Source organism: Phascolarctos cinereus, unplaced genomic scaffold (genome assembly GCF_003287225.1).
Source record: "Phascolarctos cinereus isolate Bilbo 61053 unplaced genomic scaffold, phaCin_HiC Scaffold_3;HRSCAF=262, whole genome shotgun sequence".
In the NCBI taxonomy this organism is placed as follows: domain Eukaryota; kingdom Metazoa; phylum Chordata; class Mammalia; order Diprotodontia; family Phascolarctidae; genus Phascolarctos; species Phascolarctos cinereus.
In genome coordinates, this window is record NW_027555736.1 from 131113978 (window position 1) to 131186066 (window position 72089).

General features: G+C 38.6%; 1 pseudogene; it reads right to left on the reverse strand.

Moving 5' to 3' along the window:
- Nucleotides 1–31933: 31933 nt before the first annotated feature.
- LOC110192255 (lysoplasmalogenase TMEM86B pseudogene) lies at nucleotides 31934–33094 on the reverse strand (annotated as a pseudogene).
- Nucleotides 33095–72089: the final 38995 nt, after the last annotated feature.

Here is a 72089-nt window from a genome sequence, read left to right on the forward strand (position 1 = left end):
GTAAGAAAGAAGGAAGCTCTGAGCAGTGACCAAGCAACATGAAAGTGGAATTTTGTGGTAGGAAGGAATAGTTAAGAGAAGGGAAAGAAGTGTAGCAAAGTGAGGTAGGAAGGTACGAAGGACAAAATTCACGTACCCAGTAGTCTTGCCTACATGTTAGTCTGTGTTGGATAGCTGAAGATTCTAAAAGCAAGTTAAACCAATCTTGCTCTTGCCTTTACAGGACTTAGAGAGGAGGAATCACTAAGCAGAAATAGTTGGCATCTACTGTATCTGAGTCAGTCCTAATTCACTTCAAACAAGAGATTCCACTCAAAGCACCAGCAGAGATACATAAACATCATTTCACACCCAGGCCTTCTCACAAAGCTCCTACACCCAGTTTTGGTTGGGAGGTATTTATGAAGGCTTTTTTTCTATAATCCTGAAGCATCTGGTTCCGTGAGTCAGGTTCAGACAGGGTTTGGCTACCAGCTACCTTGGGTTGCATTTTCAGACATAACAACTCGAGGTTTTTCCTTTGCCCCACCCCCACCCCCATCTTTGGAAAGAAGCATCAGTGGATGAAGGTCTTGAGATATGGTATATAATAATTATTCTTCTATACAATTAGCTTGATTATACCTGAAGAAGCATAACCCACTTCAGATATTTTTCAAGCTCTTTCAAACCTAAGTCATTTATGAAATTGGAACATGTTTTATTTAGGAACAAAGAGGAGAAATAATTTTATTAACTTCTTTGTCAGTTATGAACACTGAGTATACTTTCCCAGCCTTCCTCCCACCAAAACACTAGACCTTTAGTACTATAACTTTTCCCCTTGTACTTTTCTCCAATGCTTCCTTTTGAAACTAACGTAATCTTTAATTGTGTTGCACACTCACAAGCATGGGTATCATCACATGGACTGCCAACTCACTTGATCAACTGGGAACTACAGTGTTGACTGAAATACAACATAGCATTTATTCCCTACAAAGCAACTATCAAGATCATAGGATCATATAGTCATACAAACATACATACATACATTCATACACATACACATATATACAATCTATATATCTTCTATCTTTACACGCACATACACATCTGGAAAGGATTTTAGAGTTCATCTCTTTCCTAACCCCTCATTTGACAAAGGCAGAAACTGAATCATCGCATTATAGTTCTAGAGGTGGATGGGACTTCAGAAATCTAATTAATCATTTTCTAGATGAGGAAACTGAGGTCTAAAATCAGAGTCATCCTCAGAAAAGCTTCCAGGTGACACATGGTTTCAACCACAGCTAGTGAGCAAAATCTCCTATGATCTGCCTGAATAGGGGGAAAACCCATCTCAAAGAAATCAAGGATCCTGGAAGTTTTGAAATATATGATTGATTATATTATTATTATTATCTAAATAGTGTCTGTTTAATGACCATCAAAAGCAATATTCATTTCAAGCCCAAAACATTTTATTGTAATAAATAGATATTGGAGAATTCTTGCCCTGGGCAAGGTTGTTTCACTCATCAGCTATTTAAATGTGCTTTCAGTTTTTATAAAACGATTTGTGAGGTAGGGGGGTAAATGTTATTATTAGCCTCATTTAACAGATGAGGAAAACTAAACCTAAGATTGCTTAAGTGACTTGTGTAGGATCACATAGCTAATAAGTGTCTAAGGAAGGATTTGAACTCAGTCCTGATTCCAAGCCCAGCTCTTTCTATATTGGCATACCAGAGTTTGATTGGTGAGTTAAATGCAAACTTAATTATTGTGTCTTATCTAGTTGGCCTGCCCCAGATCACCAACCTATGGTGGAAGACCCTGCTTCATATCCAGTCTTTCACCTCATGCATCTTGCCATACGGGCTGCCTCTGAGTGCTACCTTTCACCCCACTTCTCTGTCTTGCTCTGGGTTCAGCAAACTTATCAATACTATTGTGCTACATTGTTGCTGGAAAAGGAGAAAGGGCATGGGACTGTCTTATGTATCATCTTACCATCCCTGAGACTCCTCAATCACCTTTCCCCGGGCACCATTCCCATGTACTTATTGTCTCCCCCAATCATCTCCTTGAGGGCAGTGACTTTCTTTTTTGCAATTCTATCCTCAGTGCTCAGCACAGCTAAGTGTTTATTAAATGCTTTTTAATTCATCCATTCACTCAGTAAATTAGTTTGTTTTTAATTCTTCCACTACCCCCTCTCTTTAACTGATGTAGATCCTAGAACTAATCTGTTGGGTTTTTTTGAAAGTTGGATATGGTTTTTAGCCAACCAAGTGCCATGAATGCTTTAATTATGGAATAGAGGCTTTTCAAAGTTTGGAAGAAGTGCTTCCATTCCCTAGGGAGCTCCCTTTCTATGAACTGCAGATCCGTTTTGGAAGTTCAAGAGTCTTAGAGATATTTAAGACTATATCACTGTGGGGAAACTTACTTGAACTACTCCTAAGCACTGAAATTTCAAGATGGGTTTAGCACTTTTCCTAGGATTACAGATAGAGATGTGGAAGGCATTGTGGAGGTCACCTAGTTCCACACCCTTGGTTTTACAGATAAGGCAGCTGAGGCCCAGGGTAGTTAAGATGGCTTGTCCAAGGTTACACAAGTAATAAGAGGCAGAGCTTGGATTTGAACTCATATCCTCTAGAATCTAGATCTGTCTTTTTTTCCCCACTGTACCATTACCATTTGGATGTTTAATTATGCTGTAGAAGAGATTTCTGGGTGAAGCCAAAGCATTCAGGTTCAAATCATAGTTCTCCCGATTTCTACCTTTGTGACCTTAGATAAGTTATTTAACTTCCTTGGACCTCAGTTTCTTCATCTTGTAAACGCCTTGAAAAGGATGGCTACAATAGGTGCTTCTACTTTTTTTAGCTTATCCACTTAATCCCTTGCAATCAGGCTTCTGATTTTATTATTCCACCAAAACTGCTCTCTCCAAAGCCACCAATGACTTTTCAATTGCCGACTCCAATGGACTTTTCTCAGCCTTCATTCACCAACTTCTCTGTAGCCTTTGACCCTGTTTATCACTCTGTCAAATATCCTTGACACTCTCTACTCTAACTTTTTGGGGCACCACTCTTACCTGGTTCTCCTCCTTCTCAGTCTCCTTCCTGGATCCTCATCCAGATCATGCCCTCTAACGATAAGTATCCCACAGGGTTCTATCCTTGGCCCCCTTCTCTTCTCCTTCTGTGTTACTTCACTTGAGGAGTTCAACAGCTTCCATGGATTTAATTGCCATCTATTTGCTGATTCTCAGATCTACCCATCCTGCCCTAACCTCTCTGCTGACCTCCAATCTCTTATCTCTAACTGCCTTTCACATCTTAAACTGGATGTCCAGTAGACATCTTAAACTTAACATGTCCCAAACTGGACTCATTATTTTCCCCCTCAAATTCTTCCCCCCTCCTACTTTTCCTATTACTGAAGAAGGCAAGACTATCCTCCCATCCCCCAGGCTCACATCCTAAGGGTCATCCTTAACTGCTCACTATCTCTCATCCCCTACATACAATCTGTTGCCAAAAGCTGTTGATTTCACCTTTGCAAATCTCTTAAATATTCTTCCTTCTCTCTTCTGAAACTGCCACCACTCTGGTGCAGGCCCTCATCATCTCACACCTGGACTGTTGCAATAGCCTACTTCTGGGTCTGCCTGCTTCAAGTCTCTTCCAACTCAAATCCATCCTCCATTTGGTCCACTGGTTTTCCTACAGCACAGGTCAGACCATATCACTTCCCTAAACAATAAAACTCCAGTGGCTTCCTATTGCCTCCAGGATCAAATACAAAATCTTCTGCCTTCTACCTTTACAATCTTCTTACACCTTACACCTTTCCCAATCTCGTACCCACTATAGCTTTGATCCAGTAATACTGGCTTCCTTGCTATTCATTGACTCAGACATTCCATCTCTCAGCTCCAGGCATTTTCTCTGGCTCTTCTCCATTCCTGGAATATTTACCTTCCTCATCTCCACCTACTAGTTTTCCTGGCTTACTTTAAATCCTAATTAAAATTCCATCATCTTCAGGAAGCCTTTCCCAATCCCTCTTAATTCTTATGCCTTCCTCTTTCAATTTTTTTTCCTGTTCCCTGTATATAGTTTGTTTTTATACCTTTATTTGCTTGTGTTTTCCCCCATTAGATTGTGAGGTTCTTGAGGACAGGGACTGTCTTTTGCCTCTTTTTTTGTATTCTCTATGCTTGGCCCAGTGCCTGCCATATAATAGATACTTGATTCATATTTATTGACGGACTAAAAGGAAGGGATTGGACCAGATGTTCTGTAAAATCTCTTCCAGCTCTATGCCTTTTGATGCCTAGATTTCAAGAGTAGGTAAAGATATAGGAGACAGGGTAGAAGGGAGAGGCAGGGGTGTTGGATCAGAATGATATACCTTGAATGTATCCTTCCAAATGTATTCTGGAGGAGGGAAAAGATGATACAGTCCCCAAGGGAAAAGATGTCTCATTTATCTATTTATTTAGTTTTTATTGATAGATTTTGTTTTTAGGTCACCTTCATTTTCCTTTTAAATCTTCCCCCAACTAGAGACTCATCATTAACAAATAATAAAAAAAAAAAGAAGTGGAAAAAGCAGTTCTGCAAAATCAACCAACACATTTAATAAACATATGATGGTATATGCTGTGTCCCACACTTCCATCATCCCCACCTCTGTGAAGAAATAGGGGAGGTTTATCTGTAATCTGTCCTTTGGGGAGAAAGCTAGTAGATGGACCATTCAGTTTTCATTTTTCTGGTGGTTGTTGTTCCTTCCATGCCCTCATATAGTTGCCAAGATCCTATATTGGGCCATTGTATTTAGCAAGCTGGTGCTTTTGTTTTTCTCTCCGGTCTAAGCAGATCTCCACAGGATAATTAAGTAAACAGCATTTAAGGAAGCCACTCCCAATATCAGGTTACCCCAGTGTCTTCTAGGAATAGACACAATAAATGGTTCTTGCATAGCCTGCCAAGTTCCTTCCAGAACTGATTTCCTTTGGTGTGTCTTCAGAATCCTGGACTTTGCTCCATCTTCCTGTCTCCTATACTTAATGGCTTTCCACTTTTGTTTTCTCTCAGCCATTGAAAGAAGCCCACTTAGCAGATGCATTTCAGATGTCCCACCCAGTGGAAATCACTTTATGCCTCCTGAAGAATAAGAAGTTTGGCTCCAGGTTCACTAAGGGAAATTAAGGCCCCACTTAATTGGGCCAACAAACTAAGTTTGGGTCCTTTTCTCAAGCTTGATTTGATGAGCCTTTATATAGAAAGTGTGCCTTTGGGGGAGGTGGAAGAGTTACTGGGAGGGATGAGGGGAATGAAGACAGCAGTGATTTACTTACTTAACAAACATTCAATTAAAGGGGAAAAAAAAACTATGTACTGAAGGGCATCCCAGCTAGTTCTGTCTTGATGTTCCAGTGAATAGAGTATCATGTGGCCGACAGATGAGAAAACTCTTCCAGCTTTGGGCCACAGATGGGTAAAAGAGTTGGGAACAAATAAGAACCTCATGAATCCTTAACTACTTGCAGAATAGCTCCTAAACCAAATGTCCTCTGCCAAGATTTCTGTGCAATGATGTTTTGGTTTCATTCTTTCACACTCCCACTACCCCCCCTATGCTTCTGCTTTTGGCTAGAGCCTAAGAGTTCTGGAACATGGGGTGTTCTCATGATACATCTAGCCCAACAAGAAACAAGAACAAAGCAGTGTACTTCTAATTACAGTACAGGATTTCTGTACTCTACCCTGTTTTCTAATAGTACAAAGCTCTCTGTTAACACAAGCTCATCAAGCTCCGTAATGACCTGTGGAGGATGGGTAATGTTCATTGTATGAATGGTCTTTGCACAAAATGGCACGTGACCCATTGGCATTAGGGATTAAGCATTGGTTTTCTTGTAAGGTGATAAAGTTCAGCTAGACTGTCCCACATAGTCCCTTTCTGAATAATTGAATGCATTTACAAGATAGGTGGTTGGGTTAAATGACATTCTATGGCTATGGGATGGTAGGTCACAGTTGGTCTAAATGGGAAGACAGAAAAACCCTAACTTGCTTAACAGTTTACTAAATCACCAAGGAAAATTAAGCTCATTAGAACCTGGGGTTCAGGGAAGTGAAGTAATTAGTGAAGAAAATCTAAACCTAGAGTCAAGAATACCTGACCTGAGTATAATTAAAATTCCTACTTCAGATACTTATTAGCTGAATGGCCCTGGTTAAGTCATTTAACTTCTCTATGCTTTGTTTTTGTATGAAAAAATGGGGCCAGGGTGGGAGAGGAACTGTAGGACTGTATGACCTCTTAGGTCCCTTCCAACTCTAAATCTATAATCTTATGATCCCAGGATACTAACTTGGCCATGGTTACACAGGTACATAGAACACTTAGGTTTGGTTTGGCCCCTCCTCCATTGTGAATACCTTGTGGGGAGGAATAGGGCAAATACAAAAGAGTTATTGACTTTAACAATCATATTTAGAGCTAAAAGGAGCCTCTTTGTTGTTATTGTGATTCTTGTTGTTGAATCACATCTGACTCTTTAAGATCCTGCTTCGGTGTTTTGCGTGTGTGTGTGTGTGTGTGTGTGTGTGTGTGTGTGTGTGTGTGTGTGTGTGTGTGTGTCTGTGTTTTGTTTTGTTGTTTTTTGGCAAAGATACTGGAGTGGTTTGCCATTTCCTTCTCATTTTACAAATGAGGAACTGAGGCAAACAGGGTTAAGTGACTTGCCTAGAGTCACACAGCTATCTGAGGCCCGATTTGAACTCAGGTCCTTCTAACCCTAGAGTCCATACTCTATCCACTGTGCCATCAGCTCCTCACCTTCATTTTATAGATAAGGAAATTGAGGGGTGTCTGAGTATTCAGGGAGGACTAGCACCTCTGGTGTCATGGCTTGCTAAGCCTTTTTCAGGTCTGCTTATCTACCTTTGGTGTCCAGGGGTCACCCACTCTCTCCTGTGGCTCCAAGAAGCTGTAGCATATGCACTAGCCACACCCTGGTAAACTGTCTCTGCAGACAGGCTAAACCACATTGAGGGTAAACAACAGACCTCAAACCCACCTGTGATTTAGGGGGATGCCTATCCCAAGAATGTGAAGACTTCCCTGGCAGAATGGGCAGATGAGAACAATTTGTTCCAACAGCCATGAAGGTGTCTGAAGCAGGCCCCAAGCACTTAGAACTTGGTCAGACATTGAAGATGCCAATGTCATCCACTGCACTCTGAGTCACTGCCAGTTGTCCTGACCTTTGTCCTACCACTGGGCTTTGATGACTCTGGAAGAGAGAGTGAAGCTAACAACTTTGTGTACTTCTGCCTCTCTTAAATCCAATTCTAGCACAAATCAAGACATCACCCCATGATGTCATTGGTCCTCTTCGAAAATGAAAGATGAACAACAAGGAAACTGAGGCTAGACAGGTCAAGTGACTTGCCTAGCAAATAATAGTGCCTGCACACTTGAATGCAGATCTTCTGTCTCCAAAGGTAAAACTCTTTTCCACTATATTTCCCTTGCTTTACTACTATACTGTCTTTAGTGGAGTCATTATGAAGAACATTTTGTGGGCAACATGATACAGAAAACTGCAAAATCAAGAAGGAAAAACTGTGAAGATTTCCAGCCCAGTTCTCCTGATGATTTGGGAGGGAGAAAAAGTTACACAGAACAATGAATATAGAATTTGGTAGCATAAATTAAAAAAAAAACAAAACAACACTTTCCATTTCTTAAGGTAGAGAATATACTTGCTCCATTTGCCAAGCCTGTATAGATGAATTTATATTTGTCTCTAGCCTCTCCATGGTACTCTCTCAATGGGGCTCATCACTGGTGCCCTGATGCATCCCTCCCCCTTTACTGTGTTGTCTTACACATGCAGCTTGTACACATTTCACTGAATCCTGCAAAGACAGGAAGAACGAGGCAGGGGTGCAGCCCTGCTTTTCCGGGTAACCAGCAAGGCCTCCATTCAGGCCAGCTACTTGGAGGAAACAGGGGGAGAAAAGGCACTGAAATGTGTTCCCCTATTTAGCATCTACAATGACCTTTCCTTCTCCCAAGCCAGGTATCAGAAGAGTCAGGCTCATTGTAAGAAATAACAAGGATCCAGCTTCTAAGAATTGAATCAGTTCTCTTAGCCATGAGAGTTTCTACTCTGGAACTCATTGGAGTGCCCAGAAGGTTTCTGTCAGACCTGCTTGGCCCTACTTCCTTCTTTCTCAAGAGTAAAAGGTGCCTCCCTGCCCAAAGGATTATTCTAGCATTTCTCCTCTAGGACTCTTTCAGGTCTTTGCAGAACATGTTTTTCTTTGAGTTGGGGAGCAAGGAAGAGGTTTCATGGGGGAGGAGGAAGAAGAAGACAGAGGATTTCAGTACCTGGCAAAGAATAAGTGCTTAATAAATTCAGGTTGGTTGATTGGTTAATAAAGGAAAAACACTCTCAGTTCTGTCTCATCGCCTATTAAGCAAAAACAGCCTAGGTTAAAGCCAGCAATTGCACTCACTCGCCTTTTCCTCTCTATCTAGAAATTATTGCCTTAAGATTTCCTTAATATGGTTGTTTTTGCTGGAGCAGCCAGGGGACAAAATCTAGAGAAACTGGAATATAAAGATAACTGAATATTGTGGACTCATTATCATTAGGAGTATAGAATCAAATGAAATTATGCATGTTAAGTGCTAAATAAATGTAAAATGCTACATAAATGTGTGATAGGGAAAAGGCATAAGGCGTATAGATATTGTAGTTGGAATGATGGGGAGGGAAGCCTATTATCACCAGTCATTGATTCAGTGAATATTTTGAGTGCCTACTCTAGGCAAGGAACTATACTAGGCTCTCTCTATGTCCAAACAGAAGCTATTCCCTTCACTCCACCCCCCAACTCCCCCCAAATGCTTTTCCATATAAAATGCTTCTCTCATTTCCTAAGAGGGCACAAAGGTCATGTAGTGTGCAAAGGTCATATATTGCTGACATAAACAACACTGAGGTTATTTCCCCAGGCCCGTTCTTAGGTTTTAGGAAGTTTTTTGACTTAGACCACTCTCTCCAATCCCAGATACTTTCTCCATTATTGGGTTCTAAGTTCCAGGTTCTCCATCTACTTAGATGAAAGTGCTTTCTCATTCTAATTTGCTGGGTCTGCATCAATGTCCTCCCCACTCAAATGTGCTTTTTCTTGCAGATTCTACCTTCACAGTCTCTTTTCCAAATAACTCCTTTTGACTCCTATGGCTACCATGGTTCAAGGCCTTTTTCACCTCTTGCTTCAACTATTTTATTTTAATAGCTGCATATTTGGTCTTCCTATATCCAGTCTATCCTGTGCCCAATCCATCTTCCCCATAGCTACTGAAATAAGCTTCTCAAAGCATAGTCTTGACCATGTCATTCCCCTACTCAAAACTTTTCAGTGGTTTTCCATTTTCTCTAAGATAATGGAAACTCCTCAGTCTGGAATTGAAAGGCCTTCACAACCTCACTCCAGCCTGCCTTTGCATTGCACATTCCTCCCCAGCATACTTTATCTTCCAGTCAAACTGGCCCACTCACTGCTCCCCAAACTTCTTACACCATCTCCCAACTATGCCATCTTTGCACAGGCTGTCATCTGTTTGGCATTTGCAACTCCTCCTCTCTGTCACTTGGAAGCCTTAGCTTCCTTCAGGGCTCAGCTCAGGTAGCACCTTTTCCTAGTGGTCTCTCCCACAAGAGATTCTATTGTATTTATTTATCTGTATATATAATTTCTGTGCTCTTCTCCCTCCTCCCAATGGAAACTCCTTGAGAGTAGGGATCAGTTTTATTTATGTCTTTGTTATCTCCAGGTCACAGCACAGTCCATTCTGTATTTGCTGTTTGTTGTTGTTCAGTTGTTTCTGACTCTTTGTGATCCAATTTAGGGTTTTCTCGGCAAAGGTACTAGAGTGGTTTGCCATTTCCTTCTCCAGCTCATTTAACAGATGAAGAAACTGAGGCAAACAGGGTCAAGTGACTTTCCCAGGGTCACATAGCTAGTGTCCAAAGCCAGATTTGAACTCAGGAAGATGTCTTCCTGACTCCAGGCCTGGCACTCTATCCACTGCCCTTCTGTATAGCTTGCAGTTAATAAATGTTATTGAACTAGATTTAACTGGGTGAGGCAAATCGTTTACCCTCCGGGACTTGCTACATTCACCCTCACTTCTGGAGACAAATGTAATGTGAGTTAAACTCAGAAGAGACCATTAGAAAAAGGAAGGAGGTTTTGGTGGATCTGTGATAAAGATGAGAACACTGTTAGCAAAAATATGAACATTAAGAAGCTGGTTGTATTATTTAAGGGCACATTAATGAGTTGTATGTCTTGGTGAGAAGATTCCATCATGTTGGGTTTGGCATCCAAAATACCTCAAGCCTAGCTCTGCTCAGTGACATCTAGAGTCTAAGGATTTCTATTTCTATCAAGGATTCTGGCCTCTAATGCATCAAGACATAGACCTGTACCTAAAATTAAAATGCCAACCAGACACTGAATGAATGAATGAATGAATGAATGAATGAATGAATGAATGAGAAAAGTATTTATTAAGTTCTTACTATGTGCATGAAAATACAAATAGAATGAGATAGGCCCTTTTCTAAAGGTGATGAAGTGGTTTTCCATTTCCTTCTCCAGCTCGTAAGAACTGAGGCAAACAGAGTTAAGTGACTTGTCTAGGATCACACAGCTTATAAGGGTCTGTGGCTGGCTTTAAACTCAGGTCTTCCTGACTGTCAGCCTGGTGCTCTTTGTACTGTCACCTAGCTGCCTGAGAGGGAAGCAGTTTCAGAGGGGAAGTCAACATAGATAAGAAAGTTCAGGTACAGGATATTTGGCAAGGACTAATCTTTCATTTACATCATTAGGTCAGATGATAGTGCTGGAAGTATGTACTATTTTGGAGCAGAGCATATGATAAAGCCTGGAGGACCTGACCAGTCATGAGTAGTCTGGATGGTTTCTGGGTAACATGGAGGGGGTGGAGAGGAAGCATGAGAGGAAAGGCAATCTTCATGAAGGTGAATCTTCCTGAAACCTCGCCATTTCAGAGGGCCTCGCAAACAAACCCACTTTGTCATTGCTTTGTGGAGAACTTGAGATAAATTATTCACTAGATCAAGTGTTTTTAACCTTGCTTGTGGCATGGATTCCTTTGGCTGTCTGGTGAAAGTATGGACCCCTTCTCAGAATAATGTAGTCTGCATTCATAATGGAAGGAAATGTTAAATTTCAGTTAGAGGTCAGTAAAAATAAAGATGGAATCCTCCCCCCCCCAATTCAGATTTATAGACCCCTTGAAATCTATCCATGGACCTCAGATTAAGAACCTCTGGAGTGGATAGAAGAGGAAAGAAGATTCTAATTCTGATCTAGGGGAAAACAATCCTTTTAACAATATAGTTGGAAAAGAAAAAGAAAAAAAAAAGAAAAAAACCAATATAGTTGGAAAAGTTAACAAGGTTTCATAAACAATTCAGTAGTTCCATGTCCAAAAATTTTGAAAACTATATTAAGGGGATAACAAAATTATTTAATGTACTATAACATAGCTGGACAAGCTTGTAAAAACCAATCCTGGAAGAAGATACTCCCTACCTGACCCTAGTCTAAATGATCAAATGAAAAGTTGTCAGTACTATTTGGAGTTGGCTTTCCTAGAGTCAGGTTGGGAAAGGATTGCCCTGTGTCCTATCTGCCTCTGAAAGGGTAATTCTAAGTAATCCCTAGGCAGCCAGGTGGCACAGTGGATAGAGTACAGAGCCTGAAATCAAGTTTAAATCCAAGTGGGTTCAAATCTGGCCTCAGACACTTACTAGCTGGGCAAGTCATTTACCCCTGTTTGCCTCAGCTCCTCATCTATAAAATGAGCTGGAGAAGGAAATGGCAAACCACTCCAATATCTTTGCCAAGAAAACCCCAAATGGGATCACAAAGAGTTGGACATGATTGAAAGTGACTTAACAACAATGACAACAAAAAGTCCTATCTCCTCACAGACACAAAGGAAAGAGAGTTAGATGGGTGGGGCATCTCTTTGTGGGTACACTCATTTCTGGCTCTGCAACCTCTGAGTCATCAGTTCTTCTGACTATATAGTAGCCAATTGGAAAATTTTTCATCACCCAGTATCAGCTCCTTTGTCACTCATGGCCAGAAACTAGCTCTGGGAAAACACATGGTCATTTGGACTGGAGCCAGGCAGGGAATATCTGCACGTGCTTCAAGGACTGGCCCCAAAGCCCTGTCCACCCCTATAATACAGTCCTCTACATTATAATCAACTGAAATGTTTTTTTGGAAAGCATGAATAATTAGATTTTCTCTTTCCTCCTTTCCTAGTATGATGTTTAGTAAAACTTAAGTTCTCCTCTCATCTAGTTTTTCAGAGTACTACTCCCCTTCAATCTGTCTTTTTCAATTTCATGTCCCTAAAACTGTTCTAAGGTCCATAAAAACTTCCACTACAAAAAATTCAACCCTCTCATCTATCTTCATTCATGTTACTTAGTAATAAACCCAGATTGTGCTAAATTGATTTAAGAGCATTGATCTTAAGTGGAAAATAAGTATACTAACAGGATTGGTCTTACAACAGTTAGACCAAGTCAACCGAGCTTGAGTGACACGTAAATAACTTAGTGGATTTAAGCAACTGTTTTTGTTAAGCAACTGTAGACCCTGTCCACACAGGAATCAATGTCACTTTTTATATCTTTGAAGCCTGAGCCTAGATGGTAGAATAAAGGAAAGGACTAGCCTGAGCTCTCCCCCAACCTCATCCAAATACTTTTAAATAATGACTCTAAACAAATCCTAAAGTGGCAGAATCCATAAAAAGATGGAGTGAAACAATTTTCCAGCCCAAGACAACCTTACAAGGTTGGCAGGAAAGGTCTGTTGTACTAGGGTGAGAGAGGAGTGCAGTCCAGCACAGGCCAGCATAGATCAGGCCCAAGGAAACCAGAAGCAAGCCTCAGGGCAACTGAATCAGTGGTGGCAGTGGCAGTTTCCAGAACTCTCAGCCCACAGATGGTAAAGGGGGTCAGACAACTGGTTAGAAGAATATTACAGGGTCTCTTTGCTGGCACTGGGGGCAGGACTCTATTATATTGTCCAAACTTGGATCAGGGTCACAGTCCTGGGTCTTAGTCCCAGGACAAGGAGGAGTACTAAAACATCAGAGCTTGAGGCTGCAAGGCAGTAGTTACAGGGTGGAAAAGAGTGTTGTCACTCACAGACCAGAGCACAGCCCAAGAGAGTAATAAACACCTCTCCCTAGATGAGACCACCTTAGAAGAACAGAAAACTTACAGGTCTCCAGAATTACCTCTGAAAACAGCTGCACAAAAAATCTGAAGCTCAGAACAGTGCCCCCTCCAGTCCAGAAGCAGAGTCCCACTTTAGCACAGAGTGAAAAGTCAAAAACTAGGCTGGAAAAATGAGCAAATAGCAGAAAAAGATCCTGACTAGAAAGTTATTATGGTGAAAGGCAAGATCAAAACACAAACTCAGAAGAAGACAACAAAGTCAAAACTGCTATACCCAAAGCCTCAAATTAAAATATGAATTGGTCTCAGGCCATGGAAAAGCTCAAAAGGGAACAAGAGAGGCAGAGGAAAAATTGGGAAGAAAAATGAGAGTGATGCAAGAAAATCATGAAAAAAAAGTCAATAGGTTGGTAAAGGAAGTATTAAAAATACTGAAGAAAATAACATTTAAAAAATAGAATAGGCCAAATGGCAAAAGAGGCTAAAAAATTTAATGAAGAGAAGAATGCCTTGAAAAGCAGAATTGGCCATATGGAAAAAGAAGTAAAACATTCACTGAAGAAAACTCCTTAAAAAGCAGAACTGGACAAATGGAAAAAGAGGCACAAAAGCTCACTGAAGAAAACAGTTCCTTAAAAATTAGAATTGAACAAGTGGACACTAATGAGCTTATGAGACATCACAAAACAATAACACAAAATCAAAACAATGAAAAAAATAGAAGAAAATGTGAAATATTTCATTGGAAAAACAACTGACCTGGAAAATAGATACAGGAGAGTTAATTTTATTTTATTTTATTTTATTTGCTTTTTGGTGAGGCAATCAGGGTCAAGTGACTTGCCCAGGGTCAAATAGCTAGTAAGTGTCAAGTGTCTGAAGCTGAATTTGAACTCAGGTCCTCCTGACTCCAAGGCCAGAGCTCTATCCACTGAGCCACCTAGCTGCCCCTAGGAAAGATAATTTAAGAATTATTGGGCTGTCGGAAAGCCATGACCAATCAAAGAGCCCAGACATCATCTTTCAAGAAATTATTAAGGAAAAAAAATTGAAAAAATCCAATGAACACTCTCCAAAAGAGATCTCAAAATGAAAACTCTCAGCCAAACTCCAGAGCTCCCAGGTCAAAGGGAAAATACTTCAAGCATCCAAAAAGAAACAATTCAAGTATCATGAAGCCACAGTCAGGATAACACAAGATTTAGCAGTTTCTACATTAAAGGAATGGAGGGCTTTGAATATGGTATTCTGGAAAGCAAAAGAGCTAGGATTACAACCAAGAATCACCTACCCAGAAAAACTGAGTATAATGCTTCAGGGGAAAAAATAGAATTCAGTGAAATAGAGGACTTTCAAGCATTCCTGATGAAAAGGACAGAGATGAATAGAAAATGTGACTTTCAAATACAAGACTCAAGAGAAGCATGAAAAGATAAACAGGAAAGAAAAATCATAAGAAATTCAATAAGGTTGAACTGTTTATATTCCTACATGGGAAAATGAAATTTATAACTCCTAAAATTTTTTTTTCATTATTAGGGCAGTTAGAAGGAATATACATAGAAAGTAGAGGTATGAATTGAATATGATGGTATGATTATCTAAAAATATAAAATTACAGGATGAGGAAGAAGAATGTACTAGGTGAAAGGGAAAGGGACAGGTAGAATGGGATAAATTATATGACATAAAAAAGGCCTGAAAAAGATTTTACAGTGGAGGGGGAAAATGAGGGAAGCAGAAAGGGGAGAACATGAACCTTGCTGTCATCAGAACTGGCTCAAAGAGGGAACAATAACTCAGTTGGCTGTAGAAATCTATCTTACCATATAGGAAAGTAGAAAGGGAAGGGATGAGAGAAGGGGAAGGCATGATAGAAGGGAGGCCAGTTTGAGGGAGGTAAAAGTCAGAAGCAAAATACTTTTGAGATTGGACAGGGTGAAAAGAGAGAGAGAGTGGGATAAACAGGTGGAAAATAGGATGGAGGGAAGTACATAGTTGGCAATCATTGCTGTGAAAAAAAATATTTTTACAGTGAGTTTCTCTGATAAAGACTTCATTTTTCAAACATAGAAAACTGAGTCAAGTTTATAGTAATAGGAGCCATTCCTCAGCTGATAAATGGTCAAAGGGTATGAACAGGCATTTTTCAAAGTAATCAAAGTTATCTATAGCCGTATGGAAAAAAATGCTCTAAATCACTATTGATGAGAGAAATACAAATTAAAACAGCTCTGAGCTACTACTTTGCACCTACCAGATTGGCTAATATGACAGAAAAAGAAAATTAGAAATGTTGGAGGGGATATAGGAAAATTAAATTAAATTAAAACACTAATGTATTATTGGCATACTGATATTGTACACTGATTCAACCATTCTGGAGAGCAATTGGGAACTATGGCCAAAGGGCTATGAAACCATGCATACCCTTTGACTAAGTAGTATCACTACTAAGTCTGTATACTAAAGAGACAAAAAATAAAAAGGAAAAAGACCTATGTGTACACAAATATTTACGGTAACTTTTTTAATGGTGGCAAAGATTTGGAAATCGAGGGGATGTCCATCAACTGGTGAAAGGCTGAACAAGTTGCTGTATATGATTGTGATGGAATACTATCGTGCTTTAAGAAATGATGAGCAGCATGCTCTCAGAAAAACATGGAAAGACTTACATGAACTGATGCAAAGTGAAATTAGCAGAAACAGGAGAACATTGTACACCATTGACAGCAATATTGTGTCATGATCTACTGTGAATAACTTAGTTATTCTCAGCAGTACAATGATTGAAGACAATTTTGCAGGACTTATGATAAAAGGTGATGCCTATCTCCAGAGGAAGAACTGGTAGGGCCTGCATGCAGGTCAAAGATACTTTTGTTTTTACTTTATTTTTCCTGGATTTTTTGTCTGTAGTTTCTTTCACAGAATGACTTACGTGGAAGTTTTGCATTGACTACACATGTATAACCTATATCAAATTGCTTGCCTTCTCAATGGGGGGAGGAAGGGAGAAAATTTGGGACTCAAATGTAAAAATTGTTTTTATATGTAATTGAGAAAAATAAAATATTAAATTAGATTTTAAAAATCAAGTGTTTTCTTTTATAAGAGAAAACATAATCTAGGTAAATTAGTTATTTGACTCAACTACAGTCAGCCTAAGAGACAACCCTCCCCCCCCCGGGAAACTCTAACCCAGTTCTTATGCACTACTGCAGACTGTCTTTTTTGGGGGGTTGTGAGTGCAGTAGAGACAGCACAGAAGAACTAGGTTAGAGTTCTACCTCTCTTGATGGCTGGCTGTTAGACTTTGGGTAAGTCACTTCTACTGGACCTCAGTTTTCTCATCTATAAAATGAAGGGATTGGAATAGATATTCTCTAAAGTCCCTTCTATTTCCACTGAAGACCTTGCCATTCCTTGAACAAGATAATCCATCTCCCAAATCCAGGCCTTTTCACTGGCTGTCCCCTATGACTAGCATTCTCCCTCGTTTCTCCTTCACTATTTCTCTGGATTCCTTCAAGTCTTAACTAAACTTAACTAAGCCTTCTACAAGAAGCTTTTCCTAGTCCACTCTAATCTTAGAGCCTTCTTTCTGAGTTTACCTCTAATTTATCCTGCGTATACATATGTAAAAAGTTGTTTGCATGTTGTCTCCCCCCATTAAACTATGTGCTCCTTGGGAGCAGGGACTGTTTGCCTTTCTCTGTATCCATAGTGCTTAGTACAGTGCCTGGCACATAGTAGGCACTTAATAAATGCTAGGTGACCCATTGAGTATTGAGGAAGGGGAAAATTTGGCCTGAGCCTTAAAAGATTTTCAATATTTGAATGGTTTTGAGTGGTTAAAGTGAGGATACAAGGTAGAGGGAAGAGTTGGGGAGTACATTTTTGTATGTACTTATGTAGAAATACAGCAATATAGTATATGTATAGTATAGTAAGTAGGGACTGGGATAGGGTGCTGACCACCCATCCCCATTCATCTACCCCCAGCTTGGGCAGCCAGCCTATATTAATACAAATGATCACATTAAAACAGCTCCTAATTTAACTCTAGGTAATCCTCACACTCAGGTAGCCCACCTACCTGGACAGTGCTAAAACAAGTGAGGACCATGGGTTCAGGAACGTAAAATTGGTAACCCAACTCCAATGTCACAAGTAGAGAGATACCAGGGATTAACCCAGTGGGGCCTCCCCACCCCGATCTGACACAAAAGGCATCCAGCAAGAAAGATTCAACCAAAAAGCAAATTCGGGGTGCCAGGCAGGAGAAGGGCTTGAGGTCTAGAGCAGAAACTACTTATTCAAGAAAATCTACTATCACCTCCCAACCTAAACCAGAGAAGTTTTCTTGAGTGACCACAGAACCCTATACCTAATCTATTTGTATTTCCACAGTTGTCATGGAGTTTATAAAGATTATGGGCATAATTAGATCAACTTTCCCAAAGTGTATTATTTGAAAATAATCTGCTTTTTCCTTAGCTGTATTTCTAATCTTCTTTATTTCATTGTGCCTAATGCCACTGAAATCTCCTTAAAAGAAACAAGGTTCCTACAATTGCTATGCCCATTGAGAAAGAGCAGGTGCGACTGTGCTTCCAACAAATAAAGTTTGGAATAAGTTACTATGAATATAGGTCACAAAAGGCTTTAGTAAAAGTTCTGCATTACTGGCAACATGGCCTACTTGCCCAAAGAAGAGGCAAACCCCTATTTATAAAAGCATTTTATGACCTAGGTAAGTTTAGTTTGAGCACAGTGTCAGGTTAATACAAGAGGAGACTGGCTGAGCATCTGTGAGGCACTTGGTAATTTAAAATGACTTTCTGCTTTGGGAAGGTACTTGAGCTAAATGACCGCTGAGTGATTCTAGTCAGTCCCTCCTTAAACACAGAGATTAGGTTGTGTCCTTTCAATAGGAAATTTCAGGCAAACATAGCCACTCTGCCTAGTAGAAATTAGAATTTATAATTAGAAATTAATTCTCATATTTATTTCTGCCAGTTTGGAAGCTATCTTTCTCCTCTTCCCTTCTGCCCAAGCACATTCAGCATATTTATTTCCCCTTTTCTGGAAATTAAAACTGGTTTAGAGTTCAGAGGATCCGGGTGTCTGTGTGTAGTGTAAAGAGTACTAAGGCTAAGAATCAGGAACCCTGGGTTCTAGCCTCTAACAAATGTGCCTTGTTTACTATGAAAGAATGCCACTAATCTTAGGTAAATCAATTAATCTTTTGTGTATGAGTTTCCTCTTCTGTTAAAGTAGGCAGGTAAAACTTACCCCACCCCCTTTACAGGGCTTTTATGAGGATAAAATGACATATGTGCAGAAAGAAACTGAAAATGATTCAGTGCCATACTAATGTGACTTAATAATAATATAGTGTGAGGAACTTACCCAGATGCAGGACAGCTAAGAAAAACATAGGTTATGTTTGGTTGTCTCTGCTTCCTTCTGATTTTCTAGTGAAGGGTGCCATATTTCCTACATTCATAATTTGTTTACTACTCAATGGTCTGTCAGACAACATGTCGTCAGTACACAGACTGAAAACTAGGAATGATGTGGCTTGCCCTCTTCCAGGAAGTCAAACACAGACCTGTTTCAGTTTCAACTTTAAAAAAAAAATAAGCACTCTACCTACAGGGCTTTGATCCTAGCCAGAACCTGAATAGGTAATTGTGTCCTGGGCTGTGCTTGGAGGGAGGGAGTCCTTTTGGGTGTCATTATTATTCTAGTCAGACCGAGTGCCCGGAAGGCCAAGAACATAGCAAATGAACTTTGTACATCCTGTACAGATCTGGAAACAGTAAAACAAAACAAAAACCAACAACAGCCTGGAAGCAGCCACTGTAGCCCTGTTAATAAGCAAAAGCACAAATCCTTGAAAAAGAGTCTGGAGATTCAGTTTGCTTCCAATAGGGAAAAATATCAGGATGGGCCATTAGCCCAATTACCAGTATTTAGATTGGTTTCACTGGCATTTTTAAAATAAGAACTAGTACTTAATAGTGCTTTAAGGTTTGCAAACTGCTTTATGTGTTATTTCATTTGATCCCCACAACCACATTTTACAGATGAGCAAACTGACAGAGGTTGATTGACTTAGGGTCACATAGCCAGGAAGTGTTTAAGACAGGATTTGAATTCATGTCTTTATGACTCCAAGTCCAATGTTCTATCTACTGCTGCAACCTAGCAGCTTATAATAGGGTAGAATAGGATAGGACAGGATAGGATAGGATAGGATAGGATAGGATAGGATAGGATAGGGTAGGGTAGGGTAGGGTAGAGTAGGTGAGGATAAGATAGGACAAAATGGGATGGGATAGGATTAGGATAGGGATAAGGTAGGGCAGGATAGGTTAGGGTAGAATAGGATAGGATCGGGCAGGGTAGGATAGGAGAAGAGAGGAGAGAGTAGGGTAGGGTAGGGTAGGATGAGATAGGATAGGATAAGATAAGGATAGGGTAGGATAGGATAGGTTATGGGAGGTTGGGATGGGATAGGATAGGTAGAATAAGGAATACCTAGGTTGTAAGCCTGGGGGACTGGGAGGATGGTGGTACTTTCTGGAATCTGCCTTGGCAAGATAAAAAAATGAAACAAGTGAATGATGAGACAGTGGCAGGAGTCATCTATGAAAAGGCAGATGAAGAGGAGGAGAGAAGGAGCTCACAGTGAATGGCCTCATTTTTTTTTCCTGTAAAATAAAGGCAAGGCTCTCACCTGAGAGAGTAGGGGTAGGGGAAGCCATGGGAGGTTTGAGGAGGGATTAAAAGTTTAAAAGAGCCGATATTATGAGTGAGAAAGGGAACTCCTGATGTGAAAACTCTCCCCACCAATGCAGATGGCCAACTTGTGCATAAGTTATTGTCTAAGTTGCTTAAGGCACTGACAGGTTAAATTATTTATCCACAGCCACTTTCACAGGTGAACAAATTTCCAGAAAAAAGGAGGGAGGCGGGGAGAGAGACAGACAGATAGACACAGAAAAAGACAGACAGAGGCAGGGGAAGGAAAGAGAGAGAGAGAGAGACAGAGATAGAGACAGAGAGAGACAGAGAGAGACAGAGAGAGAGAGAGAGAGCAGCTTTACTGAACCAGGAACACTGTATTCTTCTGTGAGGGTTCCAAATTTGCTCTGTCTCTCCATTTTCTCTGTACTTCCTCACAGGCTGGCCAACTCTCCCTTGTCCTGCTGCCTACTCCTGTTCCCAGAACCCCTTGTCAGACAAAATGTTTGCTTAACAGGCCCCGGTCCAGACTAGATCATTCTTTCCATCCCATTGAGCTAGCTGGCCCAAACAACTTTGCCGTCAGCCCCACCACTGCCTTCAGGTCCAAACTTCCAACTTGAAATTTCCTACTCTCCCCTTTCTTTTTTTCCCCCATTGAGTACTAATGATATAGTGAAGAGAGAATTGGATTTGTAGTTGAGACCTATGTTCAAACTGTACTTCTGGGATGACTTTAAGCAATTCATCTTTTTAATTTGAGCCTTAGTTTCCCCATCTTTAAGTGGGCATCTATTGTTTATACTATTCCACCTCATAAGGTTGTTGTTTGGAAAACATTATAAACTATAATGCATTATATTAAACCACAATATAAAAACCATTATAAGTGGTTTCTCTTGAATCCAAGAACAATTTTGTTGTTTCCCTATGACACCAACTTTTACTCAATCAACAGACCAGTGTTTATGTTTCTACCACATGCTCAGCACCATTCTCAATGCTATAGGGGATACAGAACTATTTAATATGGATGTGTCCTGCCCTCAAGAAGGTTACAGTTTAACCATACAAATAAGATTTGTATGAACAACAAGAAAAAATAGAACCACTGGAGAAACTATATTGTTGTTGTTCAGTTGTTTCAGACTCTTTGTGACCCCATTTGGGGTTTTCTTGGCAAAAATACTAGAGTAGTAAGCCATTTCCTTCTCTAGCTCATTTTACAGATGAGGAAACTGAGGCAAACAGGGTTAAGTGACTTGCCCAGGGTCACATAGCTAGTAAATATCTGAGAATAGATTTTTTTTTAACTCAGGAAGAAGAGTCTTCTTGACTCTAGGCCTGGTGCTCTATCCACTGTGCCACCCTGGCTGCCCAAAAATTAAATAGCAAAGTGCTAAATTAGTTTAGACTCTAAATATTGATAGGCATGCAGAGAATGGAGTGATTAGTTTGAGTTAACAGAAGTTGGGAAAGATTTTATGAAGGAAGTAGAACTTGACATGGGTCCTAAAGATGAATAGGGTTTAGATAGGTTACTATTTTTTTAGCTGACTTCTGTCTCAGATACAGGGCATGAGGGTATAAAGTTCTTTGTTTAAGGCATTATGCTTTTTTTTCTCTATTATTCACTTTTATTTATTTATTTTTTTATATATAAATTTATTTATTTTTAGTTTTCAATATTCACTTCCACAAGTTTTTGAGTTCCAAATTTCTCACCCCTCCCCCCACCCCAAGATGGCATGCATTCTGAATACCCCTTCCCCTGGTCTGCCTTCTCTTCTATCTCTCCCCCCTCCCTTCTCTTATCCCCTTCCCCTTCTATTTTCCATTGAAAAGGCAAGCAACTCAATATAGGTTGTACATGTGCAGTTATGCAAAACACTTCCTTAGTAGACATGTTGTGAAAACTCTATTTCCCTTAATCCTACCTGCCCTCCCATTTATTCTATTCTTTCTTTTGACCCTGTCCCTCCTCAGAAGTATTTGCTTCTGATTACCCTCTTTCCCAATCTGCCCTCCTCTCTTGTCCCCTTCTCCCCCTATTTTCCTGTAGGGTAAGACAGATTTTCATACCCAATTGAATGTGTATGTTATTCTCTCCTTAAGCCAAATCCTATGAGAATAAGATTCCCTCATTCCCTCTCACCTTCCCCTGTTTCCCCTCCACTGTGAGAGACTTTTCTGTTTTTTTTTTTGTGAGATAATTTACCCCATTCTACCTCTCCCTTTCTTCTCTGAGTATCATCCTCTCTCATCCCTTAATTTTATTCTCCAGATATGACCCCTTAATCTTCAACTCACCCTGTGCCCTCTATCTATCTATCTATCTACATACATACAATTTTTTCCTTCAACTACCCTAATACTGACAAAGTTCTCATGAGTTACAAATATCATCTTTCCATGCAGGAATGTAAACAGTTCAATCTTAATAAGTCTCTTATGATTTCTCTTTCCTGTTTACCTCTTCATGTTCCACTGGAGTCCTGTATTTGAAAGTCAAATTTTCTATTCAGCTCTGGTCTTTTCATCAGAATGCTTGAAAGTCCTCTATTTCACTGAATGACCATTTTTTCCCCTGAAGGATTATACTCAGTTTTGCTGGTAGGTGATTCTTGGTTGTAATCCTATCTCCTTTGCCCTCTGGAATATTATATTCCATGCCCTGGTCCTTTAATGTAGAAGCTGCTAAATCTTGTGTTATCCTGATTGTGTTTCCACAGTACTTGAATTGTTTCCTTCTGGCAGCTTGTAATATTTTCTCCTTGACCTGGGAACTCTGGAATTTGGCTACAATATTCCTAGGAGTTTTCCTTTGGGGATCTCTTTCAGGAGGAGATCTGTGGATTCTTTCAATTTCTATTTTGCCCTCTGGTTCTATATATCAGGGCAGTTTTCCTTGATAATTTCTTGAAAGATGATGTCTAGGCTCTTTTTTTGATCATGGCTTTCAGATAGTCCAATAATTTTTAAATTCTCTCTCCTGGATCTATTTTCCAGGTCAGTTGTTTTTCCAATGAGATATTTCACATTGTTTTCTAATTTTTCATTCTTTTGGATTTGTTTTACAGTGTCTTGATTTCTCATAAAGTCACTGTCTTCCAATTGCTCTATTCTAATTTTTAAGGAAGTATTTTCTTCAGTAATCTTTTGGACTTCCTTTTCCATTTGGCCAATTTTTCTTTTTAGGGCATTTTTCTCCTCATTGGCTTTTTGGACCTCTTTTGCCATTTGGGTTAGGCTGTTTTTTAAGGTGTTATTTTCTTCAGTATTTTTTGGGTCTCCTTTAGCAAGCTGTTGACTTGTTTTTCATGATTTTCTTGCATCACTCTCATCTCTTCCCAGTTTTTCCTCTACTTCCCTTACTTGCTTCTCAAAATCCCTTTTGAGCTCTTCCAAGGCCTGGGACTGATTCATATTTTTCTTGGAGGCTTTGGATGTAGGAGCTTTGATTTTGTTGTCTTCTTCTGGTTGTATATTTTGATCTTCTTTTTCACCAAAGTAAGATAATATAGTCTGACTCTTTTTGTGCTGCTTGCTCATGATCCCAGCCAATTACTTTGGTTTTAAACTCTTTGTTAAGGTAGGAGTCTGTTTCCAATGTGGAGAGTGTACTGTCCCAAGCTTCAGGGGTTTGTGTAGCTGTTTTCAGAGATACTTGTAGGGACCTGTAAATTTTCAGTTCTTGCAAGGTGGTATGATAAGGGGTGAGGTGTTTACTCCTTTCCTGGCCTGTGACCACAAGTATTCCTTTCTGTCCCCTAACTGTGAGGAGGGGTTCCTCTCCACAGCCACTCCAAGCTCCACCACGCCAGCACTCCTCCTCACCCCAGCACTGCCACCCAGAACTGTGACCCAGATCCACACACGGACGAAGCAAGAGATTCCTGCCTCAGCACTGGCAAAGAGATCCCTGCAGTCCCTCTCTGATCATCCACTGGATTCCCCCTCAGTCTGTGGGCCGGAACCTCAGGAAGCAGCTGTCCCCACCAGGGCCACGCTCTTGGGGAATGGAGTTGAAACCCCGCCTTCCTCTCTGAGCACCGACAGAAACAGACTTTTCCCACTGACCTTCTAAGTTGTCTTTGGCATTGGTGGACTGAGGAGTCTGGAAACCTCCACAGCTGCCCACAATTCAGTCCTCTGAGGCCTGCTCCGGGTTTGTTGCAGCCTGGGGCACCCACTCTACGCTGTGCTCCCAGCCCGGTGCGATACACCTTTCTGATCAATCATCCAGGTTGTCTTGGCCTGGAAATTTGTTTCACTCTGTCTTTTTGTGGGTTCTGCTGCTTCAGAATTTGTTTAGAGTCATTTTTTATGAGTATTTGGAGGGGTTTGGGGGAGAGCTCAAGCAAGTTGCTGCTTTCACTCTGCCATCTTGGCTCTGCCCCCAGCATTATGCTTTTTAAATGAAAAATGGCAAAGAGATATACAAAATGTCTGGACTATTACAATAGCCTTCTAACAGATCTACCATACTCATGACCCTTCCTGCTCTAATCTATTCATCTCTCAGCTGCATAGGTCTGACCATGTCGCACCCACTTCCAATTACCTCTAGAATCAAATGTAAAATCCTGTTTTCCCTTTCCTAGCTTTGTAGTCTTCTTACTCTTTACTCCTCTCTATACAGTCTACGATCTATTTGTTCTGGCTTATTTGTCATTCCTCAAACACAACCCTCTATCTTTCATTTCCTTGCTTATATGCTGGCTCTCACTAGTGTCTGGAATGCTCTGCCCTCCCGCCTCAGTCTTTTAGTTTCTCTGTTTTGACAGACAGGCTAAATCAGGCTGAGGGTAACCAATGGGCCACAAACCTATTGGTGAGTTGGGGGGGGGGTGTCTACCCCAAGGATGTGAAAACTTCCCCCTGCCAAGTGGAATGGTCAGATGTGAACAATTTGTTCCAGTAGGCCAGGAGGGAGGAGGAAGCATGTTCTGTGGAGCACTTAGAGCTTGGTTAGACTTTGAGGACACAAAGGTCATCCACTGCATCCCAAGGTATAGCCAGTCATCTTGACTTTTGTCTTGCCACTGGACTTCAATGACTCTGGAAGAGAGAGTGAGACCTATGATGTCAAGCAACTCTACCTCACTTAAATCCAATTTATGCAAGTCAAGAGATGTCACCCACACTGTCTTACCATTTTTGTGCAAATTTAGAAACATCTCCACTCCAAATGTTGACATGGACTGTTTGTGCCAGATCTGTGGTAGAGCCTTCTGAGCTTGTATTGGTTTGATCAGCCACAGCTGGACTCACTGTACCTTGACCCCAACATAGTGATGCAGTTTTGGTCCTCTTCAAGCATGAACAACAACCAACCAACCACTGGCTTCTTTCAAGACTCAGCTCAGTTCCTACCTTATGCAATAGGCCTTTGTAGGTCCCAGCAGGTGCCAGTACCTTCCCCTCTCAGATTATGTTCCGTCTAGTCTGCACATATCTTGGTTGCACCTAGTTATTTATATGTTATCTCCCCTGTTGTAACATCAGATCTTCAAAGATAGGGACTATTTGTAAATTTTTTTATATTCTTGGTGCTTAGCATGGTTCCTGGCACATAGTAAGTTCTTAATAACTGCTTGTTGACTGATTGACTGCAATGAGAGGTATACATATACATATACATATATATATATATATATATATATATATATATATACACACACACACACACATACATATATATGACAGAAAAAGAACACATTTATAATTTTATGGTTTATAATGTTTTCCTCATAACCTTATGAGGTAGATAGCATAAACATTATAATTTACATTTTAGAGATGAGGAAATTAATTTTCTGAGCATACTTCTAGTAATTACTAGAAGTAGGATTTAAATATAGATATGAATATAAATCTAGTGCTCTTTCCACTATATCACAGAATGCAAAGAAAAGGAGAATAGTCAGTGGCAAGTTGGAGCTTTAAGAACAGGGTTTTAACAACATAGGATTCAGAACTGGGAGGAAACTTTGAAATAATCTATTCACTTCAGTTGATAATGACTACAGCATGAATCAATGGTGTGCTGTGGCTCTGAGTTATCTTTGGCTCTTGTCTTTTCCTTATCTTGCACATCCAGTGGGTTATGTTGCTTCCATTTTGACAACATCTTTCACGAGGTGTGTAGAGTATTCAGGGAGGACTAACACTTCAGCATGAGGGTTGCCAAGCCCTTTTCTGGGCTTTTCCTCTACTCACCACCCGTGGCTCCAAGAAGCTGTAGCATGTACAGCAGCCACTCTCCAGTAAAACCATCTTGGCAGATGGACTAAACCAGATGGAGAATAACCAACAAGCCTCATCCCTATGAGTGAGTCAGGGAGATGTCTACCCCAAGCATGTGAAGACCTCCCCTGGTGGAATGGGCAGATGAGAACAATTTGTTCCAATATCTATGAAAGTGGCTGAAGCAGTACTCGTGGAGTGCTTAGAGGTCGGATGTCAAAGATGCCAAGGTCATCCACTGCATTCTTGGCCGTTGCTGGCTGTCTTGACTTTTCTCATGCCACTGGACTTTGATGACTCTTGAACAGTGAGTAAGGCTGACAACTTTGCTTCACTTAAATCCACTTGTGATATCATTGGTCCTTCTCAAAAAAGGACAAACAACAATCTATCTCATATAGTCTCTCCTCTCTAGTCTCACTGCTATCACTCTAGTACATATATCCTCACAACACTTGCCTGGGTGATTATAGAAGTACACCATGTCACATCCTTCATTGATAGAATAACATTTTTGTGTATGGAGACATAGTTATGTTATTCTCCAACTCAAAAATCTCTAATTGATTATTCTTTCTTACCTAGTAAAGCCCCCAACTCCTTTGTTATTTAAGTCACTCTGAAATCTAAAGCAACCCTGTCTTTCCAACTTTATCTCATATCAAGGGAAGCTTGGGGAAAAGCAGTCACTCCATTATGAAGGTCATGATAGAGAAGAGGAAGAAAGATGGGTATAATCTGACTTATACCCTTAATTTAGGAAGATTAAGTTTCAAAGGATTTAGAGAAAGGATGGATAGGATTCAAAAGCCTAATGTTCTCAAAGTAAGCCAAGAGGACTGTGGAATTCTCAAGAGAAATTCCGAGGACATAAACAAAAATTATTTTGATGAAGAGCCCCTTATAGAAATTAAGGTGACTAACAGGTCAGCTCAGCCAGGCTTAGATTTTTAAAAGACATGAATAGAGGATAAAAGCAAGGGCAAGTGATATAGCAAATGGAAAAAAAAAAAGTAACACAGTCCTTTAAGAATAATGTCAACCGTGCTAAAGCCCACAATATGTTTAGGCTAGAGATGAATTCTAAGAATAAAAAGTATTGTTTTAACAATGTTGAGTGTATGAGTAGAATGAGAAATAAGACAGCAACACTTCCCAGGACATATGATGGGAATGGACAATAGTTCATTCACGCCTTTGTTTCCTTTTTCTATTCCAAGAAAAATGATCTTTAAACATTAAAATGTAGAAAAAAAAGAGGGTTAAGAGGGAATTGAGACCAATGATGTGAAGTGATAATGTTTTAATAATGATAACAATTTATTAATCATTCTAAGTAGCAATACTAGTTTATTATTGCCTTACTCATCATTGGACTCAACTCCTCATCATTCATTTGTTTTTCTTTTGGCACTTAATAAATTATTTTTTGACTGACATTGCCCTTCACAACACTGCACTTATATGTTCTCAAAGAATTCAAGTTTCCAGGTCTGAATGAAATATATCTTAAAATACTCAAGGAACTAACAAATGTGATTGCCAAGCCACTGTTAGTGATCTCTTAAAATGAAGAATGGTAAAAGCCCCAAAGGATGGGAGAGGGCAAATGTACCAATTTTGTTAAAAAAAGAAAGAAAGAAAGAATGGAAAGAAGGAAGGAAGAAAGAAAATGGAGTATGCAAACTATAGGCCAAAGAGTGCAACGTTTTATTCCTGGTAAAATCCTAGAGCACAATGAAAATTCTAGATTAAAAATCCTAGGTAAAATCCTAGACCTCTGAGGTCCCTTCTAATGATTCTGTTAAGGAAGTGTGATTTGTGAGCATTTGAACAGGAAAACAGTGATAACTAAAAGCCAGGCTGTCTTCATCAAGAACAGGTCATGCCAGATTAACCTCATTTCCTCCTCTTTTTTTTTTTTGACAGGGTAGTTAGGCTAATGATAAGCATTAATGCTGTAGTCATAGTATACTTAGATTTCAGCACAGAATTTTTTTTGGGTGGTGGGAGCAGTGGGGAAGACTGTCTGATCCAGTCAATGACTCAGAAATAGACTTTCCAAGTGAAAAAGATTGTAGGCACCATTTCCCAATAACCATTTCAAATAATGAAAGAAGATATTTGCGCAGAGGCAATGCCTTTTCTTCCTTGTGTTTCAGCCAAAGAGAGTCCTAGGACATATACACACCACACCGTGTAATAACCCTACTAGCCTCTCTGGGCCTTCTACAAGTTCAGATTTAGGAAGGCATCACTATAGTTCTGATAAAAATTATGATCGTCTCATATAGTTGAGAAGCACAAGTGTAGGGACAGATGAGTTAGTGGTTCATAGAAGAGCCAGCATTGTTCAGCCAATGACCAGACTAAATTATGATTTCCCCTGTAAAACTAGAAATATGTAAGAATTTGGTGTTTCCCTTATTAGAATGCATTCTTCTGGAAAGTAGGGATTGCTTTGTACTTTAAATTTGTATCCCCGGAGGCTATCACAATATCCGAAACAGAGTAGAAGCTTTTTAAATGCTTATTGATTGATTAATAATTGATATGATTAGCCTGAGCAGAAAGATTTCTGTTGTGAGCAAGGTAACAAGAGTTGTAAATAGATCAGAGTGACCAGGGCTTTATTTCTGTGTGCCAGTATCCAAGGGGCACATTTCTCCCTCAAGGCTACACCCAGACTGTTGGCCCTGCATCATTTAGCAAAAACTCCCCACCCAATTCCTTCCTCACTGTCTACTGATACCCTCCTACCCCCTTCAACTAATATGAATAGTATTAGGATTCATTGACTGTGCTAAAATAAGGGCAGGTGGGGAGTGGAAGGCAGTCTGCAGTCAAATTCTTTGAGAGATGGGACAACTCTACAACCCTTGGGCCTGTCAACACCTGACCCTGGGTGGACTGTCCTCTGAATGCCCCAGGAAGGACTGAATTTGCCCCAAGTTCCAGAATTCCTAGTTATGATTTTGTAAGATAACACCTTCTTCATTTAAAACTGACTTGTCTTTTGAAACAACTTGAGGTGGCGGGGGCAGGTCATATCAGCTGGTTCTTAGATCTCAAATGAAGTGTGGATGTGTACAATGTAATATTGCCTCCATCCCTCAGGGGTGTGTGCTGAGGAACAAGCTTTAACAAAGAGGTAACACCATTATACAGTTAGCCTTCTGCATTGGGGTGCAAGGTCATACTAACCCACCCCATGCCCATTCAGTTCCATCCAAGTTTGGAAACGGTATGCAGAGCTTTAAGATACACAGATCTTAGTTCTCCTGGGGCAGGGTGGTAGAGAACAGCATTGATATTCCCTTTCTCTTCTCATTCTTTTCTCCTGATGTACAGAACATAATTTAATTTAAGAGACACGAGTCAAAAGCAAAAGATGAGTTTTAGTCAACTCCACTTGTGACATACTACATAATTTAAACCCTCTATACCTTGGATATTCTAACCGGAAATTAGAAATAGTAGCTTTCCTTCCCTATTTCATAGGGATGATGTTTATATTAAGAAGGATTGGTAGAAAGCTGGGGATATAGTTGAGGGGAACTCTAGGAAGAAATTTTATCCTTATGTTATAAAAAAAATCATATTAAGTGCATTTTATATACTAGACATGATACCAAAAAAAAAAAAATCCCAACCACACACATAATCCCTGTCCTCAAGAATCTTATAATCTACAGCAGGCATTATTAGCCTGTGTCTGTTAACCTGCTTTAAAAATATTTTTATAATTAAAATTCAAATTCTCCTTTGTAATCTTTTGTATTTTATTTTATGCATTTAAAAAACGTTATTGTGAGAAGTCTGGCTTCACCAGATTGCAAAGGGGCCCTACATGAACACAAAAATGGTTTAAGATCCTCTAATCTTAAATGAAAGGAAATGAAATGAAAGAAAAATCTTAAATGATGGAAAGGGGTATAATGTATATACAAATAGGTATGAAACAGGTCAGAACATAAAGGCGTTGTGGCACATTTGATGGAAAGCCTGCCTTGGAGGCACAGGTGGGTTCAGGGCTGGCCTTTTGATATACACAGGCTATGTGACCCTAGGTAATTTTTTTTTTAGTGTCCAAGGTAACTCTGTAGACTTAAAATTGCTAGAGGCCAGGTGTGGTGGCACACTTCTGTAATTCCTGCTAGTGGTGGGGCTAGGGCTAATGGATTATAGGAGTTCAGAGCTGCGATAGGGCTAGAGCTAATCAGGCATCCACAGTAAGTGTGGCACTAACATGGTGAGCTCTCAGGAGCAGGTCACCAAGATGCCTAAGAAGAAGTGAACTAGTAGAGGTTGGAAAGGAAGTGGGTTGAAGCTTCCATCCACGCACATCAGTTACAGGTCGGCCTAAGAGTGGCTGCTGTACTTTCAGCCTGAGTAAGACAGAGTGAGAAACCTATTCTCGCTGATAGATGATAGACAGATAAACAAACAAAAACAAATGAATATGTAAATAAACAAATAAACAAAAATTGCAAGAAAAGTGTTGTCTTCTATTGGTAGAAGTTCCATACCAAGATTTCTTTACATTGATGGAATAACAGGTCTGGTATAAAAAAAAAAAGGCAGAAAGTGGTAATGGCAAGGGAAAGTACTCTTTTAGCTGGAGGGATCAGGGAAGTCTCCATGGAGAAAGTGGCGCATGAAACAAAAGAAGGATTTCTGTAGGTGAAAATTAAGGGATTGTGTTTGCAGATGCAATAGATGAAAAGCTAGTAATTCAGTTTTAGGCTGACCTCTGGCAATAAAAGAACTGACTGACTATAGATGCAAGAGAAAATTAGTCCTGGCAGTCAAATCAAGCTGTGGAGAAAAGTAAACCTAGGAGACCCAGCTGAAAGACATGGCCCACAAAGTGCTGATCCCAGGAGGAAGAAAAGGCATCAGGGCCCTGCAGTATTGGATGCACTGTTTATCTTGGCTATATATGTTCCTCTATCTTTGCCACACTACCAAAGCACTCAAAATGTGTACCTGCTCTTGATACTCTGTGTATTTGAAAGAGCATACCCTGGGTTTATTGTATAGCTAATGTTCTTACCATGTCATCTTTGTGAGTGTCTTTGCTTTAAGCTAATTGTGTCTACTGGTTACTTCCTAAAAGTAAGCACATTGGTGGGGGCTCATGAGCTATAATTTTAGACATGCAGATCCATAAAATAAAAAACCTGAAGTAGCAGCCACCTCCCAGCGAGCACAACATGAAAAATTATGAGCACTGAATTGAGAAGATATATCAGAGGGAAAGTTTAGAAATAATTAACAGTTCCTAAGAAAATATTTTGGCAACTACTGAGGAAGCAATAGAAAGAATAGTCTAGAATCAGGGAATGAGAAAAATATTGTATGAATCAAAGAGTCAAAAATTGGCTTTGAAAATACATTTGACAAATGGAGGAGCTGCAGGAAGGCAAGCAAAATAATAGACTGTTCATGGCATTACGAACTGATTCAACTATTCTAGAAAGCAATGTGAAAGCAATGCTTAAAAAGTCACATACACATATTATATATTGATATTTGTATATTATATATATATATTTTTTTCATATTTCCAATATCAACTTTAGTAAGGGTCAGGGGAAAGTGGTGGTGCTGCTGATAATGGAGGGACAAGCATCACATCTAGGGACTTAGTGGGCAATGGAGGAGAAGCAGCATTCAAACCAGGAGGATGGTGGGTAATAGAGAAAAGAATCAGAACTGTGTGGGGAGAGAATTGTGGGTAATGAGGGGAAAAAAATTTCAGTCGAGGGGCTCATGGGCAATGTTGGGGGTAGTATTGGAAACAAAAGGATTTTGAGTAAGGACAAAAAAGCATCAGGATGGGACTTGGGGGGACGGTGCAGTTGCAGGTAAGAGAGCAAAAGCATGGGAAAGGGGAGCATTGTGAATAACTGGGAGGCAGGGCAGGAAAAGGATCTGGGAGGGTGTGGGGTGGGCGGCTGCTCCAGAAGGTGATAAGCAGGCAGAAAGGGTCTGGAGAAGAGGCAAGTGCTGAGTTCCAGCTCACTGGTCTGCAGTCTTTGTGAGGAGGACTCGTGGAGCTCAGTCATCTTGGGGGGCCCTGCGCTCCACTGCTGACAGAGCCAGCACGGCTTGGGCAGTGTAGTAGGTGAACATGATGATCATCTGGCTTGCAGGCAGGGGCCAGAAGAAGGTGGTCCAGGCCTTGAGGCCGTGTGAGATGCTGAAGAACAGGCCACTAAGTGCCGCAGATCTCCCTCGGACCAGCGCCCGCCACAGCATCAGACACAGGACAGCCGCATAGACAACCACGGGGAGACTCAACTGGGAAGGGAGGTGAGGCTGCAGGGGTCCAAAGTAGAGGAGAAAGATGACCATCACAGACTTTAGGAAGGCCTGGCGCGTCGGGAGCCAGCCCAGGGCCTTGATGTAGAAGAGATGAGCCAAGGCAGAGGCTACCATACCAACGAGGAAATGGTCAGGCCAGGTGACGAAAATGTCCCCCAAGATGGAGCAGAGGAGACCTAGCCAGATGAATCGGCCATAGGTCCCTGATGGGGCGTTGCTGTGGACAAAGAGAGCCAGAAAGTGGATGGGGAGGCATTTGGCCAGGGCGCTGGTCCAGCTGGGTTCCTGTGAGGGCACCCAGAGGAAGAAGTAAAGGGCGCAGGAGACAAAGAAAGGCACCAGCCTCTGGACCAGCAGGGGATCTAGGGTGGACCTCCTCTCAGGTTCCCTTCCATCAGCCTCCATGTTTGTCCAGATACCCCAAGAATTCTGTGACCTCAGAATTACAGATAGGTTCTAATCATCATGACTACAAGCTTGAACCATTGGAACCATATGTATATTGAAATGTGTGTGTGTGGGGGGGTGTGTATGTATACCTTTTGACCCAAAGATCTCATTGCTAGGCATATATCCCCAGGAGGTCAGAAATGGGGGGAGAGGGGAATTTCTCATGTAACAAAAACATTCATAGCAGTACTTTTTATGTTAGCAGAAAACAAAAAGCAGGTAAAAACTCATCTGTTTGGGCCTGGCTAAACAAATTGTAATGCACAATTGTAATAGGATATTATAGCAATGTAAGAAATGACAAATATGAAGAATTCAAAGAATTGGAAGAAATATATGAACTGATGCATAATAGAGTAAGTAGGCCCAGAATATAGTATATACAACAGTATAACTGGAAAGAAAAAATAAAGAAATTGAATACAGTGCAATTACAATAACCAAGGATAAGAGTTGAGGAAATGCCCTCACACACTATTTCTGCACAGAGATGAAAGATGATGGTTGTGGAAAATTGTAAAGACTCAAAAACAACTGACATGTTGATTAGTCATGCATAATTTGTATCTTTTGTACTCTTTAATTCTTTGTTGCATGGGATGATTTTCTGGGTAGGAAAAAGAGAAGGGATTTATTTAAAATTGAAGGTGATATAAAAACAAAAGATAGCAATTTTGAAAGATCAAAAATACATCTGATTTATGAATATGGCCATCCTTTTAATCATGCTTCCTGGCAACTTTTGCTTCAGTGGCCATCCAATACTAAAGACCCTGCTTATTGATTACATCAATGCTTCATTCAATCTCCTCAGTTAGGGGATCTATTAGCATATTTTCCTTATTAGCCATTAAGTAATTTATTGATACCTGGGCAACTTGGCTTTTAAAGGGATGGTAACAGCATGACTGTTAAGAATCAATCAGAGAGATAAAGGCCTCATTTCTGAAATATATAGAAAACTGAGTCAAATTTATACAAATACAAGTTATTCCCCAATTGATAAATGGTCAAAGGATATAAACAGGCAATTTTCAGATGAAGAAATTAAAGCTATCTATAGTCATATGAAAAAATGCTGCAAATCACTATTGATTAGAGAAATGCAAGTTAAAACATCATCAGGTAATACTCTTCTGTATTTCCCTTAAGCTCTTCCATGGTGAGAAACTAGGATAGGTTTGTAATTTAATTAATTTCAATTTTTTTTTCCATCAATGCTTGTGTATCTTTAGGGTTTCTGTTATGTCCTCAATTCCAGACAATTTGTGATAGATTTGAATGTTTGTACTAAGTTAGAGTTTCCCTCTAAGTACACGATGTTATTGCTAGAGCAAAATCACCTGTTTTTGTTTGTTTTGTTTTGTTTTAGTAAAGATTCTGGTAGCACTGCTTTGAACAGGTTGGATGGAGAAACATGAATGCCGCCTTTAACATTTTAACTGCCAATGGTAACTATGAAATGAATAAGGACATATGCGGTGATGTGTCTGTGTACACGTATATGTACCTGTGTTTGTTTACATATTTGTAAAATAAGCTAATAACACTTGTAGTCCCTGACTCATAGTGTTGTTGTAGGGACCAAATCACATATTATAAATTGCTCTATAAATCTTACCAAATTATGTAAATGTGAACTATGATAGAACTTGACTATAAGTTTCATTAGGGTGAGAACCATGTTTCAATTAACTGTATATTGTCCCCAGCATTTTGACCCATTAAGTACTTAAATGTTTAAAGAATTAAACTACTCTTGGGCAGCTAGGTGGTGCAGTGGATAGAGCACCGGCTGTGAAGTCAGGAGGACCTGAATTCAAATCCAGCCTTTGACCAAACACTTGACACTTACTAGCTGTGTGACCCTGGGCAAGTCATTTAACCCCAATTGCCAAAAAAGAAAAAAAAAGGTCAGAGTCAAAGAATTAAGCTACTCAATAAGGAATGTCCATATTTAGTAGTTTTTGGTAGCTTCAAATCAGGATTCTTTCTATGTCCCCTTTGGTCTCATCTGTCCCTGCTCTGCTCTTCCATTTTGAATCAGTTAAATCAGTCAATAAGCACCACAAAATTCAACATTCTGCTAAATGATGTGGATACAAAGAAAGGCATACACAAAAAATCCCTGCTCTCAAGGAACATGCATTCGAAGGCAACAGATAACATGCAAATATTTAGGTATGTTTAAAATGTATACCAAGCACTTTAAATTAAACAGAAAGAGAAATGCATTGGTACTTGGGATGACCAAGAAAGGCCTTCTGCAGAAGATGGCATTTGAGTTAAGTCTGAAGGAATCTTGGGAAATTGAAAGACAGAGGTAAGAGGGTAGAGTATTTGGGGATGGTCAGCTAGGCAAGCCATAGGCAGAGATGGGGAAAGAAATGTTGTATTTAAGGAACTGGAAGCAGGCCATTGTATCTGGGTCCTAGAGTGGATCAGAGTAAGGTACAGCAAGACCGGGAAGGAGAAATGGGTCAAGGTTGTGAAGGACTCTAAATGCCGAACAGAGCAAGTTGCATTTGATTCTGGGAGTAGTAAGGAGCCATTAGCACTCCTTGAGAAGGAGAATGACATAGATCTATGCTTTTAAAAAAATTGATTGGAAGCTGAATGAAGGATAAATTAGAGAAGATGCTCTATGAGCGTAGATAAGAGAATATATGTGAGAGATAATGTGAAAGTAGAAATGACAAGGTATAGGGTAAATGAGAGGGAAGAGTTGAGGATGGCACAGAGACTGTGGGTCTAGATGCCTCAAACAAAACTGGTGATAGCCTCAATGGTGATACTGAAATTCACAAAGGGGTGGCATTTGGAAGGAAATATATTTAATATTGTTTTGGACTTAGTGATTTAGAAGTGCCTGTGGGATATACAGTTTGAGATGTCTAAGAGGCAGTTGGATATATGTGGGAATCATTTGCATAGAGATGATAATTGAACCTCTAGAAGTTGATGAGGTCACCAGGTAAGCTTGTTGTTTATCCAGTGACATTAATAGGAGACAATGGGTGATATCTTGACTTGCACATAAATTGGGTTTAGGTGAGGCAGAATTATGCAAAATCTTCAGACTCTTCCAGAGTCATTGAAACCCAGTTGCAAGACAAACGTCAAGATGATTGGCGATGGCCAGGATGCAGTAGATGGCCTTGGTGTCTTTGATGTTTGACCAAACTCTAAGCACTCCATAGCACCTGCTTCAGTTGCCTTTATGATTGTTGAACAAACTGTTCTCATCCATCCATTTCACTGAAGGAAGTCTTCACATGCTTGGGGTAGACATCCCCCTAAACTCTCAACCTCGTTTAGCCCATCTGCTGAGATGGTTTTACTGAGATGTGGCCATTGCACATGCTACAGCTTCTTGGAGCCATAGGTCAGAGTTGGGTGACAGGTGGATACCAGAGGTGAATGAGCACCCTGAAAGGGCACAGCAAGTCCTCACATCCGAGGTGCTAATTCTCCCTAAACACCCCATGCACCACACCAGGTATGAAGTCAAAAGAAAATATGTGGTCAAAACAGAAAGGAACCAAGGACAGAATTGTGGGGAACATCCATAGTTAGGAAGCATGAAAGGGAAGAATAAATAATCAATGGTAACTAATGGTCAGATCGTGTGAGAATTTTTCAAGGATGGAGAAGAAATAGGCATGTTTGTAGGAAGCAGAGAAGTAGCCTGTAGATCTGGAAAGAATGAAGATAAGAAAGAGGGTGAGGATGATAGTGCAAACAATCTTATGGAGAAGCCAGGAAGGGGAAAGATCATGGGCACAAGTAGAAAGCTTTGCCTAGGCAAGGGGAAAAGGCTTTAAAAAGAGACAGGTTTTAGGAGAGAGAAGGTTTGGATTCATTGCTATGGAGAGTAAGACAGTAAAATGATTAGGGAAACTGATTAGCAAGCTGAAATGATTGTGCTGTGGCCTAGTGAGGGCCCAGTTGAGATTATATAATAAATTTGGGGTAGATCTAATCAGATTAGTTTCTTTATCTTCTCCAGCTCCATTTAGCAGTACATGAGTAGGAGTGAAGGAAGTAGATGGTGGGAGCAATCCAAAGTTAGGACTTGACAAGACATAATCAAAGCATAGAACATGGGGGCAATGGGTTTAAGTATAATGGTTATAATAGAGTTTAACTGATTCACCAAGCAGTTGAGATAGGGTAGGGGAGAAAATATGTGCAGGGGTGATAGCTTGGGGAACAACTGGGAGTTGGAGGGAATGGAGGTCAGGACAAGGATGAAGAACAGAGGTATGGGTTGTAAGGGATAGGGAAATATGGAATGATGAAAGATTATGATTAGATAAAGGAATTTTGAAGTTCGTTAATATGGAAGTGGAACCCTGTGGATTATTGACAAAGTCAAGAGTGTGACTGTCTGTGTATAGCTGAGGTGGAGGAATAGGTAGTAGAATTGAGGAACTGAGAGGTCAGGGTATCTGACAGGTATTGGGAAGACAGAAATACTGTAGTTAGGCACAGAACTCATTGATGAAAAGAGAATGTCCTAGGGGGTCTACAAATATCAATCATCAGGATTTGGATTGGGTGATAAATTTGGATAGTGTGAATCTCAAAGAAGGAGTGATACTTAGTGAAATGGTGTAGGATAGCCTGGCCTGGAAGTGGCAATGAGGAGCAAGGAGCATTCCAATTCCTCCACCATGACCGAGGAATTTGGGGGGAGGCTATGAGAGACAGCATATAGCTAACACTGGAAAGGGTGGGAGGGAGCCATGTCTCAATGAGAGTTAGAAGATGGAAAGAGTGAGAAAGGTATATGTATAATCTGATTTGGGCAGAACTAATTGAACCTTGTCAAGAACCACCCATCATCCCATACTACACTCAATCCATCTAGATAAATTCTAGGAAAGTTTCCAGGTTCTTACTTCCTTTAAAATACCATGGGAATGTTGATTGTCTCAGAACTATCCTTTGCCAAGATATACTCTCCTCAACAGCCAATTTCTCTACTAGAATACTGTATGAATGCATTTCCAACCAAAGTGTTTAGATATTCCCAATCCATTTGACTCTTGATTTGGTTTACTTTTCTTCAAGGGAACATATCTATGCAAAGCAGAAAGCTCTTTGAAAGGAAAAATTAACAGCTGGGAAAGACATTAGGATCTAAACCTCCTGCCCAGCATAATACCTGCTGTAAATCCTGCACTTAAATTAATTGTTATTTACGTACAAATGATATTTCCCTGTAGGAAAAGAAGCTGTTTATATAAAAGGGGTGTGTGTGTGTGTGTGTGCGTGTGTGTGTGTGTGTGTGTGTGTGTGTGTGTTTAAGACAGAGTACCATAGAATCTTGGCTCTCTGCTGGGATAGATTGCATCATTTTGCTATTGTTTAACTAGGAATTGCCACATTTCAAAGGTTTTTTCTTGAAGATGATTCACTATTGAATCATAATCCTAAAATCTAACACAAGCTATTTTATAACATACCAATGGTTGGTCTGGAATCCAGGCCCTGCACAGAAATGAGAATAGATGTAACTATGTGGTAGTGGTGGTGGAGGAAGTCTTATTAGCCAAATGACGTGTCATGAAAAAGGTAAAACAGACCACAACTCTATTGTTGGTCAATGTGTTAAAAAAGCTTATTGAAGCTATCACACTGGATAAACCCAAGGGTTGTTATTGTTCAGCCTTTGTTTTTGAAAATGACCAATGACATCACAAATAGTAGATAATGGATGATGTCTTGACTTGCATCTGAATTGAAATGAGGAAGAGTTGCGCAAAGCTGTCAGCTTCACTTTCTCTTCCAGAATCATCAAAATCCAGTGGCAAGACAAAAGTCAAGACAACCGGTGATGGCCCAGACTTCAGAAGATGGATTACCTTGGCATTTTTGATATCTGACCAAACTCTAAGCACTAAACTCTAAGCTCTTGCTTCAGCCACCTTCACGGCTGATGGAACAAATTGTTCTTATCTGCCCATTCACCAGGGGAAGTCTTCACATGCTTGGGGTAGACATCCCCCTAATTCCCCAATGGGTTGGAGGGCTGTTGGTTACCCTCAACCTGGTTTAGCCTGTCTGCAGAGACAGTTTACAAGGGTATGGCTGCTGAACATGCTATAGCTTCTTGGAGCCACAGGTGAGAGTTGAATGCTGGGTGGACACAAAAGTTGGATAAACAGCCCTGAAAAGGGCCCAGGAAACCTTCACACTAGCTTCCTTGACTATCCCAAATAAGCTAACCACAAGTGTAGCCATCCAAACAATGTTGCACTTTTCCTTCTTTCTTCCTTTTTCTTTCTTTCTTTTTCCTTCTTTTTCTTTCTTTCTTTCTTTCTTTCTTTCTTTCTTCTTCTTTCTTTCTTTCCTTCTTTCTTTCTTTCCTTCTTTCTTTCTTTCTTTCTTTCTTTCTTTCTTTCTTTCTTTCTTTCTTTCTTTCTTTCTTTCTTTCTTTCTTTCTTTCTTTCTTTCTTTCTTTCTTTCTTTCTTTCTTCCTTCCTTCCTTCCTTCCTTCCTTCCTTCCTTCTTTCTTCTGGTCCAAGTTAGAAAAACTGATTTGATTTTTAAAAGCCTCTGTGAGAAAGGGGAAGTTTTAGCTTAATAAATGTTAGAATTCAATTATGTCGTCATGGAGGGGAGATTATAACTTTTAGTAACACAATACTTGATATAATTTACTTATGCAAAAATCTACATAAATAGATCACAAAAGACATTCAATCACATTAGATTTCTGGAGGCTACATCAAAGATCACCTAAAAGAGGGATCTCTACCCAGTGGATCTTAAAATCTGACTGAGTTGATCCCAGTGAGACTGAGAATCCCATTACTATTAATGCATTATCTTCTCATTCCCTTTGCTCCCTGAATAACCTCCATTTAGTGAATTGAATTGCTAACCTTTCAGCACCATGAGCACCATCATGCCAGGGATCTTAAGAAAAGTAGATTCTCCTCTCTAAAATTAGGATAGTCTCTAATTGAAAAACACTGAAGAAAAGAAGCTTTGGAGAGTTTATTAAATAAGAGGAGGTATTTAGTCTAAGTCCCCCAATTTTTATGCTGCAGCCAGTTCAAACTGGCTTTGATGATTGTTAAATTTTCAGTGTGAGCATTTACACTTTGGAAATCAGCTAATGCTACAAACGTGAGCTGGATTTATTGTTTCATTGGTTGCCCAGACTTTAAAAAGTGATGGAGAAAATGTTAATAAGGCAGATTAAATTTAAAAGTGCATACTGGATACTTTTTTCTTTCTTTCTGGAAAGCCTGTTAAACATCTAGCAGTATGATACTATATGTTTGAAACAGTAGCATTTAAAACTGAGAGTAAAGATAGGGTAGTAGACAGGGCATGGGACTGAGAGTTCAAGGACCTGGGTTCAAATTCTGACTTTGCCATCTGTAAGTACTGACTTGAACAAGTCACAAACTCCCTGGGCCTCAGATTCCTTATATGTAAATGAGAGGGTTACTAGAAGGCCTTTGAAGTCTCCTCCAGCCTTAGATCTAAGATCCTATGACCTTTAAATTCTAAAATCCTATGATCTTAGTGGTAGAAAATAGAACCAATCAGCTTTATTATATCTTTGTAGTATATCAGTAAAGTCCTTATTTCTCTCTAAAAATGAAGTTTCACAATGGTTTCTTAGAATCTTGTGTTCACTTTTGAAGAAAATACAATTTTTTACACATATATCATACATGTATTAATGTCTTTAATCTCCTTTGTTAATTCTTTATCCATGTTCCTTTCATTAATCCTGGGTGTCTCCCAAGACTCTGTACTTGGGCTCTTTTCATTGTATATTATCTTGGTGATCTCATGAACTCCTATAGGTTTAATTATCAGATATAGATATGGATGTAGATATAGATACAAACGATCTAGATTTAGATACGGATATATATATATATATATATATATATATATATATATATATTATATATATGGATTTAAATATAAATCATATAGATATTTCATTTGTAGTCTCTCTCTTGAGTTACAGTCACACATCTCTAATGGCCTCTTAGACCTCTCAAACTGGATTTCAATTAATAGGTCCCAGAGTAAGCGATACCACTGTCTGGGGGGTGCTGGAACAATCCAGGGGGGCAGTAGTAGTCTTGGCTACAATTGGGGGGGCATTGAATAAAAATTAAGGAAAGAAGAGAAAAGAAAATTTTGAAAAATATGTTCATATATTTCCTCTATTTTATAACAGAATAATAGTGATTACATATTTTCCAAATAAAAATAAAAAATGCAAGTTATAACCAATCAGTGGTCAAGTCTGCTAACAGGTCTTAACAGGCAAGTGTTGGCAGGCAAGCATGACCCACATTGTCAGGAAGGACCATAGCATGCATTGGGAGGAATATGTGCACGTGATGACTTGTTTACAATACGATACTATATGGTTATATGATGCAATATTGCATCATCAAAATTTCAATGCAGGAAGCCCCCCCCCCCCACAAATTTACAATAAATTATTAAATTTAAGATGCATCATTTTTAAAAAAATATTTTTTTGAAATGATGCAAATTATAAAAAATTAAAGGGTTAAAGAAAGTAGCTTTCCAGGGGGGTACTGAATAACTTTTTTTGAAAACAGGGCAGTAGGCCAAATAAGTTTGGGGAACCTCTTCTCTAAATCAACATATCCCAAAATAGAACTAATTATTTTTATGCACACCACCCTCCCCCACCCTCTGTCAAACCCTTCCACATCCTGAACTTCCCTATTATTACTATCAAGGGCACCATCATTCTTTTAGTCATTTAGGCTCACCTCCTCAGTGTCATCTTCAACTCCTCACTCTTACTCCACATATCCAATATGTTGCCAAGTCTTATCATTTCTACCTTCATAATATCTATATTATAATAAGTAAACACTTGGAGTAGTGGAGAAATCATGGGACTGACAGTCAAAGGGCTGTTCAAATTCTGGCTTTATCTTTTACTATCTACAAATGCTGACTTTGATAAATCACTATCTCCTTAGGTTTCCCTCGGCACCTAGGTGTTCATAATGGATACAGCACTGGGCTTGGACTCAGAAAGACCTGAATTCAAATCTGGCCTCAGATAATTACTAGCTATATGATTCTAGGCAAGCCATTCAAACTCTGCTTCACTTTCTTCAACTGTAAAGTGTGTATCAATAGCACCTACCTCATAGACTTGTTGTGAGGGTCAGATGAGATAATATTTATAAAATGCTTAGCAGAACACACAGTAAGTAAGCTTATTAAATACTTGTTCCCTTCCTTTCACCCTTATTTTCACTGATTTCTACAACTCTATTTCATGATCCTCATGGTTCACCTGAACAATGGCAAAGCTTTCTAACTGGTCTCTCCATATCAAATCTTTCCCCACTCTAAACTATCCTCCACTCAACAGCCAATGCAATTTTTCTAAAGCATAAATTTTATTCCAAAACCCTCTTGCTCAAGGACATGCAGTGGGCTCCCTATTACCTCCAAGATCAAATATAAATGGCTTTGTTTTCCATTTAAAGCTCTTTCTAATCTTGCCCCTTCCTACCTTTCCAATCTTTTTATGCCTTACTCTTCTCCATACTCTCCCCTATGATCTAGCTACAATGGCCTGTTTTCAGTTCTTCCAATATGACTATCTTCCATCTCCTTGCCTTTGCACTGGCTGTCCCCAATGTCTAAAATGCTCTGCCCTTTACTTCTTAGTTTTCCTGACTTTCTTTAAGATTTAGCTCAAATTCTACTCTCTGGGAGGGCAGCTAGATTGTGAAGTGGATAGAGTATGGGGCCTGGAGTCAGGAAGATTCATTTTTCTGCATTCAAACCTGCCTCAAACACTTACTAGCTGTGTGGGCAAGTCACTTAACTCTGCCTCAGTTTCCTCATCTGTAAAATGAGCTAGAGAAGGAAACGGCAAACCATTCCAGTATTTTTGCCAAGCAAACCCCAAATGGGGTCACACAGAATTGGACAGGACTGAAAACCAACTAAACAACAACCACTTTCTGAAAGAGGCCTTTCCTGCGCCTCCTCCCCCTTGCAGGTCCTAATTCCTCAGTATATACTTAGTATGAACCTAGATAATCATATGTTGTTTCCCCCTTAGAATGTATACTTCTTGAGATTAGGTACTGCTTTAGCCTTTTTGTTTTGTTTTTTGTTTTTGGTATCCTCAGCTTTATTACATGGTAAACAATTAACTAATACTTACAGATTGGTTGACAAACATAAAAGCTTATAGGTATGCAGTAATTTACAAATACATCAGGTCACCTATTACCCCACCCTTATCCCTCAAGGCAATACACTTCTATTATAACCTTCCAGAATATTCTTGAAATTATCATTTTAATTAAAGCCTGAATGCCAGGAATTTTAAAAAACACAACAAAGAATCTGACATCATAGCCCTGTTGCAGCATCTGGAAATCTATTTCAAAGAGTCAAGTCAAGTTTTTAATTTGAATGATACTATTGCATAGAAGAAAATAGGATCCAAACTCTCTTGGGAAAATCCCCATAGCTTAGTCAAATAATAGTAATGGACAGAGTGTCCTTTCCTCTTGATGAGTCATTATTTTACCTGGTGGAGGAGGTATGGGAGAACAGAGTGACTTTCTATGCCCTATAAATATTTAGTGTAAAGTATTGCTTAATACACATGAAACAATATTGATGTTGACAGAGCAATTGTGAAGTAGTATAACACAGTGTTACAAATAAACGTTGGAATACTCATGGGACATGGGACATAAAACATGTTGCATAGACAAGTAGGATAACTTTAAATCAGAGATTGCCCAGCCATGTTTTGGGGATCAGTTACTCTTTTCTTCTGAAAGCCTTGAGATCATTGGAGTGATAGGATTGAGCTGTTGACAATGAAAGAATCTTTGGACTTGTGACCTGTTTCTTCTCTAATTCTTGGTGAGATGTGGTGGAGAGGAAGCATGATAATGGTGACTAGGTTGGACATCTATCAAGTACATTTTTGAGAGAAAATATTGGATCATGACCTCTAGATGGGCACCCTGGTTCTAAATGCAACTTTTTATAATGAATTATTCTTGTTATCTATTCAATAGTCTTTACTATGCCAAAGAGTTCATTTATGGCATTAACATGTTACAGTGGAAAGAGTTGTAGGAACAAACACTTTAATCTTAGTTCTATCATTTACAACCTGTATAACCTTAGGCAAACACTGGACCTCAGTCTTTCCATCTGTAAAATGGAAGAGGATGAATAAGATGAGCTCTAAGCCCCTTTTCTGGCTATAAAGGTATGATTTAAAAGATATATTTAGAGGAGCTCCCATTGGGATTCTTATTGAACTTCAGAAAGAATAGTTTAAATATACGATATAGCTTGGATATAGAGCCATCATCTGGGTTTCCAGGAATAATTCTCTCTCTCTCTTTTTTTTTTTTTGGCTAGGCAATGGGGTTAAGTGACTTGCCTAGGGTCACATAGCTAGTAAGTATTATATGTCTGAGGTCAGATTTGAATTCAGGTCCTCCTGATTCCAGGGCTGGTGCTTTATCCACTGCGCCACCTAGCTGCCCCAATATACTTCTATTTTTTTTTTTTGGCTAGGCAATGGGGTTAAGTGAATTGCCCAGAGTCACACAGCTAGTGAGTGTTATGTGTCTGAGGCTGGACTTGAACTCAGGTCCTCCTGAATCCAGGGCTGGTGCTTTATCCACTGTGCCACTTAGCTGCCCCCCAGGAATAATTCTCAAAGGACTCAAGATCATCCCAAATCTACCACTTAACAAATTAATTAGAAATAGCATTTGGAAGGTGGCCACAAAGGGTTGAAGCCTAGTAAGGCTCTTTGGTCCACTCAGTAACAGAAAGGCGGAGGTAAACCTTGTTGGAATTCAGTGTTCATCACTGAGTGTCCTTGATTATAGGAGAACAATGGGCACAGTGGTAAAGGGAGCTCTCCAGCTAAAGAAAAAACTTGGAGGTTGGGCCAAAGAGATGAATGACCAAAAAAAAAGTGGCTATATACACCAAAATATCTATAGCAGCACTACAGCATGGCATTAGTTGGAGAAGTACTTAACAAATTGTGGTATACAAATATGACAGAATATTACTGTGCTATAAGAAATTATAAATATATGACCAAAGAAAAGCATAGAGAGACTTTTATGAACTCAGGCAAGTGAAATAGCAGAAACATAGAACAACACATGTAATGAATACAACAATGTAAATGGAAAGAATAACAAGGAAACATTCAAAACTGAATGCAATGTAATTATAATTATCAAGGTTGGCATTAAAGAAGAGATAGAAGGCACCTTCCTTGCTTCTTTGTAAAGGCTGGCGACTACGGGTATAAAACACTATGTATTTTCAGACTTTTTTCATGTCTTGGTTAGTTTTACTGAACTATTTTTGTTTTGTTTTGTTTTTTGTCTTTTTTAAAAAATTTATTATCAGAGATGGCTTTCTGCAAAGAGGATGGGAGGGAAAAGACACATAGAGAAATGAAGATGATATAAAAATAAAAGATTTATTAAAAAAAAAAATAAACTGGTCGTTAGGCCCAGCCTCTCTAGATTTATCCAAGGACCTTCCATTGGATTCGTAGGATCATGGCTCAAACTTCAAAAGACATCTAGTCCAACCCTCTTATTAAACAGATAAGAAAATTGAAGCCCAGGGATGTTGTGACTTTTCCAAAGTAACACATAGTGTCAGAGGTAGGATTTGAACCTCTGACTCAAGAACCATCAAATCATTCACTTCAGAAAGTGAAAAGTTAGATCATTAGTGCTGACAACCTCTAGATCCCCAGAAGTCATTCCCAGTAGAATCAGATAACCGGCAGCAGGGGTTATGCCAGTAAAAGGTGAGACCTCCACAGAAGTACAACTGTCCGGTAAATATTCTTCACTGGAACAGTTGAAAAGAATTATATAATGCAGGGGAAAGAGCAGCTAGCACTCGAGGCAGCACTTAAGTTGTGGCTCCATAACTTAGAAAAGGCCCAACACCCTATAGTAACTGGGCAGTGAACACCTTCAAATCAACAGAAAATTAAAACAACAATAAAGTGGTCACATCCCCCTCCCACCCATTGTAATGTTAATCATGAGAAATGAAATAGTTTTAGAAAGAATTTTTTTTTTGGTCATTTGGTAGAAGAGGAGAACCGTAAGAAGCCTTTTGGAGAGCATTTTAAAAGAGCAATCTGGAATTATGCCCAAAGAGTTATTAAACTGCCTGTACCCTTTGGCCCAGCAATACCACAACTACGTCTGTTTCCCAAGATGATTAGGGAAAAAAGAAAAGAACCTATATGTTCTAAAATATATATAGCAGCTGTCTTGGTAGTGGCAAAGAACTAAAAATTGTGAGGATGTCTGTCAGTTGGGGAATGGCTGAACAAGTTGTGGTATATGATTGTGATGGAATACTGTGCTATAAGAAATGATGGCCTTGATGATCTTAGAAAAACATTGATGGACTTGCATGAAACAATGAAAGGCAAAATGAGCAGAACCAAGAGAATGTTGCATACAGCAACAGCAATATTGTTATAAGACCAACTTTTGAGTCAATAAGCCATTTTGACTATTATAAATACCCAAATTCACTACAAATGACATATGAGGGAAGATACTATTTGTATCCAGAGAAAAAAATGATAAATAGAGAAGCATGTATAGAATGATTTTACATATTTATACATATTTGTGCTTACTAGTAGCCATGGAGGTGGGGAGGGAAGAAAAAAAGGAAAAAAAATTCACATGATAACTTTATTATATATTTAAAAGGAATAGCAAGTTGTACAGAATAGATTTGCAGTTTCATGTGCAATCATCTTTTTAAAATTATATTTTGTTATAGAAATGCTTATTTTATTCCACAAATTAGAAAGAAAATAAATAAAAACACAATAAAAAAGAGATGCATATCAGTAAGCATAAACATTCAAATTTGGGGAACCCAAAGCACAAGCATTAATTGGGTGGACCCAATACCTGTGTGGGATCCAAGTATTCCTTGCAACCATTCAGCTTCCCTCTGAAGTCAGCCAATTTCTAGCCACATCAAGCTAGGTTTAAACAATTGTGTGTGTGTGTGAGAGAGAAAGAGAAAGAGAGAATGAATTCATTTTTCAGTTGTGTACAATGCTTTGTGTGACCCAAGCTGGGGTTTTCTTGGCAAAGATACTGGAGTAGTTCTCTAACTCATTTTGCAGATAAAGAAACTGAGGCAAGCAATGTTAAGTGACTTACCTAGGGTCACACAGCTAGTAAGTGTCTGAGGCCAGATTTGAACTCAGGAAGATGAGTCTTCCTGACCCCAGGCCTGGTGCTCTATCCACTGTGCAATCTAACTGCTTTTCAAGCAATATTAACAAAGGATAAATAATAAATACTCCCTCCAAAGTAACACTTCCTACCACAGTCTATGAGACTTACCTCTGAAGCTGGCTTATTTTTCACCCCACATCCCAGTCATCCATGCAAATGATATTTCAAATTAAGTTGCTCAGTCATTTCGACAGTGTCTGACTCTTTGTGACTCCATTTGGGGTTTTCTTGGCAAAGATACTAGAATGGTTTGCCATTTCCCGTTCCAGGTCATTTTGCAGATGAGGAAACCAAGGCAGACAGGGTTAAGTGACTTGCCTAGGGTCACACAGCTACTAAGTGTCTGGAGGTTAGATTTGAACTCAGGTCTTCCAGATTCTAAGCCAGGCACTCTGTCCACTACGCCACCATTTTAGACTAAGAGGTTCACTTAGATGTTTCAGATTGCTCCATTTTCAAAGATATCCATTCTATTCAGGAAAGCTCCATGGGTGGTGCTAGTTATGCCAATTGATAGAAGCAAAGAGAGCATGAGGGGAGTGGGGTGGGTTTCATCTGTATCAGTCGGTCAACAAGCATGTATTAAGTGCCTACTATGTACCAGGCATTATGCTGTGGTAGTCACACTGCTGCCAAAAACTGCTAGCAATCCCCTGGAGATGTAAAATCTTATACTGGTTTTAGAAGAAACATGGAGGTAAACTATAAGACCCTGGGTTTATGAAATTGGTTCATGGAATAGTTCCTGAGTAGTGTGGCATTAGAAAAAAAAATGAATTGGTAGAATCTAGAATGAGCCAGAAGGAACAAAGCATTTGAATTTAAGGAGAGGAGAATGAGCATATGCACAGAAGAGTGTATGCCTGGGGTTTAGAGCTCTGAAACAGGTGATTTTGTATAAGGGAGAGAGAGAGACAGACAGAAAGAAAGACAGAGACAGAGAGAGAGAGACAGAGAGACAGAGAGACAGAGAAACGCAGAGACAGAGAGAGAGAGAGTAGAAGTAGTAGTAGTAGTAGTAGTAGCAGCAGCAGCAGCAGCAGTAGTAGTAGAAAAAGAGTATATACTGGTACACCACGGCTGTGTATGTAAGAGCATAGGTAGGTCCCAGAACCTACCCTGCAGAACAATACCAGCATTTGGGAATAATGATGAAGTTGTCTCAACCGGATAATGTAGATCTGAAAGAAAAAATTACAAAGCTCGTGTTTTCATATCATTTGGAGAAAAGATCACCCAAGGGCTATAAGCATACTTAGAGCTTAGAGGTCCGAGTGAAGCTGGTAGCAATAGCATGGCAGCCAGGCAATGTATATGTGTGAGACTGTTACACCAATGATAGCTCAAGGCTCTTCATACTGCTATATGACATATCTAAGGGGCACTGCATGATCCAGGTCTATGCCCTTCTGACAGATCCAACCGAATGTAGCACTATGTTATAGAGGAGAAAATATCACACTTGAAGTCAGGACACCCAAGCTCAAATGCTGATTCTAATAGTTAGTGTTTGGCCTTGGACATTCTATGTCACTTCTGTGAGACACAATTTCCTCATATGTGAAATGAAGGGATTGGACTAGAAAGGGCTAAATCTTTGGTCATTGGTCAGATGGTCCTATGGGGAAACCACCAAGGCTCTTATAATCACCCCCAATGCTACAGTGAATCTGGGGGACTTTAAGATAGATTTCTTTAATAATCTATTTTCACACCAAATAAATGACATCATAGTTGGGGTGACAAATATTATGAAAATGATGAACTTTATTACAATGTAGAACTGTCAGGCAGAATGCTTGATTTGAACTCAGGACTTGCAGTCTGTCTTGAGCACAGTACTCAAATGTTCAGCAAGGTTAAAATATGGGGGTCACTCAGACTGTATTTTGTTTAATGGTCTGACTTTGCACAAATAAAACTAACAAATGCTTCCATCGTAATGAGCTCAAATTACTTTGTAACAAAGGAGCCATCAACAAGACTAACAAGATGAAAGAAACAAGGAGAAAGCAGAGCTATTCAGTTTATTTTGCTTCTCCTTTCCATAGCAAGGTGAAGATCTTTCCTCTTAGAAGAAGAGGGGGGAAATGGTTTCAAGCCATTCTGGAAAACTATTTGGAATTATGACCTAAAGAGTTCATATCATTTTGCCAGACAAACCACTACCAGGCCTACATCCCAAAGAAATTAAAGAGGAAAAGGATTCATATGTGCAAAATATATTTGGTAACTATATTGTGGTAGCCAAATATTGGAAACTAAGGAATTGTCTTTCTGTTAGGAAGACACAAAACAAATTGTGGTGTATGCGTGTAATGGAACTTTATTATTTAGCACTTTTTTCCCAATGACTTGGATGAATGTAAGGATGAGATGTTTGCCAAATTTGAAAATAATGAAAAGTTAGGGAGAGTTACCATGTTGGATGACAGGGTTGTTTTTCAAAATGCCTCACTAGGTTTGAATGATGAGCCTCAATAGGGGCAAGTATAGCTCTATGCTGGAGTTCAAGAAATTGTATCATAAGTGAGATGATGAAATGGGCAATATCAGAAGACACTGAGAAGACTTTTATGAACTGAGGCAGAGTGAAGTGAAAAAAAAACTTATATAATGATAATAACATTAAAAGAAAAACAACTTTAAAAGACTATAGAACTCTGATTAACACCATGATAATCCATGAGTCCAAAAGGATGAAGGTAAAACTTGCCACTTACCTCCCAGGTAATGAACTTATAATACAGAAAGAAACATGTTTTTGATATGGCTAAGGTAGGAATTTGTTTTGCTGATTTATACATGTATGTATTAAGAGCTTTTACTTCCTTCCCTCCTTCCTTCATCTATTCTTTAAACTTAATCTATATCTGCAGAAAGCATGATTACAGAAGCAAGAAAGCTGGATTAAGGTACCAAAGGGAGTTTATTAAAACAATGTGAATAAATGGATTCATTCTTATTATATAGTGTTTAAACCTTGATATAATTCACTTAAGGAAGAATAAGGTCAGATTAGTAACAAGCTTTTCTCATTATCTCATAACTTACTTTAGGAAACAAGTACACTGTGGCCATGAATATAATGAATTATCATCATATCATAGGATAATAAGAGACTATTTGATCATGGTTGCTAATAAACTTAGCAAACATGAATAACATGAAACAGAAAAGCCAAAGCAATATGATAACAATCTTAAATAGCTCAATCACTAATGTCCATTCAATCTCAATCTCCATTTAGTGAACATATTTCTTTTTAAGTCCCAGATGTCTCTGGTAGTTGTCTGGTCTCTGGAAACATTTTTCCTTGGTTCTGGGATTGGTTTCATTTTCAGGGCAATTCTGAAGGGGACTCCTCTTTCCAGATCTGCTTCTCAGGTTCCAAGGACATGTAGGGAGACTTAATACAAACTCAATGTAATTTAATACAACCCTCTAACTCAAGCCTTATGGTTCTGATTTTATTAATAAAGTTATAAGAAAAACATCAAATTAAGAATGCACAATTCACCTGAAGCTTCGAAGGATTTAAATTGGAAAATGAAGGGTTTTTTTCCTCTTAAAATTATCAGACAGATGTTTCAAATTGGAAAATAATTTCACTTTCTTCATAATTATCATTGCAATTTTTTCGTATAAAATCCTTACTTCAATTTTGAAAATCATTTGTCACACATCTTCCTCTAATCCCCTCTTAGGAGGATATTGTTCTTATATACATGATATATCATATACATGAATAAATATATTATATACATTATATATATCATATACATGAATAAAGCTACAAGCTTGATGAAAATCATGGAACACATTTCATATTTATATATTACATCCTATTAAGGTAACTTGGTTATTTCAGTACTAACAACTGATAGTAAGCCTTAAATCTTTAGAATGTGGTTTCATTTTGTAAGCTTTAATTTACATACACACACTTCCAATATTCTAAGCCCTAATTTTTTGCTATGAAAAGGAAAGTAGGGACATAGAGCATGATAGTTCCTTGGAGAGTGGGCTAATTGGGGTCATACAATCATGCCTGAAATCAAAATCAGAATACTATTAAATCCGAGTCCCAAGATATGTTTCCCTGCATAGCAAAATTTCACAGATATTATTTCTCTACTAGTTAAGGATAATATGTCAATTATCCTTTCTGTTTGAGATTATGAATAATAACATTGCAATGAGTATATGAGAGTTGACTCAAAGTAGGTAGTTAATAATTCTTTAGAACATTTAACTTCATTCATTTAACAGTCTCTAATAACAATTCAACAGTACTCAGAGTAAAAGAAAGACATTTTAAACGACATTTCAGAGAAAATTATTCCTAAATTTTAACAATGATTTCTTAAAATTACTTATTATTAGAAGAATAATATAAATGGAATTTTACAATGAAAGAAAAATTCAGAAGCATAATTAACATAATGAACTTATCCCAAACTGGAGTCTGAGGTAGAGGACCCACCTTGATGTACAGAATAATCCAATATGGAACAACCACATTTACATTTGATAAAAGAAAAAATAACAATGATTACATCAAAAGTTACCATGTAAATAATGTTTACAATTAGAAGATCATCACAACCTTAAGCAAGATAAGAGCCCTTAAAAGAAACACAAAATACTCTTTCAAACTAAATCTTACTTTTAAATGCTATTTGATGTATAAAAAACTTCTTAGAAAATAAGGTGATGACAGAGTTCTAAATACAGCAAAAATCTTTCTTTGATTTTGTCTCCTACTTTCAAATCTGCTTTCACATTCCATATTCTAGCCTCTTTTTTACTTTCTCCAGAGTAGCCACATTCAATTAAGGAAATAACAACAATTATTAAACAATTAAGGCAAGAACAGATATATTTCAAAACATGTAAACTGCAGTTTAGAAGTCATAGTGGAGAGCTTATATTATTGTTTCAAACAGCCTCTAATCAGTGAAATTTCTTATCGAATGGAATTAATTTTTTTCTCAAAAAACTATTTGCTTTCAGACTCCCTATTCAATTTTCTTTAGCTTCTTCTTTCTCATTCACATCCCATCTACCTTAAGCTGCTTTGACTTCTCATCTCTTTACCTTCACAACTTCCCTTTAGTCCATCTCAATTTAATTCCCATTCTAAGATTTCACTTCATTGTCCACTTTGATTTAAATGACATGTAAGGTTGTGTTTTGGGGGGATTTTTTTGTTTTATTTTGTTTGTTGTTTGCTTGTTTGTTTTGTTAGGCAATGGGGTTAAGTGATTTGCCCAGGGTCACACAACTAGTAAGTGTTATGTGTCTGAGGCCAGATTTGAACTCAGGTCCTCCTGACTCCAGGGCCAGTGCTCTATCCACTGTGCTACCTAGCTGCCCTGACATGTAAGGTTTTAATAATGGTTTATATAAGAACATTCCACAATCTCACACTCTTATGTATAATAAGGTTAAAGAATAACAGTGCTGTAATAATGAGAGGTGGAAAGGGTAGGAGCTCTAAAATCATAAGTTATTATTTTCAACAAAATATATACAATTATGTATTTCCTGAAACCAACATACTAGACTGAATTAGAACCCTTCTCACATTTTTTACCAAAAATTCAACTGTCTATGGAACTATTGAACTGTCTATGGAACTTTCCCTTTATAATGTAGCACAAGTTTAATATGTACCAGTATCTTTGGTGCTTCTAGATAAATTTAAAACTACAAACTCATTGCTTTTGGAAAAATTTCATATAGGTACAGTTTACCTTCCCTGTGATCTTTATGGGAAATGGAAGGTCTTCAACTTATAACCCTGTCTCTAAATCCTTTCATATAGGAAAAGGTGAGAGGTAATGCTTTGATCTTAATCTGCTGTGAGAGTTGTAAGCTGATAGAGAAAACCTTATGGCTTTCTGCTTCAATTCTCACTTCCCTTTTTAGATGTTACAAATTTTTCAGGCAAGAGGTGCTTTTGAAAACATATATTTCCACATCCTAGGAATAAAGATTCCCTTTATAATTATTTTCATCTTTGCAATCCTCAATCTGGCCAGGGTCAGGAATGCCAAGAGAAGAGAGACAGTCTTTCTGGAAGCTTTGGCAAAAATATTTATACTATAAATTGGAAAATCATAGCTCAGTCAACAATTTAGTGTTTTGAATTAATTTATAATGCCACAAATTCCTGAAGACTAGGGAGCATCTTCTCTCTCATCAGTGTTATCTCTTCTGTCTTTTCAACTTGATGAGAGTAAGAAGGATAGAGAGAAACCATCCTCAAGAATTAATGTAGTGTTTTTCTTTTGACTGTTTCGACCACAGGAAAAAGTTTGATCCAAGCTACAAGTATATGTAAACTATATAAATCTTTTTGCTAAATTATACAAAACAAGACATGATAAGACACATACTGACAAAAATACACATAAATCAAAGATGCAGCATAATAAGGCAGACACATATCAAACTATACTTTTGATAAAAGCAATCTTAAAGCCCTTTAAGATGATGGTATGATCTTTCTAAAACCATTTTTTTCTTTGAAAAATTCTGCTTCTTAATTAAACAGTCTCTGACAAGGTGGCCTTTCCTGTTACAATAAAAACATATTAGCAACTCCTGGTTTCTGGATGTTGGAGAGGAAATCAGGGCTTTCTGAGTAAAAGCCAAGACTCTTTTTGGCTTAAGGCCCACTCTTTGCTCCCTTCCTCATTCATTTATGTGGCTCATGATTTCCTGAGGTGGCTCAAAAGGGAATGAAGCTGCTTGTTGCAATCTAGTGTCCTTATTAGGGTGGCTGAAGGTTATTTATTTGCCACCTCTGTGTCTGGCATGGACTGGCTAACAGTTCTTTCCCTAGGAAAGAGGACAGTTTCTTCTAAATCTTTGAGACTTCCACAAGTGAAATTAGCCACCTGGCCCTTGAATTTAGGAGTGTCTCTCTTTCATATGGAAAAATCAGAGGGACCAGAAGGTTGATAGCCTGGCCAGGTTATATCAGATATAGGTCTTTCTTGTAGAGGAAGGATAATTGCGGTTGGTCTTCCAGTCTCAACGGAGATCTGATCTCCTGCTACAGTGGAAAGAGAAGAGGGAGAAGGATAAAAAGAAGAGAGCCCTTTAAGAGACTGCAGGCATAACCTGTCATGTAACACTGCCCAGTCAAGAAAAATAATTATATAGGTAGAGTTGTCTAATATCTAATCTTAATTCTTTTAATGAGGTATTAAACTGGGGGCAAAATAAGTTATCAATGGAGTCATTTGCAGTTTTACAAACACTGTTGTTGGATATCATCGCTTAGAAACAAGAATATAGACACATGGAACTCTAAAATACTAACCCCTATGTATAAAACCAGGGAAAGGTTAATTCTAAAATCTTGCCAAGACACACAAACCATAGGATGAAACAGACACTAAGATACACAGAAGCACTTATTAGCGAAGTCTTCCTTCTTTTCTCCCTCTGAAAGTTAAGTCCCTACTATTTGGGAGAACTGCTTTTAAAGCTTTTCTTCTCTAAACTCTTTACTGAAGTACACACTCAGAAAATGAAATAAACAAGAAAAAAATTTGCAATAACAGAAAGTTCTCTTTTTGGGCCAGTGTGGGACTTTTCAAGATTTCATAATGAAAATGAAAGTCCTTTCATTTTGAGTGAATTTAGGACTTTTCCAATTTCCACATGTCCAATCTTAAAACAGTTTGAGAGTTCTGTAATCTACCCCTCAGGAAACTGTCACAAAGAATTTCCCCTTTGGAAAAACCTATTACAATAATGCAGGTGCTCTGTCTTTTCAGAGTAAAGCTGCATGTGTGTCAAGTCAAACTGTAAGCCCTTTAAAGGGACCTCCCAAAGTCTGCCAAGAGGTTGGGCCCTACCAATCCCCCAAAAAGGTACATTCCAGAAATTGGCTGAGTTCTTCTACCTGAGATGGGATGGAAGAGTAGGGAAAGGGATGGAGTCCCTACCTAAAAAGAAGCTCTCTGAAACTGATAGACCAAATCACAGGAAAAAAAAGTAAAAAAAAAAATCCCCCAATTTAGGGCCTGCCTCTTTTCTTACTGTAAGACTTATAAAGCTATCTAGTAAGGTTTATTTTTCCTTTTTTTTTTTTGTGAGGCATTTGGGGTTAAGTGACTTGCCCAGGGTCACACAGCTAGCAAAGTGTTATGTGTCGGAGGCCGCATTTGAACTCAGGTCCTCCTAAATCCAGGGCCGGTGCTCTATCCATTGTGCCACCTAGCGGCCCCTCTAGTAAGGTTTAGGTAGTCTTTCTGTTGTTTGGAGATTTTCCCAAGAGGTTTCTCTTGATCCCCAAGGTCTGCCGTTTAGACACAAGGTGGGGAGTACAACTTCTGGGGTCATTCTCTGCAGTGAGGTCTTTCCATTCTGTGGGTTGGAGTCCCTCGCTTAAGTCCCATCTGGGATGCTAACTATATTCATGAGAATGACACTTATTCATGCTATTAGTGCACAGTCATAGAGTTTATGGGAATAGGGAAGTATGATAAGAATTGGGAAGTAGGCTGATTTGTAACATTGGGGCTGTAGGTGTTTCCAACTCCAGGTGACTTTATTAGATCAAAACTGGCTTTCTCATTGGCTCAGGTGTCTATGATTAACGAAGCAACTTAGTGATATACTATAAGAGGATCATGGAGTGTTTTGTAAGTTTTCATGAGTCTAAATGAGTAATTAACTACAAAGAGAAGAACTTTAACTCACACAGAAAAGGGAAAGTCTTATAAAACAAGGGACTAAAGCTCACAAAAGTGGAGAAGTTAAACTCTGATAACTTACTAATAAAAGCTAGTTTAATTAAGTTTAATAATTCATAGCAGGTCTTAGCTAAAATTCAAGTCTGATTATATTTATTGAATACAATTCCCAATTTTCATTTCTCAGTACTTAGCACATTGCCTGGTACATAATAGATATTTAATAAATACTTATTCCCTTCCTTTTCACCCCCCATTTCCATTATGATGCTGCCTCTGAAAACTGAAACTAAATGAAGAGATAGTAAGAATATCCAGCTGCCCACAATAAGTTCACATAACCAAATACAAATGCACTATATTGTAGAATGCTTAAAAAAAAATAATGGTTGATCTGATTGCTGAGCTGTCATGATTGTGTTTTAAAAATTATGGAGGATGGGAGGGGTGTCATAGCAATGCAGAAATAGCCTAATTTTCTAGAAGAGTTGGATAGATCCGTCAAACAGTAGACCACCAAACTTAACTTGGATTCCTGGAAAATTTTTAGAGCACATTATTAAAGATCTAGTTTGGCACGATTTAGAAAAGATTGTGTTAATCACCAAGACCCAGCATGGCTTCATCAAGAAGAGGTTATACCAGATTAACCTCATTTCCTCTTTTGACATACTGGCTACATTGGAAAGACTTCAAGTACAAGCCTAGTGATGGGTTATTCTTTGTTTGTAAACCAGCCTAGCTAAATTCGGAAAGATTTACAGTATCACCATGTTGGATGCAAAGTGTTAAATCTTTTGTGATATGTATTAGTCCTCACACCTACAAAATCACAAACCCTTGAAGCACAGAAATATCACTAGATCAGCAATTGCCATTATCATGGTATACAGTTATCCCTTCCACATCACAAGGGTTAGGGGTGTGGTATCCCCATGATCTGGAAAATTCACGTAAAATTTTTTGCCCCTCCCTTTGTACCAGAAAAGTCTGAATTTTTTCTTTTTCTTTTATGGGGTGTTTATAAAATTTGAGCATATTTTTGTTCTTAAGAGATAAAGTATGTTGATATTATATAGCACTATACATATGTTTTATGCTTTTTTGAGTCTCTAAACCTTTTCTGTGTCATCTGCTGTCCTTTTTGTGTCATCTGCAGCTTCCACAAAATTCCCAATAACTTCCCATTTAATTTCTTATGCTGACCCACGATATATCAAAACTGCAGTGGGGAAAGTCGCAGTGTGGAAGGGATAACTGTCGTTGAATTCAGACAAAACATTTGACAGTGATATTCTGGTAATAGAGTAGCGATAGTGGTAGAAGAATGATTGTAATGATTACTCTTGAGATATTCTTGTAGAAAAGATGGAAGGATGCAGGTTCAATGACAATGCTTCTAGGTGATTGCCCCTGGGTTATAAAACTGTGTTACAGAACACTTTCCCTCCCTAGTGACTTAAGTGAATTATTAAATGGCATATTTGACCAATGAGCAAATAATGAAAAGCTAGGATAAATAACTACTATGTTGAACAACTAGATTAGAATTCCAAAATAACTTATCAGGCTACAATGATGGGCCCTAATGAAATAAAATTTAATAGGGATAAATAAAATCTTGTGTTTAAATAAATGAAATAGTCTTGTGCTTAACTGTTTGTTTTCTTTTTTATTTTTCAGCAATTGGGGTTAAGTGACTTGCCCAGGGTCACACAGCTAATAAGTGTCAAGTGTTTGGTTTGAGGCCGGATTTGAACTCATGTCCTAACTTCAGGGCTGGTACTCTATCCACTGTGCCACCTAGCTGTCCCACTTAACTGTTTTCAACATGATAGTTATCCTATCCAAAGCTATTCTAGCTTTGGAATTATTTTTATTAACTTCTAACTGAAATTTAATATTTTCTTTAATTCTTTAAAAAAACATTATTCTGAGAAGGCCATAGGCTTCATTGAACTGCCAAGAGGTCTGGGATAACAACAACAACAAAAAAGGTAAAGAATCTCTGACTTACAATCTTTTTCCACCAGTCCATGCTCTGTCATGTACATGTCAATCTAAACCTCCTCCCCTCAGGCCATCATCCCTAGTGCTGATGGAAAAGCAGGAATAATTCTCCTGATAGAGAGATTGCTCAGGAGTATCCCTTGAGAGTCTCCAATCCCAGCCATAGGAGAGAACACACTGAGCTGCAGAACACAGTCTCTGTGTTTTGCTGCTCCAAGATCATTTTATTTCTAGCACTGTTTTAATAGGATTGCAAAGATTGAAAAGATGGAAGAGGAAAAAAAAACCCACTCTCAGATTTCATGATCAAGAACAATCAAATTATCTTGGAGACTAAAGAAATAAAGAGATATAGACAAAATTTAATAGATAACAATTACAACTGACCTTTGACTAGCTGTTTTAGCCTCAATTTCTCATTGTCCCAGGGGGCAATTTAATGTCTCAAACTACTGTAAACAATGTCTAGAGGAAGTATTTGCTTCAGAGAAAAATTTCTGATGTTTTCTTTTTTCTTCTTTTTTTGGAATCATCACCTTAAAGTGATAATCTGACTTACGGTACATGTGCACATGTGCAATCTGATTATCTGTTGACCAATCTATGTACATACCTATCTAGCCACCTACTAAATATGTTATGTATATACATATACACATATATACACACAAATGTAAAATAGAGATGTGCATTTCTGTGATATAGACATTTAATATCCATATATATGTACACATATATATGTGTGTATAGATATAGATTTAATATCCATATATATATATGTACACATATATGTGTGTATAGATAGCTAGATAGATAGCTTTAGTTACCTTGTTTATAAAATGGAGACAATAATAACACCTACATTCCACAAAACACTTTGCAAAACTCAAAGTCTCATATAAATGATTCATATTATTTTCATATAATTTGTCTTATAGCATGTATGCATTTAGGTATGCATATGTGTATGTATATATACATATATAATCACTTGATTCTGGAAAAATATATTAGTATAAATACTATACACATATTAACATGATTGAAAATGCAGTATTTTGATTCAGTCCTAATTCTGAGTTCTGGCTTTATTTGTTTGGCTTCATATTACACGTTTTTCCCTACAAATTTAATCACCACATTTTAGGAAGGATACTGATGACATAGTGAGTTTCTGAAAGAGAGCAATCTTGAAGCGCCATATAAAGATATAAAGTTGAAGAAACTGGGTGTATTTAGCCTAAAGAAGAAAAAACTTGGTAGGTATGGAGGGAGACAAAATAGCTGTTTTCAAGTACTTGAAAAGCTGTAATGTGGAAAAGGGATTAGATTTGCTTTTCTTGGCCCCAGAAGATAAAACTTTCTAAGAAAAGAAAGAAAAACTTTCTAACATTTGAGTAATCCATCCAAAGAAGGAACAGGTTCTCCTTTATTTGAAATCTTCATACAAGGCCTATTTGACCATTTGTCAGATAATTTGTATGGGTGGACTCCTTTTAAGGTATGAGTTAAAGAGAATGATCATGGAGATGCCTTTCAAAATTCTGAAATTCTGCAAAATATGGGAAAGATCTGTAAGGAATTCCTGGTGTGAAAACTCTCTCTAACACATAAGAACACATATAATTGTTTTTCAGTCATATCCAACTCTTTGTCACCTTATTGGGGGTCTTCTTGGCAAAGATACTGGAGTTGTTTGCCATTTCCTTCTCCAGCTTGTTGTACAGATTAGGAAACAGAGGCAGACAGGGTTAAATGACTTGCCCAGGGTCAAACAGCTATTAAGTATCTGAGGCTGGATTTGAACTCAGGAAGATGAATCTTCCTGACTCCAGGCCCAGCATTCTAACTATTGAGCCACCTAACTGCCCAATCTATGTATTACTTGATAGATAAGTCCTAGAGAGTTAAGCCATTTATCCTAATTCATAAAAGTAAGAATGTAGAATTTTAACCTAGTTCTTAGTTCTAAGCTCACTGCCTCTTGGCTTCACATTGTTCTGGGGAAAATATTCAATAAATTATAATGTCAGAAATGATTTCTGATCTTGGAATCAGATGAAATTTCTTCCTATCTTCCACTTACATGATGTTTAACATAAATCAGTTAGCTAACGTCCTTCAGTTGTCTTCAGCAACAGACTTATGTACATTGACACTAGATTTCTATTAAGTCATAATAAGCTCATTTTTTCACCTTAGTGATTTCTAGTTAATTGATGACAGCTGTCTTCACACTTAGCATGTCAAAATAGTATTTGTAGAGCCTGGAAATGCCATAAATTGTGTTCATGCTTACTCTTTTGTCCCTAAAGCTAATTGCTGGATATTTTTGAATATTCTTTTAATATAATGATTGGTATCCTAATAGGACAGTTCAATAAACAAACCATTATTGGACTTACAACAGATTTGTCAACAAAACTACATTATACTATTATATAGTTTGATGGTCTTTGGTAGACTTTTAGCTGGTTAACAGATGTCAATATATGTACCCAAACTAAATAGTATCTGCACAAACGCTACACTTTCAATGAAGGGAGCAAATGTCTTCTAACAAATGATGATGATGATTATGATGACAACTCATTTATAAAGTGTTTTAAGTCTTAGAAATTTCTATGATGTGTAATCCTTCCTAAAATCTTGAGATAAGTAGTAGAACTATTCTTATAACTATTTTTCAAATGGAGAAACTGAGGGAATGAGTTTTAAAGTCATATAACTACAAAATAGCAGAGTCAGGATTTTAGTCTATGTTTCCCAACTGTAAATCTGGTGCTCTTTCCCCAGTATCATGCTGCTTCTCAAAAAAGTGCCCACATATATTTCAACGTATGTTTTTTAAAAAGTGGAGAATGTCCATTAGCTGAGAAAGGAGATAAGGCATTAAAAATGTCATTTTCAAATGCAAGTTTCAAAACCAGTCATCATAACCACAGTTAGTAATCAGTTGAAAGCCAGAAGCAGATAAGGTAGCTCAATAATGTTTGAGGAGGATTACTTAATGCCTAATTCAATCTTTGATTCAACAGTTGAACCCATGTGAGCTGTTGAGAACACCAAGAGAGAAAATACATAACACCCTCAGTTTAGGGGTTGTGGTATGGATGATAATTAAGCAAATGCGACTAAGAAAAAGTACAGACATGTAGGAAGGGAATCAGGAGGAAGCAATGTCAGGGAAGAGAGAGAGAGAATCCAGGAAGAGTAGTCATAAGTATCAAAAGTTGTAGCAAAGTCAAAAAGAATAAGAACTGAGAAAAGGAAAGGCATTTGGAATTAAGAGATTATTTCTGGACTTCTGAGTTAGATAATGAACAAAATGGAAGACTAGAAATTTTCTGTAATCCTCATGACAACTCACACTTCTCCAAAATAAGAACATAAAGCAATCTCAATGATCATCACCATCTAAGACATCAAAAACCCTAACAAGGTAACAGCCTAATGAAGCAGAGAAGGCTATTCCCTAAGGTGTTACCTATGTGACCTCTTTCCTTTTTTCTTTTTTCTTTTTTTTTATTTTTTGGTGAGGCCATTGGGGTTAAGTGACTTGCCCAGAGTCACACCGCTAGTGAGCGTATCTGAGGTCAGGTTTGAACTCAGGTCCTCCCCATGCTCTATCCACTGCGCCACCTAGCTGCCCTTGTGACCTCTTTTTTACCAGCTACTACGTTCTGCTTGAAATGAAACTCAACCCTTTCCCATCCCCCTTCTCCACTGTGGAAAACCAAAAGGTAGAATCTTCTCTGTCTGAGAGTCCAATATAGCAGCATTCTGTGATGTAACACTTCAACTAGGAAAATGAATAGATGTGTGTGTGTGTGTGTGTGTGTGTGTGTGTGTGTGTGTGTGTGTGTGTATACCAGGCCTAAAGCAAAGGGAAGTGAAATCTAGCTGGAGTCAGTTCTGTCTCCCACTACCCCTCTCCCGCCCCCGCCCCCAACTGGGAAAAAAAAAAAGGCTCTTGGAGCAGAAAGTGATGTTGGTGAAATATGAATGGACAAGCACAGGAGGAGGCTAAGACTACTAAGTGATTCTAGTCAGTCTCTTCTTAAATACAGAGATTATTAGGTTGTGTCCTTTCAATAGGAAATTTCAGGCAGACGCAACCATTCTGCCTAGTAGAAATTAGAATTTATAATTAGAAATTAAGTCTTCTCATATTTATTTCTGCTAATTTGGAAGCTGTCTCTCTCCTCTTCCCTTCTGCCCAAGCACATCCTGCACATTTGCTCCCCTTTTCTGGAAACTGAAACTAGTTTAGGGTCTGGAGGATCCAGGTTTCTGTGTATAGTTTGAAAAGTACTAGGGCTAAGAACCAGGTGACCTGGGTTCTGACCTCCAATAAATGTACCTTGTTTACTCTGCAAGTATGCCACTAAATCTTAGGTAAATCAATTAATCTTGTGTGTATGCATTTCCTCTTTTTTTAACTAGGCAGGTAAAACTTACCCCACCTCCTTTACAAGGTTTTTATGAACATGATATGAAGTATGTGCACAAAGAAACTGAAAATGATTCAGTGCTCTACAAACGTGACTTAATAATAATGTAGTATGAGGAACTTACCCAGATGCAAAGCAGCCAAGAAAAACATAGGTTATGTTTGGTTGTCTCTGCTTCCTTCTGATTTTCTAGTGAAGGCTGCCATATTTCATAGTTTGTTTACTATATTCATAGTTTGGGCTCATAGTTTGTTTACTTTAATCACTACAACAATATAAATGGAACAAAACAACCACAAAACGATCAAAAATGTATAGCTCCAAAATAAGTATGGCTTGAATTAAGAGACATAAGAATGTTTCATATCGGGTAGCTAGGTGGCACAGTGGAGAGAGCACCGGCCCTGAAGTCAGGAGGACCTGAGTTCAAATCCAGCCTCAGACCAAACATTTGACACTAGCTGTGTGACCCTGGGCAAGTCACTTAACCCCAATTACCTAAAAGTAAAAAAAAAAATGTTTCATATCAAATATTAAGTGCTATAGAGAAGTCAAGAAGGATAAGGACTAGTCTTTTGTAAATGAGTGATATCCCAAAGTGTGGCATATTAAATTTATTTTTAAACTTTTGTGATATTGATCAGTTTTGTTGATTTTTTTCTTTTTTGTCTTAAAATATTGTTATATGGAATGGAAGAGGAGGAACACTAGGGAAAATTTTGGTGGTATAAATAAAAGATCAATAAAAATTTAATTAAAAATCACTAGTAGCTTTAGACAGGGCTGAAAGTTTGCTTTGAGGATCCTTTCATTAATATCCACCTTTTTTTTTTTCAATAACAAAGAAATCTGGAGTTGTAGAAAGTTACAACCATAATTGCAAAGGCCTTTTCAGGGAAAGGTCAATGTGACCAGAATTCTTGATCTGGAAACTTGGAGAAAGACTTAGAGAAGACAATGTGACTTATTTGGAAGTAATTATATTCTATTTTATCATTGTCTTGGCATCAACAAAAGTTATTAAAATCTCATATAGAGTTCAAAATAAAAATGCAGAATTATGAGAAACAGTCTGGTATAATGGAAAGAAAGCTCGATTTGGAGTCAAGAGGACTTGGGTTCTAATCCTAATTCTGTTACTTGCTACCTGTGTGACCTTGAGCAAATTATCTCTTTTTCTCAGTCCTCCATTTCCTTGCCTATAAAATGAGGGGTTTAGTTTGATAATCCTATCCAGCTCTACATTTATGATGCTCTCACTATATGAAAGCTACTACTCATATGATGGGTCTCACTATAATGCTTTAGCTACAGCTAGTAATAAATGGTAAGCCAGAAATAGGCAAGGCATACCTTCTCAGGGGATGAGAAATGAGCATGTTTTCATTTTTGTGAACATACTCTTAGAATAATATGCATTTAATCTATACCCATCTCAACTAATAATAGGTATTTAATTAGATTTACTAAACCATTGCTTTCAATTTTCAGAGTCATCATATTTTGGTGCAGCAATCACAGAATCATGGAATGGAAGAATTAAAAGGGGTTTAAGAGATCATCTTCTCCAGACCCCTCAGTTTATAGATGAAAAAATTGAAGCCCATAAAAATCTAGTGTATTGCCCAAGGCCACAGACTTTCTAAGTCTAGGATTCTTCCCACTGCAGTGGAAAGTAGTAAGTGGCCCAATCATTTTAGGCTGGGTAAGGCAAGAAGCATTTATTAAGAAATTACTATATCCAGGCATTATGCTAAGTGCCGGGGATATAAATATACACAAAATGGAGGATCGTCCCCGCCCTCAAAAAAGTTGTATTCAAATGGGCAAAGACAATAAAAAAAGACAGAAAAATAGAGTGGAGGGGTATTGGTGGAAGGCATGAAGGTTATTGAAAGGTTGGTTTTGAAGTTCAGAATGTCAGGAGTAGAGTTGGGAGGGGAATGGAGGTTGACCCTCCATAGAATGGAGGTCCCAGGAGAAACTTATTCATTGGAGAAGTGGGCCATTCAGGCAGAAGGCTATTCCAGGGTGAGAAGGCCCAAGAAGAACGGCTTGGATATTCCCAGAAGTTTATTTAATCAACTAATTTTCCTTTCCATATACTCTGCCAGCACTACTAATCTAGGGTAACTCTTTTCATAGCTAATGCTAAATCACCTATATCTACCTATACCTACAGCTATATATTTATCTAATACCTAACAGCTACGTATCAATGAGACTTAGTAAGGCATAATGAAAAGAGTGCCACCGTTAGATTAGGGAAACCTTAGTTCTAATCCTGCCAGACATATACTGACTTGTGATCATGGGCTTCTCACTTGACCACTTGACTTCTCAATGCTCTGGGCAACTCTCTGAGACCATAAATTAGACAGGTCCTGGTGTAGAAATTCCCCATACTAATAGAAATCAGAAACTCTTCTCTAATTTATAATCCAGAGAATTGCCTGGGGAACTGAAATATTAAATGACTTGTCAATGATTATATAGCCAGTATCTGTAAGAGTGGGGCTACTTAAACAAAGGTCTTCCTGACTATGTATTATGCCATTCTCCTTTTCTTAGAAGGTATCTGCTGGTCATGTACAATATAGCAGGAGTGTATGGGGTGTTAAGGGAGGACTAGCACCCTTGTGAGGGCTTGCCAAGCCCTTCTCAGTGCTGCTCGTTCAGCTTTCACCCAACTCTCACCTGTGGCTCCCAGAAGTTGTAGCAGCCACACCCCAGTAAAGCCCTTTCAGCAGACAGGCTAAACTAAGTTGAAGGTAAGTTAGGGGAATGTCTACCCCAAGCATGTAAAGATTTCCCCTGGTGAAATGGTTGGATGACTTTTGTCTTGCCACTGGACTTCATTGTCTCAAGAATGAGGCTGACTTTGTGCACTTAAATCCAATTCACAAGCAAGTCAAGATATCACATGTCATTGATCCTCTTTGAAAATTAAGGACAGGAGTAGAACTCTGGCCTTGGAGTCAGGAGGATCTGAGTTCAAAACCTGCTCAAGGTTCATAGGCTGTTATTTACTAAAAAAAAGGAATCCTAATACACAGTAATCTTTAAAAAATATTTTAAGTGCTCAGGAAGTCCTAAATGACCAGTTCTACTTAATTAATTCATTATTATCCTCAAAATATTTATGTTAGCATTGTAATATAAGGCAGCTAGTGGCATAATGGATAGAGTTCTGACTATTGAGTCAGGAAGATCTGAGGACCAAATGAGATATTATTTGTAAAAGGGCATTTCTCAGTGCCTGGTACATAGAAGATGCTATATAAATGTTTATTCTCTTCCCATGCCTACTGTAGTACCTGTTCTGAGATGACTATCCTAACTCACACTGAGGAATTGGGACCCCAGAGCTTGGCTGCTAGGCCCATTCAAGGCTCTAGGAATATTCCTTGGGAATTGGGTGGGGAGGGGAAGGTTATCTTTATAATGCTATTCAGCTCATGAGCCCCTACCAGTGTGCTTATTAACAGATGATCATATTACCAGGAAAACCAGGTAGCTTTTAGAAAGTGATATTTACCAAGGTGATATGGTTGCTACAAAACATCACCCTCCCAAAGTCTGTGACACCCTCTCACACTAGTACATTCAGAGTCAAGGAGAAGTGGGCTTTAAGCTTAGAGAGCACCTGTGTCAAAGGGGTAACTCACATCTCCTGGTTGTTAGAGTTCCTTTTCTATGCTTCAAGAGGTACAAAAAAAGTTATCTTTTTGCATGGTATAGCTTCTTCACTGAGATCTTTATAGAGCTGTAAATCTATATTCAGTTTGTCTTTGACTGCTGATATAGACGCTGCCAGAAGCCACTGCTATCCTGAGGGACAATGCAAAGATGTTGATGGGAAGCCCCAAATCTTCTGGACTCTTCAAAGTTCGCAAGGTCCTCTTTAGGCCAAGTAAGGAAAGAAGCACGAAGTCACCTTCTTCCCCTTCCTTACCACCCATCACTAAGCAACTCCACAGGTTTGGAGTCTAAATGGAATTATTTCTCTTTATTATTTGCTCTCTGGAATCTAAATCTCTCAAAGAACTTCGGTTATGAGCTAGCTTTATATTTTTAGAAGACCCCTAGGAAATGAAAGCTAGGTGGTACAGTGGATAGAGCACTAGGCCTGGAGTCTCTTCCTGAGTTCAAAACTGGCCTCAGATTCTTACTAGCTGTATGACGCTGGGAAGGTTACTCAACACTGTTTGCCTCAGTTTTCTCATCTGTAAAATGAGCTGGAGAAGAAAATTACAAGCCACTTCAATACCTTTGCCAAGAAAATCCCAAATGGGGTCACAAAGAATTGGAAACAACTAATTGACTAAAAAACAACAAAATCATCATCAGAGGTTGAGTATATGTAGATTATATAGAATATATATAGTATATATAGAATATATAGATTGCAGGTAGCACATAAGCACCTTGAGGGCAGAACCATTCTTTTAATGTTTTTTGTATCCCCAGAGCATATATGCCTTGCACATAGTAGGCAGAGACTTAATGAATACTTGTTGGATTGAATTTGATTTTATTTGGCCTTCTGTTATTAATTTCTGCCACAGAAATGAGAAATTTCTCATGTGAAGATCACAGATAAAATGAGAAGTCAAGTGAAGAAAAAAGTCAAACTAAAAATAAATGCAAATAAATGCTAAATGTATGTCTATTACTCGGAAACATTAAAAAAAGCCCAACATTTTTTTTCAGTGTTGCTTACATTTTTGCTGCATCATTCCTCTGATACCTGTCTAGGTTTATAGACTGAAAAGAGAGACTTTTTGAAAGGATTTTAACTTCTTTAAACCATAATTCTTTTGCCTAATTCAGGCATTTCTTAAGTCAAATACGTAAATCAATGAATGCTATCTTCCAGGAATGGATACAGGATAGTTTATTCTCTTTCTGGCTGGGTTCTCAACTTTATCTGGACTTCAAAACCATGTCTCCTCTACTGTTGGTAATCCTATAACTTCCTTAAGAGCCTGGGGCCTTCTCATCCTGGAACTGCCTAGCAGCCCTGGCAACCCAGTCCCTACAGAATATCCCTTTGCAATGCCTGACCCCTCCTCTTACTGATGAGTTCCTGAGGCTGAACTGCCTTTACTTTCCTCCCAGCTCTGTTCCTGACTTACTCTGGACTTCAGAAACATGCACTTTCTCTTGCTGGCTCATCCTGGAACTTCTTTCAGAGCCTGGGGTCTCTTTGCCTGGAATTGCCTTCAAAATTACTTTCCCACTTGGCTGCCTTTACCCCAGACCCCTTCCATCTCCTTTTTGGGTGTTGTCTTCCTCTGTTAGAATGTAAGCTCCTTCAGAGCAGTGATTATTTTTATTTATGTTTTTATTTGAATCCCTAGTATTTAGTACAGTGCCTGGCACATAGTGTTTAATAAATGCTTATTATCTTCTGTCCAAAAGTCAATTTATTTATTGCATTTACTAGCTTTGTGACCCTGGGCAAGTCACTTAGCTCTGTTTGCCTTAGTTTCCTCATCTCTTAAATGAGCTGGAGAAGGAAATGGTAAACCACTCCAGTATCTTTGCCAAGAAAACACCAAATGTGGTCCCAAAAGGCAGATATGACTGAAATAACTGAACAACAACAAATAAAGTCTGCAAGCAATATGTAGGTCACTTCTTTATGATCATACAATTGATTGAAAGATGTAGAGAATACAAAATTCCATGAATTTCAGATATGCAGATAATATCATTCTGATCACAGAAAGTGAAGAAGATTTAAGAAGTCTCTTGATGAAGGTGAAAGAGAAGAGTTTAAAAGCTGGCTGAAGCTTAACATCAAAAAGAAAAAACAAAACTGAGATCTTGGCAACTATTCCCATCACTTCCTGGCAAATAGAGGGACAAGAAATGGAAGCGGTGTCAGATTTTATATTCTTGGGCTCAAAGATTACTGCAGATGATGAGTGCAGCCGTGAAAGTAAAAGATGCTTGCTCCTTGTAAGGAAAGCTATGCCAAATCTGGATAGCATACTAAAAAGCAGAGACATCATCTTGCCAACCGATGGCAAAAGCTCCGGCTTTTCCAGTATCAATGTATGACTGTGAGAGTTGGATTGTGGGGAAAGCTGAGCATTGCAGAATCAAAACTTTTGAATTGTGGTGCTGGAGAAAACTTTTGTGAGTCCCTTGCACAGCAAGGAGATTAAATCAGTTAGTACTTAGAGAAATTAATTCAGGCTATTTGCTGGAAGGTCAAATACTGAAGCTGAAGCTTAAATACTTTGGCCACATAATGAGAAGATTGGAATCATTGGAAAAGACCTTGATGTTGGGAAACACTGAAGACAAAAGGAAAAGGGGATGGCAGACTATGAGTTAGATAGATAGTGTCATGGAAACAATAAAGATGAACATGGACTTCAAGCGATGGTTTAGGATAGTAGGTCCATGGGATCATGAAGAGTTGGACACAACTGAACAAATGAATAACACCAACAACAATAACACAAACAAATTTGATTAGTAAAGGAAAATACAACCTTAAAGATTCTTCTTCAATAAGAAACAATGGGGGCAGCTAGGTGGTGCAGTGAATAGCGCACCAACCCATGAGTCAGTAGTTTCTGAGTTCAAATTCAGCCTCAGACACTTGACACTTTAATTAGCTGTGTGACGTGGAGCAAGTAACTTAACCCCATTGTCTAGCCAAAAAGAAAGAAAGAAAAAAAGAAACAAACAAACAAAAAACAAACAAATGAACAATGAGTTGGGTCCAGAATTGAAAGTTGGAGAGTAGGCTGGATTGACAATCTTTTCAGCTTTTAATGACCCCATATTTCTCCCTGAAATACCAATTCATCTTTTTAATACTAATATTTTTCCAGTATTGTTTTATGACTTAGAGTGATGAAAAACTACGATCTTTGAATAACTGAAATTGAAGATCACCATTACCATAAGGGTAATGGAGAGGCAGATTGTAAGTGTGAGCAGCTAACGTCTAGTATGAATAAAATATTATAGAGGAAAAGTGAATAAATCAGATGGCATCAAGGTCCCACATCTCCACTTGGATGTCCCCCATTATATGAAAAAAAGAACTTTCCCCTAAAATCTGTCCCTCTTCTAAACTCAGCTATTTGTGTTAAAGTCTTTGCCATCCTCCAATTCATTTAGGAAGGAGGAAAATATTGATGAAAATACATAGACACTCTGAAGTGTTAAAGAGAAGAGTTAAAGGAGCTAATGTGGAATGTGGAAAAAAATTTGGAATAGTCACAGTAAAAAATGTGAAAGGAAGTCAACAACAAAGGAATGAAGGAATGGATGGATAGCAGTGAGGGCTGATGTGAGGTGAATTTATACTATACATATATATATATATATATATATATATATATATATATATACATATAATGAATTTATACTATACTCAGCATAGTTTTATGTTATTCTCCATGTGTTCAGAGATTTATGAGGTATAACAAGAGCAGAGAAGAGTGAAGATGAGAATTTTCTATGATTGGGAATGAGTAGGGAAGGGAGGCAGAAAAGATAAGTTGGTGAAGGACCATAGGGATATCATGAGCCTCCTGCTAAAGCAATTGAACATTGGTTCCAGTTCAGATGATAATGCACTTGAGGCCAAAAATGTGATTATGGACTGAGAGAATCAGCAGAAACCAGACTAGAGATCATAATAAAGATAAAAATCACATTCAATAGCAGTGAGGGAGAAAAAGTAATAGGGCTGGAGGTTGTGGTCAAATAGGAAAGCATCAGAGATCAACATCTTGGAGGTGGATTAATATTTAAAATAAATTTTATTGCAGAGAGGATTCTGGGAAGATGGCGGAGTAGGTAAAAAAATTTCAAGTTCTCAAGATTTTCCTTGCCTGGGGCAGCTAGGTGACGCAGTGGATAGAGCACCAGCCCTGGAGTCAGGAGGACCTGACTTCAAATATGGCCTCAGACACATAACACTCACTAGCTGGGTGACTCTGGGCAAGTCACTTAACCCCAATTGCCTCACAAAAAAAAAATTTCCTTCAGAAAAGAGAGAAAATAGTGCCTCTGGGTGAACATAGAGCCATGAAAACAAATAAGAATAGGGGCAAAAGAGGAGTCCTCCTGGGACAATTGGAGATCTGAAGAAAAATCCTGGACAAGATTTCCTCCTGGTGAAGAGTAAACACCTCCAGTATAGGGTCCGCTTCAACAAGAGACAAGCTGCTAAAACAGCAAGCAGCTGGGGTTGGCTGGTTCAGGAGGCTGCCTCAGCCCCAGCCACAGAACTTTTACCCGAGGACAGTGAGGGGAGGTGGGCATCTGACCTGGAGAAGATCCAGGGAAATTCTTCTGACAAGGAACACCAGACCCAGCTGTGCTGCAGAAAGTGGCCCTGGTGAGAGGGAACCAGCACATGACCAGTGAGTGCAGAAGCAGTGGGGTAGGGGTGAGGACATCTCTGCTGTGGATGTTGACAGGAGGCTGGAGGTCTTGGTTTGAGTCCAAGTTCAGAAGGGTGAACTGAAGAGGATTAGAGGCACCATCCTCCATACCCCAGGACTAGAGGTGATTATAAAAACTAAATTATTACAAACAAAAATGCATAGGCACAGGAGAAAGAATCCAACCATAGAGAGCTATTATGGAAATAGAGAAGAAGATCAGGGCTCATCTTCAGAAGAGGATACTGAAGCAAAGAAACCCTTTTCTACCTCAAAGAGTAATGTCAAATGGTCACCTGCCCAAAAGAATTCATTGAAGAACTAAAAAAGACTTTAAAAATCACATGAGAGAGACTGAGGAAAAACTAAAAAGAAAAATAAGAATAATATAAGAAAAACAAGAAAACTATGAAAAGAAAATCAACCAATTAGAAAAGGAGATCTAGAATCTTAAGGAAGAAAATGACTCCTTGAAAATCAGAATTGGGCAAGGGGAAGCCAGTGAAATTATAAAAGATGAAGAAATTAAAAAAATATGTAAAGAATAAAAAATAGAAGAGAATGTGAAACACCTCATAAGAAAAACAACAGATCTAGAGAACAGATAGAAAAGAGAAACCTTGAGAATAATTGAACTACTTAAAAGTTCTGATCAAAGAAATATTCTTGGGGCAGCTAGGTGGCACAGTAGATAGAGCATCAGCCCTGGAGTCAGGAGGACTTGAGTTCAAATCTGGCCTCAGACACATAATATTTCCTAGCTGTGTGACTCTGTGCAAGTCACTTAACCCCAATTGCATCAGACACAAAAAAAATCTTGATATAATAATACAAGAAATAATTAAAGAAAATTGTCCTGAAGCACTGGAACAATATAGTAAAGTAGAAATAGAAAAAAATCCACCAATCACCACCTGAAAGAGATCCTATGAAGAAAATTCACAGGAATATTATAGTCAAATTCTGAAACCCCCAGATCAAGGACAAAATATTATGAGCAACAAGAAAAAAACAATTTACATACCGCA